The following is a 72,089-nucleotide window of genomic DNA, read 5'->3' as shown; positions in this document are numbered from 1 at the left end:
TACTCAAAACTAGTTATTTACATAAAATTACACTTTATAAAGATATAGTTATAAAGATAAAAAACTTCATCTATTTAGTTATATTGGGTCTTCAGTAGCTTCCCATTAATAATACAATCAGTAGACACTAGAAATACTACAAATATTTACTTTAGTGATATATGTATGTATTCTATATGTAGCCTTCTATGGTGCTTCATAGTGATGTGTGGAAGATCTTATATTTCCAAAGATATTTTCAAGCTCTTGCAGGTGCTACCGAGCTGGTAATACTTCAAGTACAGAGTAAATGGTCCCTTTGGTTTCCTGTCATAAAGCGGACTGATAAAACATGAAAAAGAGGTTCATCAATATAAGATTGTCCATAGCAAATAGAGATGGCTTACAATAGTGGGTAGAACACTGGAATTAGAGTCAGAAAAACTGAGGTTCAAATGCTGTCTCATACTATCTGGGACAAGTCATTTATTTAATCTTTTTCATTCTGGCATCAGTAAAATGGGGGGATTTGACTTCATAGACTTTAATATCCCTTCCAGTTCCAAATAAATTAAATTATCTTATTAACTCATGATGGTGACTCAATATGTCAGAGAGAGATTTTGATCTGCAAAGGTAGAGAGAATCCCTATCAAAATGAAATCACAAATCCTTGAATTGTTGAAATATTTTTATTTTTATGTATTTACATAGACATACTGATCAATTGAACAAATTCTGTCACCAAAAATCAGAAGAGAATGTCATGAATCAAGCACTTATGTATGAATAGGGCTTTATTCTTTGAAGCTTTTTCTAATGTTTTCCGCAATATATTTAAGATGTGATGTCTGTCCTAATATACTAAGGACTAGCTAGGAAGATTTTGGTGCAAAGGAGTACAGGATAAAATAAGTTGTAGGAGAGATGATAAAATTATAAAATGTAATAACATCATGGATGATTTATTTCTAAGATTTCAACTCAAAATTATATTCTATAATCTTGATTCTCTGGTCTATGATTATGATGGTGATTTTAGTGGTAGATAATAAGTGGCAAATTTAAGAGATAAGGAGGTTAAAAGTAATGGGAAATTCTTATTTGGGATTCAGGAACTTAATAACTTTCACCACTGTAAGAAGATTGAGGAGAAAGTTATAATAATTCAACAATATATTCGTTATTTAAAATAAAATTTCAACAATAATTGGATTAGTCATGAAGAATCATGCTAGCATCTTTTTCATACAAGATGGCATTCAAATAAAGGCTGAAATACTAAGGTGTTCAATGATATTAGACAGTGGTGGTAGTAGCCAGTGGCCCCAGGGGTGGTCCTGGAAGTGTGAAGATTAGATTTGGCTATCTCCTGATTGTAACAATGAAGGTACTTAGTTCTTCCTTGATAGTGAAGATAAAATTGTAATCCCAGGTCTGGTCTAATTTAGATTTTAACCCCTTAATGTGTTAACTCAGTACTTAAAGTAGATCTACCCATTTTAACTACAAAAAAGTGTCAACTAACCAAAAAAGGTGTTAACTAACTACAAAAAGGTGTTAACTAACCAAAAAAGTGTTAAGTAACCACAAAAAGGTGTTAACTAACTACAAAAGGTGTGAGCACCCATTTCATACATTGATTGGGCAGTCCTAGAGAGGAGCATCTGTTGTGATTGGTACACATAAAAATTTAGGGGAGGTGACACAAGAGAACAAGGTCTTTAAATAGAGGAAACTGAGGCATGCAGGATGAATCTATAGATCAAAATCATTCAGTCACTAGGAGTTGGAGTGGAAGAAGACACTCAGAGTTGGAGTGAAGACACTTGGCTGTGGAACTGGACCCCTAAAGGAGCTCCTGCAGGAGCCCTCAGACTGCTTTCTTTTAAGATGGTCACCATGGTGAGTAAAAGGCTGACTTAGTTTCCTTGCCTTTCTGGAGGTGTGAACCTCCTAGTGGCTTAGAATTTCTAGGGCTTCGAATTTCTACCTAGCCCTGAGGAAGCCAGAGCTCTCTCTCCCTCTCCTTCTCTCTCCTTTTCTCTCTTCCTTAATATCTTCCCTGTATTGTGAAATAAACTACCATAAATTCCATTTTACTTTAGTAATTCATTTTGGGATTTAGACATTAAATCCCTGGTGACCACCAATTTAATATTCAGAATCCAACCATAATAAAATTTAATGGCAGCTAGGGCTGTGAAAACAGCAGGTCAGACCAAGATGGTGAAGAAATACTTGAAACCCAGAAATCACCATCCAATGACTACAGAAGAACAGAAATACTTAGCTGATCTCAGGCACAGTACATGTAATGGACTCCCTCCACTTCAGGAACAGAGATAAGCTTCAGCATAGAGACAAAACCAAGAGACAAATAACAACAAAATGAGCAAAAACAAACAAACAAACAAAAAAAGAGAAAAAGCTCAATGCTATAAAAATATCTGAACAAGAGAGATGACCAAAATATAAACTCAGAAGAAGACAAAAATGAAAATATATAAAGCCTCAAAGGAAAATGGGAAAGGATATCAGAAATTTACTGAAGAAAACAGTTCCCCAAAGGGGATAAAAAGAATTGGCTTTATGCAAAGGCAGAATTGGCAGCAATCTATTGATGTGATCTCTGGATTGCTTTCCAGAATAACAGTAATTATGGCAATAAACTATTTATTTATGGTGAATATGAATGGAGTGCACTATCCCAGAGATGGGTTGCTACATCTCCCCTTCTGGATTATTGGAATTTTCCAAGGTGTTGGAGAATTTATTCTTTAATGCTATCTGATGAAGCCCCCATGAGTTATGTTTTCCACCCTATTAGTCATTACAGAGTGATTTATCATCCCAGTTCCATTTAACCAGTTTATATCAAGAAGATTTTGCAAAAGGTTACTTACTTTAAAGTGTAATAACAAACATGCAAACATTTCCCACCATATATGAAAAGCACATTATCTCTTATTTTACCTCAGTCTCTGAGAAAATAAGTTCATGAAACACTGGTTGGACCATTACATGCATCACTAGGATGTGATTCTTTGTCTAAGTCATGACTAGAATGTGTCCTGAAGATGACTCCATGTTCTTTGAAGAATCAATACTATAATGACTACAAAACTGACCCAATCCTGGTTTCCTAATACATCTTTCTCCTAGCCTTTCAAATACAAAATGTTGGAACTTTCTGAATAATTTCCTTAAATATATCCTTAGAAGGGAAAGGGCCCAAGTTCTCTATCTTTATTGGGAATATTCAGAAGACAGCAGCTGAAGAGGAAAAACTTGAAAACAAAGGTGCTCAGGATCTGGTCATCTATTCTTTTGTGAATGCCTCTGTAGTCCATCAAATAATCTTTTAATTTTCATATGTAAGAGCAAGTTAAAGAATGTCTACACACATTTCATAGTATCTTTAATGTATTTCTATTATTTGCTTTAAACAAGATGCAATTTTTTTAGGCTTTAAGATGCTAGTACGCTATTTAGAAAAAAATTTTGTATCATAGAATGTTTGAACTAGGTAGGAGGTATCTTGTTAAACTCTATCACTTAATAGATAAAGTCAACATAACTCTGAAAAGTTCCTATTTCAAATATCAAGTTAATGGTAGAACTGAAATGGAGGAACCATTCTCTTGATATGAGTTTCTACTTATTGTAGCAAATATGCAAGTCACATGACATAGTTAACACATTAACCTGGTGTATTTTATCTGATGAAAGTTCCATTATAATTAATTGTCATCTGATAGGGAAAAAGGAAATAATACTCAATTTAGGCAGAGAATAAGAGTTAGGAAAAATGGAATCAAGTCTAACTATGAGGGGGAGGATAATATCAAGTCAGGGGTATTATGATAATACTGGTTCCTTACTATGTCAAAGGAAATAATTCTGAAGAGAACATTGTGGGTATCTAATTTGAGTCAGATGAGGGGAGAGAAAGAAAGAAAGCCCAAAGGACAGATGGACAAAGGAAGAAATTACCCATTTTACAACTGAGTCCATCTTCTGCCTTGAACACAATCATTGTCATGTAGCAGTTAGTAGTAGTAGTTTCTCGGTAACCGAGGATGAAGATTGTCTTTGTGCATTTTCATCTATGATAGATGAGTGTGCACAAAGACACTTGTGCTTGAAGGAGATTTAAGTGGAAAAGTCGATGCACAGAGACAGTCCCACTCTCTCTGCGTTGGAAGCCTGGGTCCATGGCACAAAAAGTTGTTACACCTGGAGACTTCCTCAGCTGCATTGGATGGCCTTGTTGTCTTTTGTGCTCCAACACGCCCTAAGCACTCCATAGTGCTTTGCTGCATCGCCCTCTCAGCTGTTGAACCTTCTTATTGGTTTCTTCCATCTGTTTGGCCGAAGCAGTCTTCACATGCTGGGTGAGCAAAGCCCTGGTTCACCAGGGATCTATGACCCAATGGCTACCCTCACAAGGTTTAGCCGGCCTGTCCAAGACATTGCCCAGGGTGTGACCACTGCTGCATGCTAGCAGCTACTGGGAGCCACAAGTGAGAGCTGGGTGTCAGGTGAGGGTCAGAGGTTGGAGAGCTGCCCTAGGAGGACACGACAAGCCATCCATACCAGAGATACTACTCCTCCCTGAGCACCCCATACACCCCTGTAACAGTTAATTGGAGAGTTATTAAGTAATTTTTTTAAATTAAAAATCTCATCAGGGAAAGTTAACTGAAATGAGGTCTTTGCTCCAACTCATTTGGGTGACCAATCAACAAGTTATCGTTTTTCAGCAACTACTATGTGTCAGGCATTTTGCTAGGAGCTTGAAATACACATTTCTTTCAATTTTCAGTCTATGTAATACTAAAGTATCTCCACATAAGTAAGTCTTTTAAAATTTCTAGCACATAAAAAAAATCTATGAAAAAATAATTTTTGGTATCATCCATGATTTAGTTGATCTAAATCTAAATGATTTAGTTGATCTAAAGTAATTGAAAATACATATATAAGCTCTTGAAATGTTTTATTAATCACTAAAATATTTTCATTATTTAAGTCTAGATTATGGGTACTGAAAATCATTAAATATGTCATCATGTATTTGAGGGGCTTTGTTTATCATGAAAGGTTTACTTATAGTAATATTTTGATCCTATTGGCCTCAATTTCCAACACTTTCAAATTAATTTTTATATTATAAAACACTTCTCTGAAAATGAAACTTCTGTTGATTCATATATGATAAAAACTAACGAATTAAAATATCATTTATAATATTCCATTCACTTTTACATTCAAGTGTTTACATTCAACTGTTTAGGCAGTTCTTAATTTTTCTTTCTTTTCTTAAATCTCTTGAGCATGGCTTAAAATCTTGTGGACAAACCAAGCCAAACCAAAACAAAGCACTCATCAAATTAGCAGAAATATATTAGCTACTTTATCAGAGATAAGCAGAATATATGTTTCTTTTTTCATTAATGACACAAAAATGTTTACTAATATCATCTTATGATGAATGTTAATATTGCAAGAAATCAACTTTTTGACAACTTTCTGGGCATCACCAATGCTCTTAGAGAACTTTTCTTTGAAGAAGCCTAAAATACACACTAGGTAGCATAACGAGAGTTATTTAGAAATTTAGAATTCAATTCCTTTTCAGTCATAGTGTCTAATTCATAGAAAAAATGGTCTTGGGAAAAATTATATTTCATATATGTATTATAGAAAGGTTAAAGAACATACATGAAGAATGCTATAGATGATATCAGAATGGTTACATCACATGATGGGTGTGCTTAATTTTTTTCTTTAAACAGGAGATAAAAGAATGAGAAATTTGGAAGAAATATTTTTTAAGATATTGGACTTGAGAGGGAAGAAAATGAGAGGGAAGAAAATTGATTAGTATCTATTATGAAAAAGGCACTATGCTAAATTCATTTTAAAATATTATCTTACTTAATACTCACAAAGCACTGCAGATGATATGCTATTATTGCAAGTAGATGATATAATCTTTAGAAAATTGAGGCAAATAGAAGAAAAAAATTGTCAAGCTTCACAAACTATTAAGTGTCTAAAGCTGGATTTGAATTCTCCATTGCTCCACCAGCCATGTGCTTTAAGTAAAACCTCAAAGGGGTAGGTAGGTCTTTGAGACAGGAGGGTGGGATACATGAGATAATATTAATGTAGAAACAAAAATATCAATAAAATTATTATTTAAAAGAGAATTCAAATAAAATATGTGTTAGTTGATGGAAATGAAATACTCAGTAATAAAGAAAATTTAAAACTACCACACTAAAGTGGAAAAGAAAACTTATATAATGTTCAAAAACCCATGCCTAGTCTAATGCTAATAAGTCAATTATTTGAATATTCTTAGAAACATTAAATTTTGAGTTCATGATTCTAATCATAACTGTTGTTTAAACAGATGTGACATATATGTTATATATCCACATCTATATCTTTATATAGTATTAACCTTTCTAAGGTTATCCAAGTACTTGGAAACAAGTTGTATTTAGTATTCATTCAATCAATTATTTTAAGCAAAGAAATGAAAAAGTTTATATATTGTATCCCCTCCAGCTCCCAGCAAGCTCCTGTCCCCCACAAACTCCCTTTTGCACTTCTCAGCTATTCCTTTGTAGTTCAGTGGCTTAATCAGCATAGGTTCAGAACTGAAGGAAGGATCACTTCAGTTAACTTCCTAGTAATTGGAATTTTCACATCATTGTTTTTCTTTTCTTGTTAAATGTGCTAGCGCTAAATGCTTTGTTCATTTAAAAAATATGGAAAAGAAAAAAACCTCTCATTACACTCACTGTGATTTTTTATTTATAACATTTAATTGAAGTTAATGAATTTTCAAGGTACTTTTATGAAGTTGTCAAGGAAATTAGAAACTAGAGAATTAAATATAACATAGAATAAGGTCCTTAGATAAAGAGCATCGATAAATTGGGCATGGTTGAATTTTAGAGATAAACTAGTTGAAAATGTGTTCTTCCTTCTTTATATACCCCATTTCCTAATTGTTCAATTCAACTCTGTTTGCTCCTAAATGGTCTTTGATTTCAGCTCCCATGGCCATATGTACCACATTTAGGAATGCATTAAATACTTGCATTTATTGAAAATGTATTCTTTATATATGACTGGGAATAGTTGGGTTATTTTTCAAAATATGATGGAGTTAATTATAACATTTTAAAAACTGAATTGTGCATTAAATCATTAAATATCAGAGGAAGGTTAAACAACCATAATACAGAATCCATGACTTTCTTTCTTTTCTTTATCCTTATGATATGTTCTGTCCAATTCAAAGACTGAGTTTATCTGCATTCCTTCTACTTTAAACCCCTTCTTTACCTCTATGTTTAAAAGTAGTGGTATTTGGCCCCTTATAAAATCTATTGCCTATTTTTTTATAATCTTAACTTGGTTAATCCATTCTTATTGTCTTCATTTTTTTAACTTTTCAGTTTATTTCTATGATTCTTCCTTCAGTCAATGATCCCACTCAATCTGAGGGGAATGTTCTTTGGGTTATGTCAGGTTGAAGGTACAGAGGACTGAGTTATCCAGACCATTCCTGAATAGTAACTAACATTTACATAACACTTCAAAGGTAGTGAAGATTTATGTATAAATTACATTAGGGTTAGGATCAATATTTTAGAGTTAATTTATCACCTTATTACTGTATTTAAAACTCACCATCTGTTTCTTAATCTTTGTCTTAAATCCTGAACTACAGATGATCTCTTTTGTGTCTTAGAACAATTCCATGAACAGACACAACATTAGATGAGAACACTGAGGCACAGAAAGGTTTAAATTAATTTTCTATTGTCATGAAACTACTGTGAAAATACAGAATTTAAACTTGGACCTCCCTGATTGTTAATCCAATTTTTATCCACCATAATATGCTATCTCAATTCTGGTGATTGTTAATTCTTTAACTGATAAGGCTGGTCCCACTTTGACTGATGGACAGATCTTATATAAAATTAAAATTTCATTCTCTCTAATATCTTTCTTTTCTAATAACTTAGTTTTAAATAAATGCCCCTGATTATATGTAATTTGTATGTGTGTATATGTGTATGTGTGTGACTACCTCATCTGCTGATATAGAACTATCTTTTAGTATCTTATCTTCATGAGTTGCTCTGAACAAATTATTTTTAGAAATTCACTTGGCAGTTAAATTTCTGATTTTGTGACTTTGTACTTATTTGGAATTGCATTTAGGTAATAATCAAAGAATCTGCCACTATGCTTATACTCAAAATCTTCACAAATTTAGAGAGCCTTCCAAAGTTTATTCTTTTTTGACTTAACCCTCAGTAACACCTTCAATGTAACAATAGAGTATCAAATTTTGGAACTGAAAGGAAGATTACATTTATTAGCTTCCTTTTTTGGTCTAAATCTAAGACTCCAAAGAGTCTTAGGTATAAGGATTTGCCAGTGAGGAAACTAATTTTACCAGTGCTAATCAGCAACTTATATGCAGCTTAGTCTTAGATCAGCCAACATGATTTTTTCCAAAATCTTCCATCTTGCTGTGCCATTCCTTTATTTATGGTCTTCTCAAGCTAGATTATGGCACTCTGAGGGGAAAGAACTCTTACACTTTTGGTTTTTGTAGACTCATCAAATAGTGTAATGCCAAATACTGTAGCTACTTAAATAATATATAATCACTGACATTTTAAGCTGCTTGTTCAGGATTACACAGCTAATATGTGTCAGGGCTGAAATTTGAACATTGGTTTTCCTAAAAATGAGGCTTGTACTCTAGACGTTATGCTTTACTGCATAATAATTTATTGATGAACTACATTAGCCAGATATTGTATGTTTGTATATATACATACATATATACATATATACATATGTCACATGGGAGTTCCTTTTTAACATTTTTCCCCAGATTACATGCTTATGCAATTTTCAATTCTTATTTTCTGGCATTTTGCAATCTATATTCTCTCCCTCCCTCCTTTCACTTCTCCCCAAAATGGCAGGTTGTATGATATGGGGGGTAGATGTATTAACATGCAATATAGATTTCCTTGTTCATCATAATGTGAAAGAAGACTCATGTTACACTAAATAAAAATTCATATAGGGGCCAAATTGAAGAGTTGTAATCTCCAATCTGTATTCACACTCAGTCACTTCTGTGATAGATGATTAACTTTCTTGTCACGAGCCCCTTGGAGTTGTCTTGAATCCTTGCTTTGCTGATAATAGTTGTCATTCACAATTATCATACATTCTTATTGTTACTGAGTATGATGTTCTCTTGGTTTTGCTCAGTATACTTTGTATCACTTCATATAAGTCCTTTCAGTTTTTTTTTTTTTTATGATCATCTTGTTTATCATTCCTTAAATCACCACAAGGGAATTTCCAGACAAGATATAACAACTGCAAACATTAGGAAAGTTCTCCATCAGAACCAATTTTCCTTTATTATTACTCTTTTAGGTAAAATTTTCCATATAGGAAATGTCATAAAAACAGGTACAGTAAAAAGAGCTTCAACAGGATCATGTATAATTCTCTGGGAGTTCACTAACATGGCACCTTAATCAAGTGATGTGATCTATCTTATATTTGGTTTCCTCACCTAGAAAAATAAATCATATTGGAGCATCTTAATGTCTCTTTCCTATTCTCTGAGACTAGTGTTAAAAAGCTTGAGCCTTTTAAAGATCAGGAATAAATTTGAGACATCTGGATTAAAAGTGAATTTTTGGCTTTTTTCACAAGAAATATTTAATTAAGGGAAATTATAAATAGAATCAGCTAGGTGGCTCAATGTATAAAACACTGGGCCTGAAGTCAGAAAGACCAAGTTTGAATCAGGCCTCAGACACTTACTAATTGTTTCACCTTGGTCAAATCACTTAACCCTGTTTGCCTTAATCAAATGGAGAATGAAATGGCAACCCCACCCTGATACCGTTGCCATGAAAACAGATGGATAGCAATGGTCTGCTATGGTCCACAGGGTAACAAAGATTTAGGCAGGACTAAACAATAAGAATGCCATAAATAAGATCCATGTCTCATTATTCCAAGTGCATCTCACAGATTTTAAATAATATGGTGATTTCCAGGATATATTTCCAAATTCAATTTGATAATAAGCCAGAGACTCTGGCAAAAAGCCCTCCTGTGATTTCAACTTAATGTCCTGAGACCCCTTTAATAATATAATAGCAATGCTCTATTAGAAGGCAAAAAGATAAAAAGTAAAAATAGATTGAATGATTGAAATAGACCAACTCTTATTATACTCAATATAAGCTGTTCTATTCACATTTTACTCTGGGAAAAGAAATAATATGATCATAATAACCTCTCACTATTTTATGAAATGAAAATCTATTTCTCTAGTGGATAAAATATAAGCAGAGACAGAGTAGAACTAATAGAATGGGTCATTGCCACAATGATCTTCTAAATATTCTACTTTTAATCTATATTTTTACCTACTCTAGAATAAATAATATTGAATATTTTCCCCACAAGTAATTGGAGTGGTACTAGATATCTTGCAGGCATAGTTCATTCAAATTAAAGGACAGATAAATAATACCTGGCCTAAACACTTCGTTGAACAAACTAGTAAATAAGTATTTAAAGAGTCATTTCATACTTAAAACAAAACTAGGGGGTCTTTGAAATCTACAAATATCTTCTACAGAGAAAATTTTTAAGTCAAATCTTGTGTAGGACAAGGAAGTTCTGCATTTAACACATGTTAAACAACTTCAATCTTGAGTCTCACACATGATCAAGGCATTGTGCTACCTGTGTGTAATATCATCAATCCCTATAGGATTAGCTTGGTTTCTTTTACCTTTTTGTACTCATTTGGCACTTTGCAAGTCAAGTTCCGTGCTCCATTGAGGTCCATTTCTCCTTGGATTAGACATAGTTATCTAGCAAAAGTCTCAAAATATTAAAAAAAAAAAACAACTAGTGGCAGGTTGCCATAGTCCAAAGCTTTTTTGCGGTATGCTCTTATATATTAGATAAATGGACATCTTACCTTATTCTATTTCAAAAAGTAAAAATTGTCCAAAAACTTTTTTCACTACTAGTGACATGTGTTTCAAAGGCAAAACAATGAGAAAAGAAGAAAAAATCAAATACTTTGTGACACATGTAGGAAGAAAAAAAAATTGAAATTGTGTATATTTCACAATTACAGAGGTAAAATAAAGAGGGTAATTTTCAAAAAGTAAGATTCATTTCCTCCTTGACTTACAATGATCCACAGTGTGAGTACAAATGAGATAGATAAAACAATGTGAGTACAATTGAGGTAGATAAAGCAATAATACATTCAAGAAAATACAAAAAAAATTAGAAAAGACACAAAATATTACTAAAGCCACATAAGGAAATATAGGTCACTAATACAGATTTTCTTCTTTGAGGTAGTCTACGTGTTGTACTACAAGGCAATTTGTTCAAGTACAAGGATCAACAAAATAAAGGGCAACAAAATAGTACAAATTCAGCAATAAAGAAATCTTATCACAATCAATAGCCAAATACAATCAGTACAAGCAATTATTCATTGCATTGGACTTCTAGTTGCCCAGGTAGAGGTATTCAAAGGTTGTGGCTTTGAGTCCCACTAGTTGTCAAATTGTAAAGATTAAAATTAATATTCAATACTCCAAGTATTATATTTAATACTATTTATTAACAAAACTGAAAACTTCGATCAATGTAATGATGCACATCCATGAAAGGGCAAAGGGAATTGTGGGAATTGTAGTCATTAATACAGACCTCATAATCAATCTCCAGTCTACTATATTTGATCCCTTTCAAATACCCTCTACTATAGTGAATATTAATTGCTTATTATTTCAAAAATTCCCTAGTACTTTTTCAACTCTATTGCCTTTGTTAATGCCAATTTCTACACCAGAAGCATTTCCCTTTTTTGTTCCCATCGAAATTTTTCCCATACCATAGGCGCAGCGTGAGATCAGGAAGATGCAAGACCGATGGTGGGAAAAAAGGCAGAAGAAATCCAGCGTTTTGCTGATACAAAAAACTACAAGCAATTTTTCAGTGCCCTCAAGACTGTCTTTGGGCCATTAAAACCCACCACCACTCCCTTGCTATCCTCTGATGGTGACTCTCTCACAAAAGATAAAAAAGGCATCAGCAACAGGTGGAAAGAACACTTCAGTCAGCTTCTCAACCCACCCTCTTCAGTCGACCAAAGTGCCCTTGACCAGATCTCCCAAGATCTCCCAAAACCGCACCATTGAACAACTTGACTTCCCTCCTTCAATAGAGGAAGTCCAAAAAGCCATTAAAGAAATGAGTGCAGGCAAGGCACCCGGTAAAGATGGGATCCCAACCGAGGTGAACAAGTCCTTAAATGGAAAGGCACTCCAGGCATTCCACATAGTGCTGACCAGCATATGGGAAGAGGAAGACATGCCCCCAGAACTCAGAGATGCCTCTATTGTAGCCCTATACAAGAACAAAGGCTCACGAGCAGCCTGTGACAACTACAGGGGCATCTCACTACTCTCCACTGCTGGAAAGATCCTCGCCCATGTTATACTCAACAGACTCCTGTTATCTGTTTCAGAGCAAAACCTGCCTGAATCACAATGTGGCTTCCAACCAGATCGCAGCACCATCGACATGGTCTTCACAGTGAGGCAAATGCAGGAAAAATGCCTTGAGCAGAACCTGAGTCTCTACATGGTCTTCATAGACCTGACAAAGGTGTTCAACACAGTGAACAGGGACGCATTGTGAGTGATCCTCAGCAAGCTCGATTGCCCAGCAAAATTCGTCAAACTGATCCAGCTCTTTCATGTGGACATGACAGGGGAAGTCCTATCTGGTGGAGAGACTTCTGATTGCTTCAACATCTCCAATGGCGTGAAACAAGGCTGTGTCCTCGCTCTGGTACTATTCAACCTATCCTTCACCCAAGTATTACAACATGCTGTGATGGATCTAGACCTGGGCGTCTACATCAAATACTGACTGGATGGCTCACTATTCGACCTTCGGCCGCCTGACTGCAAAAACAAAGACAACAGAGAGACTCATCCTGGAAGCTCTCTTTGCAGATGACTGTGCTCTCATGGCCCACCAAGAAAATCATCTCCAAACCATTGTGGACAGGTTCTCCACTGCAACAAAACTGTTTGTCCTGACTATCAGCCTCAGCAAAACAGAGGTGCTGTTCCAACCTGTACCAGGGAGGCCAACTAACCAGCTGTGCATTACAATCGTCCGCACGCAGCATTCTAAAGTCAACACTTTCAAGTCCCTGGGCAGCACCATCATCAACGACAGGTCCCTAGACCACGAGATCAATGCCAGGATCCAAAAGGCCAGCCAGGCACTCGGGCAGCTGCGCTGCAAAGTCCTCCAACACAGTGGTGTAAGCACTGCGACGAAGCTCAAAGTGTATAACGCAGCGGTCCTCAGCTCGCTCCTGTACGATTGTGAAACATGGACACTGTACCGGAAGCACATGAAACAGCTGGAGCAATTCCACCAATGCTCCCTCCAGTCAATCATGAGGATCCGATGGCAGGACCAAATCCCCAACCAGGAAGTCCTCGACAGAGCCAACTCCACCAGCATCGAAGTCCTGGTCCTCAAAGCCCAGCTATGATGGTCTGGACACGTCATCCGCATGGACCCACAGCGAATACCAAGACAGGTATTCTATGGTGAACTGTCAGCTGGACTCAGGAAACAAGGCCGACCAAAGAAAAGATTCAAGGATCAGCTAAAGTCCAACTTGAAGTGGGCTGGCATCACACCAAAGCAACTAGAACTCGCTGCCTCTGTCAGAAGCAGCTGGCGAACCCACATTCACCATGCCGCCGCAACCTTTGAAGATGAGCTTCGTCGACGTCTTGCCGCTGCGCGTGAACGCCGACACCAGGCCACAACCGCCCCTCCCGTAACAACTGGCGTCCCAGGCCCCCTGTGCCACAGACTGTGCGCCTCAGCCTTTGGACTCCAAAGCCACATGAAGGTACATCAATAGATGATAATGCACAAAGACAATCGTCATTCTCGATCACCAAGAGACTACCACTACTGAAGTGACCTCTCACTTCTCAAATTTCTAATAATTCTTGACTTGTACTAGTGATAACAGTTAATCTTATCCTAAATTTGTAAACAATGGAATTCTAGTAGCAAATATAATAAAGAAAACATATAAATCATTAATTTTAAGTATTTTAATTTTTCAGGTTACATATTGATACAATTTTAATTGTCTTCTGACATTTTTATACATGTTCTCTCCCTCCTTTCCCCTCTACCGTTACCCTAGACAGCAGTTAATACAATATAGATTGTGCATATATTATTATACAACATATATTTCCATGTTTGTCATGTTGTGATCAAAGGCGCATACTGTTTATAGTGGATAAAATTTGAGGACATAAATTAGGTCCAACAAGCATTCAAATGTCATCATTTCTTTTCTAGGAGTGGATTACCTTTTTTGTCATGAATTCTGAGAACTGTCCTGGATCCTTGCAGAATGCTATACATGGAAAGAATATACCCTGAGTTTAAATCTCACTTCAGACATATAATAGCTATATGATCCCAAGTGGGTTATTTCACCCATTTCTTGTCCCTCATTTATAAAACAGAGATGAATATAACAGTTGCTCATCATACTTAATTGCTTTCTCTGTGCACAGCATTCTTCTGGTTCTGTTCACTTTGCTCATTGTATATATGTCTTTACAGATATTTTTGTGACCCTTTCTCATGGCACAATAGTGTTCCATTGCAATCATATACCATTCCCTAATTGATGGACATCTCTTGAGTTTCCAATTCTTTGCAGACACAAAAAAACTGCTAAAAACATTTTTGTACAAGTAGGTCCTTCATTCCTTTCTCTGATCTCTTTGGGAAACAGACATAATAGTGTTATTGTCAGGTCAAAGGATATACACAGTTTGATGGCCCTTTGGGAATAGTTTCAAATTGCTCTTCAGAAAGAACATATCAGTTCATAGCTCCACAAACAGTGCATCAGTGTAATAATTTTTCCACATCCCCTATAACAAGGAAATCACTTTAAAAGACTGATATATATTAATTTAAGGTCACCAAGGAATTCAGCTATGTAATTCCTAAATGAAAACTCAACTCAGCAGTCAACCTTTTATGGAGTTTAATTACAACAGGAGGAAGAAAGGAATTAGAGAGAGAGAGAGAGAGAGAGAGAGAGAGAGAGAGAGAGAGAGAGAGAGAGAGAGAGAGAAGGGAAGAAGGGAATAGGGCTTAAATACTCCCTCTGTTTGGGCTGGGCTAAAAGGCCCAAACCCTTAGATAGCTGAGTCAAAGAAAAGAGATCAGTCCCTATCACTCACATGACCAAAATGGAGAAACAGTCTCAGGGGCCTCCACCTCCAGCTTCCTTCAGAGCAAGCTTCTCAGAGCACAACCTCTCAGAGCAAAACCTCTCCAACCCCCCTAGTCCTCAGACCCCACTATCTTTAAGGAACCCATCCAAGTTCCCTCCCCTCAGTTCTCACATCTACCAATCACTGTCCATGTCTTCCCTGTGCCAATGGTGGCTCTAGCTTAACCCAGGACTGCCCAGAGGTCTGTGGCTTTGCACATGTCTGTTGAAGGTCATATTCTCAAATAATTAAATCTTGATCCTTTGCTGCAGCCCTTCCTAAATCCTGTTACCCTGAGCAGGGTAGAGATTGGAAGTTCCAAGACCTGGTTCTGTCATTCCAAGTATCTCTATTGTATCAATTCTAAAATCAATCATGACTCAAAGAACTTCCTGTTCTATACTTAAGCATAGGTCAAAGCCCTTTCCATTGTTCAGCAAAAGGTTTCTGTCCTAAAGTAATCATAAGTAGGGAGGAGAAGGACCCTCCCATGCCAAATGGGGGTTCACATTCCAATAGACTATCAATAGGAAATTTTTCAAGTATGAAATTTCCCAATGGTGAAATTTCCAACATTTTTAAGTCTAAGAAATTTTAAGGTCTACAATATATACATCACTTTTACATGTGATTTTGAATTCTCCTGCTAAATTTTTATTTATCAATGTTATGCCTTAACCATTGTAGCCAACAATTTTATGTCTAATGATGCTCTAGACCCAGCATAATTTGTTTTTGAATTTCACCGGATATTTGATGTTTCTATTTATAACATGGGAATTTGTGATTTGTTAGTTTATAAAGGATCTTTAACTTCTGGTATGTAATTCTGCATACATGATAATGCCTTTCTAGGCTTTTTGAGACAGGGATTTTTGCACCCTGCAGTGATATGTTATATTTTTCACCATTTCATCACATAATATATGCCAATAAATAAATGCAGTCTCCTTAAGAACAAAATTTCTATATTTCCTAGTGGCAATGAACTAATCCTTGATTGCCACCATATGTACCTGTTTCTATAAACACGTCTGCTTGACTCAGTCATTTATTTAGTGATTTTTGGTCAGTCTATTATTGATTGAGTTCATGTGGATGTTACATATGCAGTATCTTTTAATTCCCCTTTTACACACACCTTCAGTTACATTTAACAAATAGAGTAGTTTATATTTGTTGTCAATACCTTTTCTACCAGAATAGGAAATGAAATTGTTTCAAAATTCTATGAATCTTTAACTTTTTTTATTGTGCACTTAGAGAACATCTATTTATTCTCTACATCCATTTGAATGGGAAAATATTACTCTTTTAAGGCAGTTGTGAGCTTTGTGATTCATTAACATTGTATAGGTCTTTACTTAGAAACTTTCTAGATCTTCTATAATCATTTTAATGGTTCCAGAAATCCATGCTAAGATTGATATAGTGCAGTTCTTAATTTCTCTGAGTATGTTCTTCTCTTGAGTTTTGATCCTAGGATGTAAGTTCTTAACATGCACTGCCTCAGTTTTCACCTTTGTGATCTTATGCCATAAGGACTGCCTAGTGAAAATCAAGAAATTAATAACTTGTCAGAATCCATTGTTGCAATTTAACGTCTATTTTCAAGTTCAGAACCTTAACTCCTTATTCTTCCCTAACATACATGAGGGATTAAACTCTTGTGAAATCCAAATAATAATGACTTATTATAATTAACTTTCACACAGTACTGTGAGTTTTGAAAAATATTTTAGAAATAATGTTTCATTTTATTCTCACAACACATGAAGTGTTCTAGTGTTCCATTAGTATAGGAAATTAGCTGTCATTTTCATCTCTGTTTTATAAATGGGGGACCTGAAATAGGTTAAGTAATCCTTTCAGGGTCATATAGCTATTATACGTCTGAAGTAGGATTTAAACTCAGGGTGTATTCTTTTCGTGTATAACATTCTGCAAGGATCCAAGACAGTTCTAAGCATTAATGACAAAAAAAAAGACTATACACTGTTAGAAAAGGAAATGATGATATCTGAATGCTTGTTGAAGCATACTTTATTTCCTCAATTTTTCTCCATTATAAGCAGTGTGTCTTCTATCACAACATACATATGTGCCTCTACATGACGTCTTGGTATCACTAAAGAAAGTTTCTTTTAGTATGCTTTAGGGAATAAAGTAGTTCAATGTGATTTTCTAAGTATTCAAATATTTCATTGACATCCATGTATGTCCAATGCTTAATCATATACTTTTGGTAGAACCCCATCTCTCAGCTGAAAACCATACTCATACTATTGTGTGATGATAATGGGATTAAGTCTAGGCAGAATAAAAGCAGGCTTAAACTGTCCTCCATTCAGCTGCCCCATTTTGTATCAACTATTATTGATGTTATTGTATTCTTGACATATTTTGAATAAAGAAATCTTCTGTAGTCACACAAAATACCAATGTTTGCAGAACAATTGAATCACTTCATATATTTGAGGTGTTAAAGTTTGATGGCAGAGCCCAGTCAAAAGGCTTTGATAATTAATAAAGGAAATGTAAAAATGAATGTTTCTTCAGGCAACTTATATAATTGCTGAATTAATAATGAAATGAGTTGATTTTTATATCCTTGGTACTTTTTGACACACCTTATTTTTTCCTAATAAATTTTTTGTGTGTGTTTTTCAATTTCTTTAAGAAATATAATCCTTGAGTACCTTCTTTAAAGTGTATAAACATATAATTTGTTTCTATTGGAGGTGCCTCAGTGGTATTTTCATCTTTTGGTAAAAGATACAATCCAATGTTTTAAGAAATATGAGTTTGGTTTAAATAAAGGAATATCCAAACAATTCTGGAACTACTGTGAAATTTTGAAGATAATAATTATGGCTTTTATGTGTATCAGTGGCTTTTCAAGTTTTTCAGAAAAGTCAGTTTCAATTTCTGCTTTAACAACCATTCTGTTCTTTTTACTCATGGTATATACATTTTCTGTTTCATGACTGATAAAATATGTCTTTTCATTTATGATATATGAATAGAAAATTTCCAAATTTTCTTTAAAAAATCTTTCTCATCTTTTCATTCTGGTACTTGCAACTTCTAATATCTTCTTCCTCTGTAGAATCTCTCTGTCTCTGTCTCTGTCTCTGTCTCTGACTCTCTCTCTTTAACTGCAGAGTGGTGAACTCCTCCCAGAACATCAATTTCAGAAGGGTCTTTAGACCAACCATCTCCTCATTTTCCAACCAAATGCACTCCTATGGAATTCTCCATCATGCCCCATCCCTACACTGGATATTTACCCCAGTTCCTTCCACTTTTCAGTTTCAGTTTGAATTTTGTCTTTCACCATAAACAGAGCAAGAGTCTCATACTTTTTTTTTTCTTTTGTCATCAGCCCTTATCATAGGGCCTATTTCAGAATACATGCTTGATAATGTTTATTATCTGGATTTTCCTTTGGTCTTCCAGCCTCAATAATATAATTTTTTCTTAATATTGATTTTTCCCTTTGCGTCATTTTTAATATTCCAGATTTTACTTTTAATTGTTTATTCTGGGTGTCAAGAAATTTAAGGTACTTTTGTTTTCTAGTTTCTTTTCCATATTTTGTTTTTTGCTGACTTTAGTCAGGTTATATGGTGTTTATATTCCACTCCCATACCAGATATTTACCTTTCAAATCTTTCCACATGGAAAGAGTTTCATCCATTTTTTCTTCACACTCACATCTACTATTATCATCTTCAATGTCTAGCCCTTCATTCTAATTTTTCTATTATAGTCTTTCTTGTGACAATGGCCATAGCAAATAATATTGCATATAGTTTCTTTTAACAATTATAGCAAATTCCAAATGTTTTTGAGTAACTTTCTGCTTAATTGGTCCAGGTATAAAGACATTAAAGTAAAAAGGTGGCTTTGAAAAATTCCATTCTTAGAATGCCTATAACCTTTTTTTCAAAATCATGTTAAATATCAACTTTGTTTTTATTCTTCATTTCATTATTTTATAATACCTCTGGATATTGTTTTAAACTTACATTTTCAATATCTTCCATTTCTTCATCTTTCTCCTTTTTAATTTTAAATAATTTCAAATTTTTCACTCATTTTTCCTGAATGTAGAAATAAATTTACTTCTTATGATTGTCACATATTCATTGGAATATGCTGTTCACTGGTAAGATCAATGATATAATAATGGTATATTATTTTGAAAATTCACTTCTTTTTTATTTTATGCACACTCATGATTTACCAACTTAAGTGGTCAGTGCTATATATACTAATGCATTTCACGGGTGAGTATTAGTATTTCTAAATATGCATCTTTCCTTCTTATATTTCAGAACTACAGAGTATCATTTATTTCTCTCACCCATATCAAACTAATCATAATGGTTCTCCATAAGACCAGCCTATAATCTATGCCAATATAAGTAATTCTTTTATTATAAGGAGTACCCCGATCACTTTGATTGAAGTACTAATCCAATGAGTGGTATCACCAGAACCTATAATTTCAATTCAATTTTCACACTTTTGTGGATATGACGGCAGTCACAGTGTATTCCAAGGTCCCATCTTTGCCACTGCCCTTTCCTCCCCTCCCCCATGATATGGACAAGTCAGCTTTGAGTGATTCATAATTGTTGCTATGATGGTGATGGCAAGTAGCTATTGTTACTATCACAATGATCTTAACTTCTTCCTCTACTTCTACTACTACTAAGTTTTAGCACTAAGTAGTAGAAGTAGAAGTACTATCAGTGCTTGTAGTAGTACTACTAATAATCTTACTACTAATACTACTACTATCACCACCACCAACAACAAAAGAGAGGTATCATGGTATAATCAACAGTGTTTTGAAATGGCAAGATTTGGGTATGTATCCTTCCTTTACATTGCACTAACTGTATGACCAGGGAAAAGTCATTTCTGCCTCAAGCAAATAGATGTCTCTGGCTAAAATGCTGAAGAGTTATAGTCTGAACCAGTAAGATGTACTATTATTTCTATTATCATTAGTATTATCTCACATTAATATTATTATGGGTCCTTGACATATTAGTTATTTTGTTTCTTTTATTTTATTTTACCTATTAGTCATTAAGCTTCCTAGGGTCAATGACTATCCTTGTTTTGTTAGTTATTCAATAACAATTTACTGAATCAATCCTTGTAGTTCAAGGCATAGCCAAATCTCCTCAAGATGATGTGCAAATGATACAATTAAAATCTTTGTTCCATTACAACAGCATGAAACCATCCTCTGCTATGACAATTATAAGTTTTCTACAGAGTTAGGATAGCTTTTTTTTTTTTAAATAGGATGTTTGAGAAATAGTGATTTAGAGAAAATTATCTAATTACTTTTATTAAAATCATAAAATTGTGAAAGCTAATCCCATTAAAAACTTCAGAATAAGTACTGATCATATACTATGGGTTTTAGTTGTTAAAATATTAGAATCTATAAAGCAATACTGCATTTTGGTATTTGCTCTTTTCATTTATTTTATTTTTTTTTTACTAATTTTTAGATGAGAAGACCAAAAAAGATTCTTTCCTTTTTTACTCATAAGATAACTTAAAAAATGAACTTTGGAATTTTTTTCTACCTCATTACATGTATTTTTCCTTTTGAATTTTCATTTTCCTAATGCAAAGAATATATTTTATCTATGAAGTATTAATTCTGTAGTTTTTAGGTCTTTCACTTTAACTCATTTTCTTCACTTATTGAGCCACCTTGTGGTAAGTGTCTGTAACATCTCCCTTGAGAGAATTTGTAATGAGTAATCTTTAAAACTTTTGATGGATAATTTTTGTCTTCCCTATAACATATTTGAGAGAAAATAATCTTACTAAATGCATGGCAACATGGAATATAGTTATTAAAAACCATTCATATATTTTAATACATCTTCCTTTTATGTTTTTGTCAATTAAAACAATAATTTAAGAGGTAACTGATTCATCAGATTGACATTAATGAGATAGAGTAAGCAATGTCAGAAGTGCTATAGGAATAAAAGCACCTGAATTCATTCTGTGTGCATCTGTAAACTGTTCTAACAATTCTGGAAAAGAACTGAAAATAAGAAGAAAATAGTCATTAATTTATTTAAAAGCAGTGACCCAATGATCCCAATGATAACCATAAAACCTAAAAAGGCAAATGACAGAAAAGTTAATATATGCCAAAATATTCGTGACAGCACTTTATTTTGTGGCAGCAAAAAATTAAAATAATATGGATGTGATTTAAATGCTTCATAAGTAAACATATTGTGGCATTTGAATGTACTAGGATATCATTTCATCCTAAGAAACAATGAATGTCAGCAATTCATAAAAATAGGGGAAGTCTATGAATTGATATAAAGTGATATTTGCTGAATTGAGAGAAGACAAACTGTGATAAGCATAATGTACTTGAAAAGAATAAAAAACATAAGCTCATCTGGATAAATTTAATGACCAATTTTGGTTCTTAAGAACTGATGATTAAATGCATCTCCTTCTTTTTGATACATATTTGTGGGTCTACTGATGTAATATAGTGAATATATCAGAATACTCAGAACATATACAGCTGATACAGAGAAATTTTTTCAGTGTTTTAAAGATATTGCTTTGTATCTAGCACCTGGGCACAGATTTTACTTATCTGTCTTCATTACCAATGAGAACCCATTGAAAGAAATCTGGAATGGTCATCATATAAAAATAATGAATAATATTGGATTAATTTTAATTGAACATAAAAATTAAAATGAATTTATTCCATTATGATACTTAATCCATTTTTTTATTTTATTAAGTCAATTTAGAACATTATTCCTTGGTTTCAAGAAGCATATTCTTTCCCTCCCTCCCCTCCCCCTACCACTCTAGTCCATGCACAATTCCACTGGGTATTACATGTGTCCTTCATCAGAACCTATTTCCAAGTTGTTGGTGTTTGCCCTAGGATGTTCATTTAGAGTCTACATCCCCAGCCATATCCCCTTGACCCATGTAATCAAGCAGTTGTTTTTCTTCGGTGTTTCTGCTCCCACAATTTTTCCTCTGAATGTGGATAGTGTTTTTTCTCATTGATCCCTATGAGTGGTTCAGGATCACTGCATTGCCACTAATGGAGAAGCCCATTACATTGGATTATACCACAGTGTATCAGTTTCTGTGTATAATGTTCTCCTGGTTCTGCTCCTGTCACTCTGAATCAATTCCTGGAGATCGCTCCAGTTCCCATGGAATCCAGTTTATTATTCCTTTGAGCACAATACTATTCCATGACCAACATATACCACAATTTGTTGAGCTATTCCCCAATTGAAGGGCATCCCCTCATTTTTCCAATTTTTTGCCACCACAAAGAGCACAGCTATAAATATTCTTGTACAGGTCTTTTTCCTTATTATCTCTTTGGGGTACAAACACAGCAGTGCTATGGCTGGATCAAAGGGCAGACAAGGTTTTATCACCCTTTGGGCATAATTCCAAATTGCCCTCCAGAATGGTTGGATTAATTTACAACTCCATCATCAGTGCATTAATGTCCCAACTTTGCCACATCCCCTCTAGCTCTCACTACTTTCTGTTGCTGTCATGTTAGCCAGTCTTCTAGGTGTGGAGTGATACCTCAGAGTTGTTTTGATTTGCATCTCTCTGATTATAAGAGATTTAGAACACTTTTTCATGTGCTTATTACTAGTTTTGATTTCTTTATCTGAAAATTGCCTATTCGTATCCCTTGTCCATATATCAATTAGAGAATGGCTTGATTTTTTGTACAATTATTTTAGCTCTTTATAAATTTGAGTAATTAGACCTTTGTCAGAAGTTTTTGTTATGAAGATTTTTCCCAATTTGTACCATCCCTTCTGATTTTTTCTGCATTGCTTTTATTCATGCAAAAAATTAATTTGATATAATCAAAATTATTTTACATTTTGTGATTTTTTCTAACTCTATTTTTGTTTTTAAAATCTTTACTTTCCCAAAGATCTGACAAGTATACTATTCTGTGTTTGCCTAATTTGCTTATAGTTTCCTTCTTTATATTCAGGTCATTCACCCTTTCTGAGTTTATCTTGGTGTACAGTGTGAGATGTTGATCCAAACCTAATCTCTCCCATACTATCTTCCAATTTTCACAGCAGTTTTTATGAAATAGCGGATTTTGGTCACAAAATCTGGGATACTTGGGCTTATCATAGATAGTCTTGCTGAGGTCACTTAACCCAAATCTATTCCACTGATCCTCCTTTCTGTCTCTTAGCCAGTACCATATTGTTTTGATGACCACTGCTTTATAGTATAGTTTGAGATCTGGTACTGCAAGGCCACCTTCCTTCACATTTTTTTTTTCATAATTTCCCTGGATATCCTTGATCTTTTGTTCTTCCAAATGAACTTTGTTATGTTTTTTTCCAATTCAGTAAAGAAGTTTTTTGGTAATTCAATGGGTATGGCACTAAATATGTAAATTAATTTGGGTATGCTTGTAGTTTTTATTATGTAAGCATGTCCTACCCATGAGCAATCAATGTTATTCCAATTATTTAGATATAGTTTTAATTGTGTGGAGAGTGTTTTGTAGTTGTGTTCATATAGTTCCTGGGTTTGTCTCAACAGATAGATTCCTAAGTATTTTAAATTGTATAGGGTGATTTCAAATGGAGCTGCTCTTTCTAATTCTTGCTGCTGAGATGTGTTGGAAATATATAGAAATGCTGATGACTTATGTGGGTTTATTTTGTATCCTGCAACTTTACTAAAGTTGTTGATTATTTCCACTAGCTTTTTAGTTGATTCTCCAAGATTCTTTAAGTAGACCATCATATCATTCTCAAAGAGACATAGTTTGGTCTCCTCATTGCCAATTTTAATACCTTCAATTTCTTTTTCTTCTCTAATTGCTACTGCTGGTGTTTCTAGTACAATATTAAATAACAGAGGTGATAATAGGCATCTTTGTTTCACTCCTGATCTTATTGGGAAGGCTTCTAGTTTATCCCCATTGCAGATGATGTTTGCTGATGATTTTAGATATATATTGTTTATTATTTTTAGGAAAGGCCCTTCTATTTCTATACTTTCTAGTGTTTTCAATAGGAATGGGTGTTGTATTTTGTCAAAGGCTTTTTCTGCATCTATTGAAATAATCGTGATTTTTGTCAGTTTGCTTGATAATATGGTCAATTATGTGAATGGTTTTGCTAATATTGAACCATGCTTGCATTCCTGGTATAAATCCTATCAGGTCATAATGAATACCCCCGTGATCACTTGCTGGAGTCTTTTTGCTAGTATTCTATTTATGATTTTTGCAACTATGTACATTAGGGAGATTGGTCTGTAATTTTCTTTCTCTATTTTTGACCTGCCTGGCTTTGAAATCAGTACTATATTTGTGTCATAAATTTAATAGAACTCCTTCTTTGCTTATTCTGTCAAATAGATTGTATAATATTGGGATTAGTTGTTCTTTGAATGCTTGGTATCATTCATTTGTGAATCCATCTGCTCCTAGGGTTTTTTTTCCTTAGGGTGTATTTTTGTGACTTGTTCAATTTCATTTTCTGATATGGGGTTATTTAGGTATTCAATTTCTTCTTCTTTTAATCTAGGAAAATTATATTTTTGGAAATATTCATCCACATCACCTACATTGCCATATTTATTGCCATATAATTGGGCATAATAGTTTGTAATTATTGTCTTACTTTCATATTCATTAGAGAGGAGGTCTCCCTTTTCATCTTTGATACTGTTTATTTGGTTTCTTTTTTCTTTATTAAAATTAGATTGACCAGTATTTTATCCATTTTATTTGTTTTTTCAAAGTAGCAGCTTCTAGTCTTATTTATCAAATCAATAGATCTTTGGCTTTCAATTTTATTAATTTCTCCTTTGATTTTTAGGATTTCTAATTTAGTTTCCATCTGAGGATTTTTAATTTGTTCACTTTCTAGTTTTTTTTTTTAATTTGCAAGCCCAATTCATTGACCTGTGCCCTCCCTAATTTTTTATTATATTATTTCAAGGATATAAATTTCCTCGAGTACTGCTTTGGCTGCATCATATAGATTTTGAAAGGATGTCTCATCATTGTCATTTTCTTCAATGAAATTATTGAATATTTCTTTGTTTTGTTCTTTAACTGATATTGGAGATTCATATTATTTGATTTCCAATTAATTTTTTTTATTTTCCTCTTCATGTACCCATAATAATCATTATTTTCATTGCATTGTAATCTGAGATGGTTACATTTATTATTTCTGCTCTTTTGTACTTGTTTGCAATGTTTTTATGCCCTAGTATCTGGTCAATCTTTGTGAACGTATCATGTGCTGCTGAAAAGAAGAAGTATTTCTTTTTGTTCCTATTTATTTTTCTCCACAAATCTACTAACTAGTTTTTCTAAGATTTCATTTCCTTCTCTTACCTCTTTCTTATTTATTTTTTGGTTTGATTTATCTAGTTCAGATATAGGATGGTTGTGGTCTCCCACTAGTATATTTTTCTATTTCATCCTTGAGCTGCACTAGTGTCTACTTTAGAAATCTGCCATTTGGTGCATATATGTTAAGTACTGATATTTCCTCATTGTCTATACTGCCTTTTTTATCAGTATGTAATTACCTTCCCAGGGTGTATGGGGTACTCAGGGAGGGGTAGTATCTCTGGTATGGAGGGCTTCTCCTGCCCTCCTTATGCAGCTCTCCAGCCTCTGACCCCCACCTGACACCCAGCTCTCTCACTTGTGGCTCCCAGTAGCTGCTAGCATGCATCAGCAGCCACACCCCGGGCAATGGCTTCAACAGGCTGGCTAAACATTGTGAGGGTAGTCATCGGGTCATTGATCCCTGGTGAACCAGGGCTTTGCTCACCCAGCATGTGAAGACTGCTTCGGAGGAACAGGCAGAAGAAACCAATAAGAATGTTCAACGGCTGAGATGGCGATACAGCAAAGCACTGTGGAGTGCTTAGGGCATGTTGGAGCACAAAGGATGACACGGCCATCAAATGCAGCTGAGGAAGTCTCCAGACGTAACAATTTTTCGTGCCACTGGACCCAGGCTTCCAAATGGGACTATCTCTGTGCATCGACTTTTCCACTTAAATCTCCTTCACGCACAAGTGTCTTTGTGCACACTCATCTATCCTAACACCTTCCACTCTCTTCAAGACCTGCGGCAATGGGGGAGTGGTGACGCAACAGGTGGAGGTGACCACTAGCAGTTGTAGTCATGATCCTGCACGTAGGAGGCCCTTTATGGCAGAAGGGACGTTTGGCAGCCTCCTGGGTGACTGAGCAGCCCTCTCTAGGACAGCACTGCTCATCCTAATCAAGGGAGGGGACTAGAAAAGTTGTCCCAAACATTGCCTGCCCTACAAAAACCCAGTCAGCATACCGCGGCTGGCGAGTCATCCCTTTAAGTGGTCGAAACCAAAGAAAACAAAACACAAAGAAACTCCTACTAGGAACATGGAACATCAGAACATTACTTGACAGAGAGAATACCCCAAGACATGAGAGAAGAACAGCTCTAATTGATAAAGAACTGGCACGATATAACTTCGACATCTCAGCCTTAAGTGAAACACGCTGACCAGAAGAGGGATCACTCAGCGAACCCACCACTGGATACACCTTCTTCTGGAAAGGTAGAGCCTCAAATGAAGACAGAATCCACGGTGTTGGCCTGGCCATCAAGACCAGTTTGCTCAAACAGCTGCCAGACTTGCCTGTGGGCATCAGCGAGAGGCTCATGAAGATCCATTTACCTCTCAGCAAAGACCTGTATACCACAATCATCAGCGCATATGCCCCATCACTGACCAGCACAGAGGAGACCATTGAGCAGTTCTACTCTGACCTGAGTGAAGTCCTGCACTCAGTGCCCACAAATGACATGCTCATACTACTGGGAGACTTCAATGCCCGTGTTGGCCAGGACCATGAAAGATGGAAAGGAGTGCTCGGCAAACACGACGTGGGCAAAATGAACAACAACAGCTTACTGTTACTCAGCAAATTCTCAGAGTTCGAACTCACCATCACGAACACTGTGTTCAGAATGGCGAACAAATATAAAACAACATGGATGCACCCAAGATCAAAACAGTGGCATCTCATTGACTACATCATTGTACTCTGGTGAGACATCCAGGATGTAAAGATCACTAGAGCCATGAGAGGAGCTGAATGCTGGACAGACCACCGATTGGTTAGAGCAACTCTTCAAATGAGCATTGCGCCTCACCATCCAAAACGTGCCCAGACAGTTCATGCATTTTACAACATGAGTCATCTTAGAGATCCATCTTATTTGCAAACATTCCAGTCCTTCCTGGACGACAAGCTGTCTGCCAAGGGACCACTCACTGGAAGCTCAACCGAGAAATGGAACCAGTTCAGAGACGCAGTGAAAGAAACATCAAATACAGTCCTAGGCCCCAAACAATGCAACCACCAGGACTGGTTCGAAGAGAACAACACTGCTATTGAAGACCTATGGAGCAAACAGAACAACTCCTTTATGGAGTGGCAAAATAACCCAAACTCTGCTCCTAAAAAGGTCAGATTCAAGTCCCTCCAAGTCACGGCGCAGCGTGAGATCAGGAAGATGCAAGACCGATGGTGGGAAAAAAAGGCAGAAGAAATCCAGCATTTTGCTGATACAAAAAACTACAATTTTTCAGTGCCCTCAAGACTGTCTATGGGCCATTAAAACCCACCACCACTCCCTTGCTATCCTCTGACGGTGACTCTCTCATAAAAGATAAAAAAGGCTTCAGCAACAGGTGGAAAGAACACTTCAGTCAGCTTCTCAACCCACCCTCTTCAGTTGACCAAAGTGCCCTTGACCAGATCTCCCAAAACCGCACCATTGAACAACTTGACTTCCCTCCTTCAATAGAGGAAGTCCAAAAAGCCATTAAAGAAATGAGTGCAGGCAAGGCACCCGGTAAAGACGGGATCCCAACCGAGGTGTACAAGGCCTTAAATGGAAAGGTGCTCCAGGCATTCCAAATAGTGCTGACCAGCATATGGGAAGAGGAAGACATGCCCCCAGAACTCAGAGATGCCTCTATTGTAGCCCTATATAAGAACAAAGGCTCACGAGCAGCCTGTGACAACTACAGGGGCATCTCACTACTCTCCACTGCTGGAAAGATCCTCGCCCATGTTATACTCAACAGACTCCTGTCATCTGTTTCAGAGCAGAACCTGCTTGAATCACAATGTGGCTTCCGACCAGATCGCAGCACCATCCACATGGTCTTCACGGTGAGGCAAATGCAGGAAAAATGCCTTGAGCAGAACCTGAGTCTCTACATTGTCTTCATAGACCTGACAAAAGTGCTCGACACAGTGAACAGGGACGCATTGTGGGTGATCCTCAGCAAGCTCAGTTACCGAGCCAAATTCATCAAACTGATCCAGCTCTTTCATGTCGACATGACAGGGGAAGTCCTATCTGGTGGAGAGACTTCTGATTGCTTCAACATCTCCAATGGCGTGAAACAAGGCTGTGTCCTCGCTCCGGTACTATTCAACCTATTTTTCACCCAAGTATTACAACATGCTGTGATGGATCTAGACCTGGGCATCTACATCAAATACCGACTGGATGGCTTACTATTTGACCTTTGCCGCCTGACTGCAAAAACAAAGACAACAGAGAGACTCATCCTGGAGGCTCTCTTCCCAGATGACTGTGCTCTCATGGCCCACCAAGAAAAGCATCTTCAAACCATTGTGGACAGGTTCTCTACCACAACAAAACTGTTTGTCCTGACTATCAGCCTCAGCAAAACAGAGGTGCTGTTCCAACCTGCACCAGAGGCCAACTAACCAGCCGTGTATTACAATCGACAGCACGCAGCTTTCTAATGTCAACACTTTCAAGTACCTGGGCAGCACCATCGCCAACAATGGGTCCCTAGACCATGAGATCAATGCCAGGATCTAAAAGGCCAGCCAGGTACTCAGGCAACTGTGCTCCAAAGTTCTCCAACACAGCTGTGTAAGTACTATGACGAAGCTCAAAGTGTACAACGCAGTGGTTCTCAGCTCGCTCCTGTATGGTTGTGAGACATGGACACTGTACCGGAAGCACATGAAACAGCTGGAGCAATTCCACAAATGCTCCCTCCGGTCAATCATGAGGATCCGATGGCAGGACTGAATCACCAACCAGGAAGTCCTCGACAGAGCCAACTCCACCAGCATCGAAGTCCTGGTCCTCAAAGCCCAGCTACGATGGTCTGGACACGTCATCTGCATGGACCCACAGCGAATACCAAGATGGGTATTCTATGGCGAACTGTTAGCTGGACTCAGGAAACAAGGCCGACCAAAGAAAAGATTCAAGGATCAGCTAAAGTCCAACTTGAAGTGGGCTGGCATGACACCAAAGCAACTAGAACTCGCTGCCTCTGACAGAAGCAGCTGGCGAACCCACATTAACCATGCCACCACCACCTTTGAAGATGAGCGACGTCAATGTTTTGCCGCTGCGGATGAACGCCGACACCAGGCCACAACCGCACCTACCGTAACAATGGGTGTCTCATGCCCCGTGTGCCACAAACTGTGCGCCTCACCCTTTGGACTTCAAAGCCACTTGAGGGCACATCAATAGATGAAACTGCACAAAGACAATTGTCATTCTCAGTCACCGAGAGACTACCACTAATTACCTTCCCTGTCTCTTTTGACTTGATCTATTTTTACTTTGGCTTTGTCAGATATCATGATTGAGACTCCTTCCTTTTTCTCAGTTGATGCCCAATAGATTTGCCTCCATCTACTTACTTTTACCCTATGTGTGTCTACCTTCCTCATGTGTGTATCTTGTAGACAGCATATGGTAGGGTTTTGGTTTCTAATCCGTTCTGCTATTTACTTGTGTTTTATGGGTGAGTTCATTCCATTGATATTCAGAGTTATGATCACCAGCTGTGTATTTCCCAGCATTTTGATTTTTACTCCTAGTCCTTCCCTTTCTTCTTTCACTATTTCCTTCTACACCAATGTTTTGTTTTCAATCAATCTCCCTAATTCCCACCCTTATTTTAATTCCCTTTCTACCCCCTCTCTTATTATTCCCCTCTCATTTTCTTTACAGTCTTTTTAAACTACCCCACACTCTCACCCTCTCTTATATTGCTTCCCTCCACACCAGTCTGTTTGTTGCCCTTCTACTTCCATACATTGTGCAAATCAGTTCTCTGCCCCAATGTATTTAATTGTTCTTCCCTCTTTGCATCAATTTCAATGCATGTAAGAATTGAGTATTTCCTATTTCCAACCTCTTTACCCTTCCAGTTTATTGATTTTCTCACCTCCTGCAATGTGCTTCTTTGTGACATATAAATTAACCCCATTTTGTTTCTTTTCCCATTTCTCTTAGTATTAACCTGTTTTTTAAAACTCTGGTTGTTTATATGTATATATGTGCATATATATATACATATATATATTCATGCATACATATATCTATATGCATATAAATGTCTTGGCATTTCATCCCATACAGTTTGTCACTGTTCCCTCTAAGTATAATTCTTCTAGCTACAGAGGTGATAATAACAATTTTTTTAAAACTCTTACCTTCCATCTTGGAGTCAATACTGTGTATTGGCTCCAAAGCAGAAGAGTAGTAAGGGCTAGGCAATGGGGGTCAAGTGACTTGCCCAGGGTCACACAACTGGGAAGTGTCTGAGGTCAGATTTGAACCTAGGACTTCCCATCTCTAGGACTGACTCTCAATCCACTGAGCTACCCAGCTGCCCCTGATAGTAACAGTTTTTAAGAGTTACCAATATCCTCTTTTCTTACAGGGATACATATCATTTTAACTTATTGGGTCCCTTAAAAACATTGTTTCTTTTGTTTTCTTTTGTTTTTCTTCCCCCCCCCCCTTTGTTAATTACCTTTTGAAGATTCTCTTGAGTTCTGTGTTTGGGCATCAAACTTTCTGTTCAGGTCTAGTCTTTTCTTTACAAATGCTTGGAATTCTTCTATTTTATTAAATTACCATATTTCCCCTGTAAGAATATAATCAGTTTTGCTGGGTAGTTGATTCTTGGTTGTAGACCTATTTCCCTTGCTTTCTGGGATATCATATTCCATGCCTTTTGGTCCTTCGGTATAGAAGAAGTCAGATCGTGTCTGTAATTCCATGGTATCTGAATGACTTCTTAGCAGCTTGTAATATTTTTCCCCTTGGTCTGATAGTTATTAAATTTGGCTATAACATTCCTGGGTGTTGTCAGTTGGGGATTAAGTACAGGAGGTGATCTGTGGATTCTTTCAATCTCTTCTTTTCCCTCTTGTTTTAGAATTTTGTAGCAGTTTATTTTCCCAGTTGTCTTCAGCCTCTCTTAATTATGTTTTGAATTATATTTTGAGTTCTTCTAAAGCCTGTGTCCTAATCACTGGAGTTTCTGTATTTTTACTCCTCTTCCTTTACATTTGCTCTTTGTTCATTGCCAGGATAGAAGCTGTCGATTGTAATTTCTTGTTTTTCTTTTTCTCTTGTTTGCTCATATTTGTCCCCCCTTTTTTCCCCCTGTAGTCTTGCTCCTCTCATTATGTGCTGGTTATGTGGGTTTGGGTTTTTCTGTCAGCCTTCACCCTTGGAGCTTAGCAAGGCTCTCAGAGCAGTCTATGGTGGAGGGGTGTTGGAGCTTGAGCTTCTCTGCCCTCTGAGGGCTTGATAAGATTAAGACCAGTTGAGTTGATATTGGAGCTTGATGTGCCCTGAGGCCGAAACCTCGGGGAAGCTGGAGGGACAATATGGAGTGTCTCATCTGCAATTTGGCTGCCCTCTTTGAGGTCCTCCTCCAGCTGCCTCCCAGCAGCCCATGTTCAAAAGCTTGATCCTGGCACAGCTTTGCCCACAAGGTATCCCCTCTAGACTGGTGCCCTTGTCTGCCCAGAGATTCCAGGCACTGCTGGAGGTTCAGTACTGTAGGTAGGGAATGGGTCCTGGGACCTTCCTTCTTCCTTCCCCTTAAACCCAATTGTTCTCGAATTCATCATTATGGGAGGCATAGCTTTTAAGTTGAGTCCAGCAGGAGCGTTCCTTAGCTCTGTCCTATTGTTAAATTTGGTTTTCAGTCCTCTAGGATCATTTGGTTTTTAATTGGTGAGGAAGGGTTTTCAGAGGTCTGAACTTTCACTGCCTTTATGCTGCCATCTTGGCTCTGCCTCTACTTCCTCCTTTTAAGGAATACACATATGCCATCCAAGTTCACTTCCTTATTCCTCTTCAGGATTCAATCCTGATTCAAATTTCTTCAATATGTCTCTGAATTTTCTTTAGCTTGTTTCAGCAGCCTTTACATCCTTGAAGATCCTTTTACCCTGAAGCTTTATACTCTAAAATCTCAATTCTTTTTACCCCTCCATTTTAAGAAAGGTCCAGGCCAACCAGTTTCACCCCTTAATCCTTCTCTTAGACCTATTTTGACTCTCAAGATTTCTCCCCCAAACCATTCAGTTTTCTTTTAGGGTAATTTCTCAATGTTAGGAACTATATTTCTTTTGGCTTATATTTGTATTTTCTGTGCTTAGTACAATAACTAACATATAGTAAATACTTAATAAATGATTGTAGTCATGACTTGTTGGTGTTATTATTTTATACCAATAATAACAAATCATAGGTGATCAGGTTGTGAATTTTAAATTATTATAGCATTACAGCAAGAATTTATCAATCACAATGAGAGTAGTTGACCAACATTCTTTTGAACAAAAGTTCATTTTCCATTATGGCTTTTGTCTCTGAGAAAACCTCTATTTCACTAAAACTATAACACACAAGGAGAAAGATCCTGGGTTTGATAGAACCAGGGATAGATATACCAGAAAAAGTCTAAAGTTTTAGCTCATGGAAACTAATGTTTCAGTTTATCCCAAATCACTGTAATAGCATTTGGTTTCTGCTATAGTGACAACTACTAAAAGATTGACCAGTGTGTGTATGTGTGTGTGTGTTTGTATGTATGTATGTATAAGACCAAAGAGTCTATGAGACCATATCTTATTCTTGGTGACAGTATGACAGTAGAACCCAAGTTCAAGCAGTCTCCATCATTCTAGAAAAGCATTAAATATGGTCTGTAATTCACTATACTTACTTACAAAAAAATCAACTCACCTAACTATAAAAATGCTAATTACTAACAAAATAGCTTCTTAATTTTGGATTTTTAGTAACTCAAATCCAAGAAACAGAAACAATGCAAACTGGCCCTCATTTTTCTGTAGACTGTTAATGCTTTTGCAATGCTGTGTGGTAAAAACAGCTTTTAGAGAATCTATCAACATTAACTTAGCTATTAGTACCCTACAAGTGAGATTCTTGTCAAATAACAAATAAATGCACATATCACTGGAGAAATTACATCACATCAATCTTGACATTCTTACTAGAAATAAAACCAGTAGACAAAAGGAAGTTCATAAATGGAAGGAGAATAGATCTTGACAGGTTCTTCTTGGGAGGAAAATAAGAGTTGACAAAGTTTGTTTTATTGTGTCTACAGCCAAAAAACTATTTTATGAGACACTTAGTTGTTTCATACTGCAATGCTCAATGCAGAAATATCACTATGAGAACAATTTAGTTTAAGGAGTAACAATTGATACAGAATGTAGAAGAGAATTTCTATGAAGATGCCAATAAAGTTCTTTAAATTAAACAATAAAAATCAATGATACTCAGGAACTTTGTAAAAATAGAATTACAAAAAAATATGTTAGTAGATATGTCTAAGGAGTAATAATTAAAAAGAATCAAAGACAAACAATTGCAGGAGCCTCATGCTTTCATATCATGAATACTTTCAGAAAAATAAGACTTGAAATGATAAGAATTAAATAACATAACTAAAGTAAATTGACTAACATTTAAACAGGTGGAAATATCTAATTACTAACATGGGAGTCATTTCACATTCATCTGTGTACATAGACCACTAACATGAGAAGGAAGATATTAATTTAAAAAGTGGAAGATAAAATAAAAATGATGGAAATTATATACTATGCACTTGAAGAAACCACTTGTATCTATTTAAATGATGTTAGCAAACACACACACATATACATACAAACACACAAGAAAAAATTGAAAAAAGCAATCAATGAGCATTTTTACTAGCTATTATGTGTCAATCACTGTTATTCAATATGCTTCACCATTTATATATAGTCCTTAATAATCCTTTTAGTTACTGCTTTATAATATCCATAATGGTATCATATTCATTTTAATGTATTTAATATTATTTTCTATATTTACATATACATCTTTATAGATATATATTTTGATATGCAAAAGCTGTCTCAGCATAGCACATAAAAATGTAAACTCACTAAGGTCAGACAATAATAATCTAATACTGATGAAATTGAGAAGTGGAGAAATATGTGAAAGTTGTTTCATATATAGATCTGTAAATATTTTGAGACTGACTACATATTACATGTATGTGTGCATAAAGGTGAACATATATACATATAAATATGTGTGTGTGGAAAGAGAAGAGAAAGAAGAGACAGGGACAGAGAGAGAATATAAATAACTGAAAATGATATTGAGATTGCCATCATAGGGTATTTAAAAGGATGTGGACATTTAGAAGAATAGGAATGGATTTTTAATATAATAAACATTGAGATTCCTATCAGATATCTGCTTTGAAATTCTAATAGGCAATTTTTGATGTGAGACTATAGCTCGATAGAGACTAAGACTGTTTATCCAGGTTTTGAAATCATCCAAAGGGAGATGTTGTTATCTCTATTTCTATTATACCAGTGATGACAAACCTTTTAGAAAGACAGTGCTGGGTCCCACTCCCACTCAACCCTCCAAACCAAGTGCCATACCCACCACCTATAGAGACCACATGCTGTGCCCCTCTATCCCACTGAATGCTGGGCTCACTCTGTCCCACACCTTACCTCAGACAGGGAGAGAGAAAATGCTTCCATTTGGGCTGCTGTGGGGGGGGGGGGTGAAATGAGAAATGTCCTCAGAAAGTAAAGAGATGGGGAGGGGAATGACCCAAGTGCTTTGCTCCCCTCAAGCTCTGCTGCCTGTGAGCAGCTCAATCTATCCCTTGTGTTTTCCCATTGGATTGCTGGGCAGAGGGGTGGGAATTGTGAAAAAAAGTTATCAGGCACTGTGGGGAGAGGGAGGGGAGCAGCTCCACCCAAATCCCTTTACCTTGCTAGTAATGAAATCTAGAGGGTGAGAAGGAAGGTAAGAAGCCACGTTCCCACAGAGAGAGCTTTGTATGCCATCTTTGGCACCCATGCCATAGGTTCACCATCACTGCCCTATTAGTGCCCATATCCTTACCACTGACCCATCTTCCTCACCATAATCAATACCAAGACTAAATATCTACTACTATTCAATAGGTAAATCCAAAACATCCTGTCCTGCTACTGGTTCAACCATTGCAATCATCATTTTGGGAAGTATCCTAATCAAAATATGTTCTGGTAACATCTTACGTGGGAACTGTAGTCACAGCTATTCAAAACACATAAAAAATTCTTGCCACTTAAATCCTAAGGACTATCAAATGGTTAGACATCTAAATATGATTTTTTTCAATGGGAATGATATTAAAATGTACTAAGAAGACAAAAGTGCCTTTTAAGAATCTTGAGGTACTTACTCTAACTACTACTAATTCCCATTTAATTTGCAGCCAAGCTTTTCTATATGCATTATATTGTCCATTAGAATGAGACTTTCTGAAGAACAGGAATTCTTACTTTTATGATAGTGTCACCATTGCTTAGCACAGTGCTTTACATAAAGTTCAACTATGTTTTCAAGAAGGTTTTTAAATTCCTTTATTCATATAAATAGTAATTAACATTATGGAAAATTATTAGATTAGATAGTGAGAGAATGTTGAGAGAAAAAAAAAGAAAGCCCAAAACAGTCTTGTTGTACACAAAGTAGGTATTATGGGAATAATGATCCTGAAAAGCAAATGCAAAGGAATAGTCAAATATTTAGGAGGAGAACCAGGAGGGAACAGTGCTGAGAAAATTTAAGAGTATCAAGGTCACCTCTAGTGTCAAATGTTTCAGAAAGTTTATTCAAGGTGAGAATTGAGAAGAGAAATTATATTTGTAAATTAGGATATCATTAGCAACTGTTGAAAAGTTTGTCTCATGTAAGTGATGAGTTCAGAAGCCAGAATGCAAAGGTTTTATTTTTTCTCTTCAAAGTACAGACCTTCACTACAGATGGCTTTTTAAAAATAATTTGGCAGAGAAAGGGAAGAGTAATATGGGACAAAATCATGAATAACAAGTGAAGAGAGGTTAAAAATTAGAGATTTAGTTAGGATCTGCTTAAGACTATATGAGGGTATGGTACCAAGATTATATATAGTAGTGTTGGCATTGGGAAAGAGAATGGCCATCTCTTCATCAGACACATTTAAAGGAGGAAATAGTGAGGAATGATCTCAACATGTCATGAAGAGGAGGAAAGAATGGAGATATTACAGTTATTTGCCTCATTTTTCTCAATGAATTATTTATTACCCAAGGTCTTCAAATGAAAGGTTCTTTGGACTCTTTTGTGAGAGGCATGAAATGAAAATGAAGGTTTGGAACAAACATCCTGGTAAGGGCAATAGAAAACCACTTCAGCAGCAGTCAATTGTTGGATTGCTACAATAAATGCCTAGGTGAAAATAGTTAATATATATTTGTAATGTGTCCAGGCTTCGCTGGGTCACTTACTTTGATCAGAATATCAAGGCAGGAGCAGCTATAGAACAAGAGCGCAAGGAGTTAATGAATAGAGATTCATGCAGGATTGAACTTTATTCTCTGAAGGAATGGCACTGAGGAGAGAGGAGAGTTTCCAGTCAGAGAATGGGTGATGGACTACCAAAGAACTTGGTGGAAAGCACTTTAAGTCACAGCCAGCATGAGGGGAAAAAAAAGTTTTAGGAGGCCTAAGGAAGAGGGAGAAAGTGAATGATAGCAAGTTATGTTTAGAAAAAGGAATTTCAGAGTTCTTGATCATGGAAATAAAAATTATGTGTGCAAGAGTGAGAACAAATGTTTAGCTGAGGGAAAGTGAAGGACAAGGTAAGTGGAATTGATTAGATTAAGGAATTGGGAAGTTAAGTCATTGGAAAGAACGTCAACATATATGTTGAAGAACCCTAATATGAGGACAGAAGCTAAGATAGAGAGGGAGACTGCGAGTCTAACTCTGAACTCATACAAAATGCCAAGTTTAACTGTGTCATCAGGAAATTAAAATATGTGTGTACACATGTATGTAGTATATACTGCATATGCATATGGACATATGCATGTGTACATATCTATATTTGTATATGTGTGTATTCACACGTAATCACATTTTTATCTCTATATGTAAATGTCCATGCAACTGCACCCATATATACATGCATGTGTGCACATGAATGCATGTTAGTATATATATATATATTTACAACACATTATATATATGTGTGAATATATGTACATATACACAAATGCAGATATATTTTACTGCATTATGTATATATGCTTGCACATGTGTATAGGCATGCATGTCTATAACTATGTGTGCATATATGCTTTTATGCACACACCTATATGGGCACAGTTGATAGAGCAGGGCATGGAGTCAGGGAAGATCTGAATTCAAATCCAGCCTAAGAAATTTTCTAGCTGTGTGACCCTGGGAAAGTCACTTAATTCAGTTTGATTCAATTTCCTTTTATGTAAAATAAGTGACAAAAGGAAGTAGTAATTCATTCCAGTATCTTTGCTAAGAAAACCCCAAATATGACTCAGCCACACGTACCTGAAGATGTATATCCACATATGTACAAGTGCCCATAAATGATTTTACAAAAGTCTTAGCTTTAAATTCTAATGACTTAAATATGTAACTTGTCACAATATAGGGGCACAAAGAGCCTGGAAATTGACTTAGTCAGAAAACACTCTACATCCTTGCCAAGTGATAAGACAAAGCAGCCAAAGGCAGCAGCAGTTTAGAATAAAAAATTATTTGTGAAATTTTGCAGAGGAGAATATGTTCAAAGATTATGACAACTATGGCCCCGTAAAATACCAAATAATTTGAAAAAGTAAACTTAAAAATTTTTGTGAGAGATCCAATGAAACAAGTCATTCTCAGAGCAATTAAGAATGAAATTGAAAGTACAACTGTCAAATGAAAAATTGAAACAGATCCTTGAGTTTTAATGACATTTTTTATCATCAGTAATGAAATTCACATATTTGGACTTTTACCTCTTGTCTCCAATATGAAGAAATAGAGATGAGTATGAAGAAAAAAATTGTCAGAAAGAACATCTGCTCCCCAAGTATATACAGGAAATATTGATCTTGGAAATAAGTTTATTTCAGTAATATTTTCAATTCATCAAAAATAGAGGTGGATAACAAGAGCAAATAAACAAATATTCAAGAATAAAAAAGTTTATTGAAAGAAAATCAATAACTACTGACCCATATGCTTACTTTTCCAAATCTAGAATAATTATTATATGAAAAATTTATCAACATATTTAAAGCATCTTTGGTGGACATGTAAGAAAGGACAAACATTCAGAAATATTCTATAGCATACTGAATCTTTATAGGCATAGTTTAGACTCAAAAGACTAGAATACTCATTGCAAAACCTTTTCATCTAATGCTCCAATCAATTGAAAAAACTGACAACTGCCCTATATGTACAATTATTTATAAATTGCACAATTCATATTGTGAACATTGTTATGCAGTTCCTATAAATTAGTTATAAAATTGAAATTAAAGAGGATGGCATAATTATGGCACAAGTAATATTTTATAATTTTTTAAATCTGTTTAATGGTCCTCAAACTTTGGAAACCACTGTTCTTAAATAGTATTTCTTTTCAAGAATGCTAAGTAGTAAGGTCATGATGCACATAAATTTTATCTTTGTTGTCCTCCCACCTTTTTTTTACAGAACAGTTCTCATCCCATATATAACTGTTGCATCCCTAAGTGCCTATCATATACCACATTACTGCAAGATCTTCTTCACAAGTGGACTGCCATCTAGCCCCTAATAAGCTATTTGCTCTTAATGGTTAAGGTTTTATAGCTCTCTACAGTACTTACCTTGAGGAAACTCTTCAGCACTCAAAGGGATACTTTTACTTGCAGAATCTCAGATCCCTTTACAGGACATGAGGGGGTATTTTTGGAGAGCAGACACTCCATCTTACCACTGAAATCAAAGCAGTCAACTCAACTTTCTCATGAGAATTTCACTATAATATACAAGATATTCCTTTGATTGCCAAAATCATAAAATTAGCCACATTATGGAAATATCACTAAGAAATTTATAAGAATGCAATTGTGGGTTGCTTTGCTAAATTATAGTGTATAGGACAAGGGAAGTGATAGCTTTACTCTCTCCTCCTCTGGTCAGACCACATGAGCAATATAATATTTAGCTGAGACAACTACATTTAAAAAAGGCATTGAGAAGCTGGAGTGCACAGTAATAGTAATCAGTAGTCTGATAAAACCAAAAATCATGAAATAAAACAATTGGCTTAAGCAAGTGGGCATCTTTAGTCTAGAGAAGAAATTACTATGAGGGCAGAGTGATAATTATCAATAAATCAATAAGTATTTATTTGGTGAGCATTATGTACCACAGACACTGTGCTAAACATTGGGAATACAACAATAATAAGAGTCATGAGTCCTTGCTATCAAGGAACTCACAATCCAATTGGAGAGGCAACGAGCAAACAAATATGTACAACATACATATTGGAAAAACAGGAAATAATTAACAAAGGGAAAACACTAGAATTAAGAAGGTTTGGGTAAGGCTTCTTGCAGAAGGTAAGGTTTTAGTTGAGACTTAAAAGAAGCCAAAAGATGGAGATGAGGAGGGAGAACCTTCTAGGAATAGGAATAGCCAGAGAAATTGTCCAGAGCTCTTGTCATGGAAGAGCCAAGGGACCAGTGTTATTGGATTGAAAAGTACATGCCAGAGGAAAAAGTGTAAGATGCCTGGAAAGTTTGGGGGGAAGTAGGTTACAAAAGTCTTTGAAAGCCAAAAAAGAGGATTTCATGTTTCATCCTTGAGGAGATGGGGAGCCAATGGAGTTTATTGGCTAGAGGAGTAACATGGTTAGACATACACTTTAGGAAAATCACTTTGGAGGTCAAAAGAAGGATGCATATTTAAAATGTTGACATGGAAAAGAGAGATTAGAATTGTTTTCCCCAAAAGCATATAATGACAACTAATGTGTGAAAGTGACAAACAATAATTTCAGTTAATGGAAATAATAATTATTGATAATAAATATGACCTATTGAGAAATTGCCTCTTTTTTCTTGATTTCTGGTGAGAGTATAGGATAAATTATAGGTGTTGATATTAGTATTCTCAAGGCATGGTATCATGGAAAGAGTTAGGGACTTCAGCTGAAAAATTTGAATTTTAGGCCATGCTCTGCTTCTTCTCGTGGCTTCTGACTTATCTTGGGCAAGTAATTTAACCTCCCTTTATTCAAAATATTTGTCTTTAAAATAAGAAGTTTTTATTAAAATTTTCATTTTCTTCTCAGCACTGGAATTCTATAAAAATGTTTATCTTTGAGAAATATTCCTGGAAAATAATAAACAGAAAAAAGAAGTCATTGCTCTATATGGTTGTTGAGTAGTAAGTTCAGTGAATATTGTGCTAGTCCTAGAATCAAGAAGACCTTAGTTCAGAGAATGTATGTGACTCTGGGTAAGTCACAATCTCTCAATCTCTGCCTGCTATAATTTCTTCATTTGTAAAGGGCATCATAATTAGAATTTCTCTTTCAGTGTCATTGTGAAGATTGAGTGACATAACTGTAAAGTACTTTGAAAACATTAAAATATGATATAAATTCTAGCTACAACAAAAATAAGCTGATTATTATTGTTATTCCTATAACATTGTAGGCTAAGAGCTAAGCATTCCAGTTGGTAGCTCTGGTGATGATGGGTAAATAGGAGAGAGGAAAGTTCTGGCAAGGGAATGCCATTCTAATTACATCTAAAATGCCACTCATGGAATTATCCTCCTGTTGAAAATATCTGAGTACTACTTTACCACATTACTGATTAATTAGCATTTTTCATTTAATATCTAACTTCTAGATGCTCTGAAGGTTGAAAGGAACTGAGCAAGGACAGTATAAAAAAGGTATTTGACTTTTCAATCTAATTTTCAAGGGAAAATGAATACAAGGTAAAAAATTAGAAAATAGTACAAGATGAAAAATGATTAAATGTGTGATGAAAACTGAGATCAATATGTCTGGGCCTATCTATACATAATATTATACTTTAAGTCATATATAAGAGAAGGCCAAGGTGTATCCAAATAGTAAATAAAAGTTCAGAATGTAAGCTGCCATGATAGAACAATATAGAACTGGACATCAGTTGACTGTGGTTTTGGAGTCTACGCTGAACTTTGGTTTGTAAATGTTTGCATTTTCTTATTTGTAGTGCTGTGTACATAGGGAGAGAAAAATTCTAGCAAAGGAATACCATTTTAGTTAGGTCCCAAATGCCATGCATGGAGTGATCCTCCTATTAAAAACATCTGAGTATCATTTTACCTATCTCTGATCCATCACATTCTCAGTTACTTCAAAGAGCTTTTCTTAAGATATTTCCCACCTGATAAACATTGACAATTTAGAAGCTTTTCATAGCTCCCTGGAACTACTTCTTTAATGGTTTTTTTTTTCTGATCAAACAATTTAAGGTTCAGGCAGTACTGTTTTGGTTTTTAAGAGAGAAATATCTCTGCTGACACTCAAAAGGTTTACTCAAGACAACAGCTAACAGAAATGGCAATAGGCAATCTTGCCTATTAATGGAGAAAGGTTATCCTAATTTTTTACTTAGACCATGCATCAGTAGCCTGGTATTGTTTGCATTCATGCTTATTCTGCAAAATGAAAGTATATATTGAACTACAGGATTGGTGGCAAGGAACAAAATGACACCAGAGGGTGTTGCCTAGAATCTCAATGAGATCTTTGCAGCAATCAGTAGCCTTCCAGAAAAAAACCTGATAAGAGAAAGAGGATTGTTCCTAATGCTGTTAATTCAGACGATTAAATAGCAATAAAATGAAAATCTATTGGGGAGATAACCACTTACATCATTAGCCACAGAACAATAACTTATAATGCTATAAAATTTTAAGATTTTTAGAATCTTTTCAGTATCTGTGGGAGGTAGAGTAAATATAATTCATATCTCGTACATGAGGAAACTGAGGTTCACATAATTTCTGCAAGGCTACTTGCATGGTAAGCATCAGAATCAGAATAATAATCCAATATGTCTCTTCAGGGTATGTCATTTCTTGTCCCTTTCTGATACATGATAAAACCATCTCTGTCAACTCATTTATTAGCCTTTCCAAGGTTAACTAGTGAGTTATCCCACTTTTATTTAGCTGCAAATTTGTATTTTCAGGTTTAATTAGCAGTAAAAATATCAATAGAGGCATGATTCATTTCATATAGTGGTAGGTCAAAATATCAGTCAGGTGATAAAATAAATCACAAAGTAAGAATGCCAATAGGCAAGATAGAAGCTAGAATAAAAAGGGGAAATGTGAGGAGAGAGTATGATTTTTGTATTTTTGTTCATTTCATGGGTCATGATATTTTAAACTTAGAACTAGAACTTTTGCCATTATTGTTCAATCTTTTCAGTTGTGTCCTACTATTTGTGAGTCCATTTTGGTTTTTCCTGGCAAAAACACTAGAGCAGTTTGCCATTTCCTCTCCAGGTTAATTATATAGAAAAGGAACCAAGGCAAACAGGATTAAGTAACTTCCCCAAGGTCACACAGCTATCATGTATCTGAGACCAGATTTAAACTCAGGCCTTCCTGACTCTAGTCATGATATTCTATCTACTGTAAATTTTAGCTGCCCTTTGAACTAGGAGGAAGCTAATTATTCTTATATTCAAAACTCATCATTTTAGGTATGGCAAAAATGAGCTTGAGAGAGCTTCAATAAAACAAAAGTCACAGAAATAATAGCATCTGAACTAGGAATCAAATTTAGGTTCTCTGACTCTAAATTTAAAGTTCTTTCCACTGCCTTATGCTCATTTGGCTAGAAAAATGCTTTGTTGAAATGTAAAAATAAACCTTTCCAAATTGAGCTAGGAAGGGTCTTGGAATTTGTTTAATATTGGATTATTTGTGAAAATCTTCAAATACCTACTTTCTTCCACCTGATTGACTTCACAGACCTGTTTTCAACTGTTCAGTTACCTACAAATCATGTCAAGATATTAAAGTAGGACTTTGGTGGATATGTTGGACTTTACCTGTAACATATAAATACATACATGTGTAATATTTAACTGACATATTCTTCCATATTGCTACTTTCTCAGTAAAGCTATGGCCCTAAATGAAATCCATTATTCAGAAAATTGCTATTGCAATATTTATACTTGGCTGATTTTTTTCCTTGATATTATTTTCTTCCTGAATTACAGTTTTCCTATTTCCATTGAAAGTTGTCATGACTAACTGGCATCATTATATTAAGAATAGAATCATATTTTGGAACTTATAGACATCTTTCTGTACTTCTACAGGGAATACCAATAAAATATGTTGAGGGTTAAGGACAGTAATGCTGAAGTAAAAATCTTGAATGAGTTACATAAAATCAAAATTACTTCATAATAATTAGACTTTGTAGCAATCCTTTTGCCTTCAAGCACTAATCAGTTTTATAATAAGGTATTACACGTGTGGCAATATACCTAGAATGCATACTTCTTTATTAGAAGAATTTTCTTTTTCTTTCTTCCTTTCTTCCTTCCTTCCTTCCTTTCTTTCCTTCTTTTTTCTAATTTATTTATTTAGAATATTTTTCCATGGTTACATGACTCATGTTCTTTTCCCCTCTTCTCTCTCCTCTTCCAGAGCTGGCAGGCAATTCAGCTGGTTTTTACATGTATCATTATTCAAAATCTATTTTCATATTATTAATATTTACAATAGAATGATCTTTTAACACCAGAAGCCCAGTCATATATCCATTGAACCATGTGGTCATGTGTTTTCCTTCTGTGTTTCTACTCCCACTTTCTTTCAATGTGGATAGTGTTCTTTCTTTTAAGTCCCTCTGAATTGTCCTGGATCATTGCATTGCTACTAATAGAAAATTTTGTTATATTTGATTATGCCACAATGTTTCAGTTTCTGTTTGTGATGTTCTGGTTCTGCTTATTTTGCTCTGCAGTAAGTAATTCCTGGAGGTCTTTCTAGTACACATGCAAATCCTCCAGTTAAACATTCTTTAAAGCACAATATTATTTTATCACCATCAGATACCACAATTTGTTCATCCATTTCCCAATCAAAAGACACCCCCTCATTTTCCAGGTTTTTGCCACTATAAAAAGTGTGGCTATAAATATTTTTGTACAAGTCTCTTTGGGGTACAAACCCAGCAGTTGTATGACTGGATCAAAGGACAGGCAATCTTTTGAAGCCTTTGGGCATAATTCCAAATTGCCTCCAGAATGGTTGCATTAATTCACAACTTCACCAGTAGTGTATTAGTATCCCAATTTTGCCACTTCCCTTCCAACATTTATCACTTTCCTTTGATGCCATATTGGTCCATCTGCTAGGTGTGAGGTGGTACCTCAGAGTTGCTTTTATTTGCATTTCTCTAATCAGGAGGGATTTAGAACACTTTTTCATGTAATTATTGATAATTTTGATTTCTTCATCTGAATACCACCTATTCATATCCCTTGACCAATTGACAATTGGAGAATGGTGGAGAAGGCAGATACTAGACTCACTTTACTTTTCATCTGCTGTTCTTCCTAGTTTTAAATCAATGGAACAAGATAACTTCTGGATTTCCAACCACCTCCCCTTACTCCCATATCCTTTCTTGTTTCCTTTTATGTGTAGTCTTCCTCCCAAAGATTGTAAACTTCTTGAGGGTATAGGCTATCTTTATTTTTTATTACATAAATCTCCAGGATTTAATATAGTGCCTAGCATAAGTAGTAGTAGTCTCTCGGTAACCGAGGATGACGATTGTCTTTGTGCGCTTTCATCTATGATAGATGAGTGTGCACAAAGACACTTGTGTGTGAAGGAGATTTAAGTGGAAAAGTCGATGCACAGAGACAGTCCCACTCTCTTGGAGTTGGAAGCCTGGGTCCAATGGCATAAAAAGTTGTTACACCTGGAGACTTCCTCAGCTGCATTGGATGGCCTTGTGATCTTTTGTGCTCCAACACACCCTGAGCACTCCACAGTGTTTTGCTGTGTCGCCCTCTCAGCCGTTGAACCTTCTTATTGGTTTCTTCTGTCTCTTCAGCCAAAGCAGTCTTCACATGCTGGGTGAGCAAAGCCTTAGTTCACCAGGGGACCCGATGGCTAACCTCACAAGGTTTAGCCAGCCTGTCGAAGCCGTTGCCCGGGGTATGGCCGCTGCCTCATGCTAGCAGCTACTGGGAGCCACAAGTGAGAGCATAAGTAAGTACTTAATAAATGTTTATTTGATTGGAAATGTTTATTGGAGATGGCTCCTAGAGTTATATATCCATTAAGAGTCTCTTCTGATTTTTAATCCCAAACCAACAACTGACTACTGGACATTTGAAAGTGAATGTCCTTTAGGCATTAAACAAAACATATTTAGTGATGAACAATTGTTCTTTTAAGCTCTTCCTTACTCTAAACTTAATTATTTCTACTGAAATTACCATGGTGCTTCCAGGCATTTTCAATTCAATCTCTGGAACAATCGTCACATCTGTCTCCCTCACTCTACTAATATAGCTACTACCCTACTGCAGACCTTCATAATATTTCTGATAGACTAGAGGCAAATGAGGTTGTACTGTGAATACAAGGATCAACATGGAGTTAGAAAAATTTTAGTTAAAAAATCTAGTCTCAGACACTCACTATGTGGCCTAGGGTATATCACCATCTATCTATCTCAGTTTCCTAATATAAAATTAAGAATTAAAACTATTCTTCTTTGATGGTAGTGGTGGTGGTAATAGCAGCACCAGCAGAAATGTCAAAAGTAGTGGTAGCAGTATCCATAGCAGTGGTCACAGAAGCAGAAGCAGAGCAGGGCAAAATGGTGAAGGAAGAAACACATAAAGTCAGCCAACCACCCTCCAAACAAACAATGAAGAAGGAAAATGCCTCAAAAGAGTATACAATTGGGACAATAATAACACCTATTTCACCTCTTAGAGTTGTGAGAATCAAATGACATATTTTTAAAGCACTTATAACAATGCCGGACATATAATAGACAATTAATAAATCCTATCTTTCTTCCCTATTAAAATAACCTGTTAATTGATTTCTGTGCCTCAAGTTTCTTTTGCTCCAAGCAAAGAAAAAAATACCTGGAATATCTAGCATAACTATCAGAGTTGTTCTGATGAATATGTACAGTCAAGATTATAAATACATTGAGCATGTAAAAATATATAAAAATTAATAATTGCTATTATTATCATAACGACTGTCTGTGAATAATCGTTCATGATTCAAACACTTCATTACTCATACCACATCACTTCTGCCCTTGTGATTGTGAGATAGCACTAATGACTTGTCAGTTTAAAGGGAAGGAACAGAATAGGCAGTTTCTCTGGTATCTCCTCATTTCTACCTGGATGTACTAATTTTGGATTTCTTTTCCCTTTTTAGGAGACCTCATTGCCAGGGCTCTCTCTTCATCTCTACTTCCAGCTTTCTTTTAAATATTATTATCTTCAAATTGTAGGACCCTTTAAATCAACATCTATCTTTTTTCCTCTATATGTGTACCTCCAATATTTAACATGGTGCTGGTACATAGTAAGTGTACAATAAATGCTGAATGAATTTTGTTGACTATTTTTACTCATCTGCTTTTTGGTAAAATAGAAACAGAAACAGTTTGAGTACATGTCTCTTGTTTTGTTATTATCATTTTATATTTAATTATGTTGGACTATTTCTCTGGTAGATAAAATGATTGCATTTTGTAATTTAATAAGAATATCAGGAAGTTATCATCTGTCAACTAAGTGGGAGTCTTTTTATTTATTTATTTGTTTGTTTGTTTGTTTGTTTATTGAGTCCATTTAGAATATTATTCCTTGGTTACAAGAATCAGTGAAAGAGTCTTAAAAACAATTTCCATTACAGACAGAAGGAAGGAAGTGCCATATACTTCATCTTTTGATCACATGGTTTTAATCAATTCTACTAGATTCCTCTGCTTATATTGGGAAAGCTTATTATTCCATGTAATTTGGAGTTTATATGTTCTTGGTATGATAGTGTTTATATTATTTCTCAAATTTGTAGAGAACTGAATCAAATTTATATGAACAAACATCTAAATTGACATGATGATAGGATATGAAGAGATAATTTTCAGATGAAGAAATTAAAACTAGATGGAAAAAATGCTCCAAATCAGTATTGATTAGAAAATTTTTTACCCAGCATTTCTATCCAGCACTTCTAAGTCTGTATTCCAAAGAAATCAAAGATATAGAAAAAGGACCTACTTCTATAAAAATATTTAGCAGTTCTTTTTGTGATGGCAAAGACTGGAAAATGAAATGCTATCCATCAATTGTGTAATGACTGAACAATTTGTGGTATATAACTGTAATGGAGTACTATTGTGTCTTAGGTAATGACAAATAAAATGATCACAAAAACCCCAGAAAGACTTATATGAAGTGATGTAAAGTGAAGTGAGCAGATCCAGGAGAGTATTGTACACAGCAAGAGCAATTATGTCTGAGCATGAGCTGTGGATGAATTAACTATTATCAGCAATGCAAGGATTCAGGATAACTCCAAGGGATTCATAACAAAAAATGCTATCTATTGCCTTAGAAGAAACTAATGAAGTCTAAATGAAGATTGAAACCTTCCATTCTTCATTTTATTTCCTCTATGATTTTTTTCTCTAGTGTAAGCAATATGTATCTTTCAAAACATGATGACTATGGAAATATGTATTGTATGATAATACATATGCAAATTTTATCATATATCGCTTGCTGTCCTAAAGTGTGGTCTCATGCAAGTCTTTTAAACTCTTCTGGCCTTGTCTGTCTTATTTTTAATAAGAAGGATTAGAAGTTAAAATATTTTGTCTCCAAGGATATTTCTACTCTTACATGTATGTTCTCTCAAAGAACAATGTTTTACAAAATGATGTCTGTAAATATACTTAAATCTCTGTGATATTCCAATATTTTTCGTACATAAGTGCCCATTTACTATGTATTTTTCAGTTTCTGAATCTTATTATATCTTGGTGTGACAGATTTTATTTCAGCTCTTTGTTTCAATGCCCTCCTTGGCTATTTCATAAAACAAGCTGATTTGGGCAAAAGAGAGAGATAACAGTTTTTTTTTTAATTCTATCAAACAGAAATTTTATTTCCTGCAGAGTACAAATAAAATATTTTAAAATGACACCTCATAACTAGAGTCAGTCACAGCTTCATTGAGCATCCTCCAGAATAGTCATAAAGAGAATGGAGATTTGCTCTCCAGCTAAATGACAGGAATGATAGGTAAACAAGGACACATTCCCTCCCTCTAAGCTGACATATTCATGTAGCTCCACACACTAACTATATCTAATTGAATTACTATTTGCCATATTTGGTTCATTAAATATTGTTGAATGTTAAAAAAATTTTAATCTGTTTCTGAATATTTTTCTTGTGTTACAGTTTATTGGCTCTTAGTGAAATATTCATAATGGAAATATTTCTTTTCATTATAGCTGCAAGCATTATGATTAAACATTTACTGTCATGTAAGTGGCAAAAGAAATATGACATCATCCAATAAAAGTAAAAAATTCCCTTTAAAATAATTTCACCTCTTCTAGAATAAGAAAGGAAAGTACCTCATTACATACCCATTACAGGACAATAGCAATTACAAAACTGTTTCCCATTCTCCATTTAATTTGTACAGTGACTCTTAAGAATGTATTTTATAATTTGAAATCATCCCAGCAAAAATTGTAGTTGAATTTATCTGTAACAAGCTACTCTTTGAAAAGTGATTAACATGTGAAGGGAAGGTACATGCAATAGAAGAAGAATATGGGCTTCCTAGGATACATTCAATTTAGTGACTGATTGGAAAGACATTGAGAAAGTCACTCTGGAACTATCTGGAAAAGGGAGCAAGAGAAAAGGGCCTACAGCAATCTCCTTTCATTACTCTAGCTCTCTATACATCCTCATTTACATTATCATATAGTTCAAGACCCAGAGAGCTTCTGTCTATTACTGGGTTTCACCCACCACCAGGTCCCCTACATTTCTAGTATACTTATCACAAGGAACAACAGCAAACATATGGAGCATTTACAATCCACTCTCACATTTGAAACATACTTTTCATATTATTTGATCCTACAACAACCATATAAGGTAGGTATTTTTATTCTCATTTTAAAAATAAGGAAAATGAATTCCTGGAAGTTACAACTTGCTTATGATCATAGAGCTAGTAAGTGTTTAAGACAAGATTTTAGCCTAAATTTTCTTGAATTCAAATCCTCCATTCTACACACAGAGCCATCTAGCTGGAATGCTCCAAGAGAAAAGATATAAAGTTTTTTACATTTTTTATCCCACCTTTTTCTCCCTTCAGATTTTTTTCCTCTTCCCAAATAAAAGTGACCAATTCCACGGGCAAATGTATCTGCTACAAGACTTTATGGATGAATGCATAATGGAAAGGAAGTACAAGAACAAATGGAAGTTACAAACATTTTTATAACTTGATCCTAGTTCTCATATTGCCAACATCAACAACAAGTATTGATTAAGTATCTACTATGTACCAGGAATTGTACTAAACACTAGGGGGTACAAAGAAAGGCAAAAATATGGACCCTGTTCTCAAGTTCCTTACACTCTAAATATGCAAAGAATTATATGTATATTTAGTGCTCATATAACTAAATCCATGTGTATCTATCTATCTATCTAACATATATATATGTATATATATATATATAGAGAGAGAGAGAGAGACAGAGACAGAGACAGAGAGAGACAGACAGACATACACACAAACACACATACACAGAATCCCAGAGGAAGATGTTCAATCAGAAAGCCTTTTTAAACATTTACTATATGCCAAGAATTATGCTAAACATTGAGGTTACAAAAACACAAAAGGTAGGCTCTATCTTCATGATCTTATTGCATTAAGGAAACACCATAAAGAGAATTATGCATGCCTATACACATTTATACACACACACATATGTATAGGGCAGTGATGGTGAAACTTTTAGAGTGCCAGGTCCCACCCCCACACCAAACCCCAGACTGAATGCCATGCCTGCCCCCTCCATAGACAGCCTACCATGCACCCCTGAGTTCTGGGTATGCCCCACTCCCCTTACACAGGGGGTGGGAGGAAGAAATCCCATTGGGCTTACGGTCAGAATGACTGGAGATGTGGAATAAATGTCATCAAACACAGTGGAGATGGAGAGCAGCTCTACCCAAATCCCTCTGCCTTTCTAGTAATGAACTCTGGGTAGAGAGAAGGTGGTAATATGCCCACAGAGACTGATCTGAATGTCATCTTTGGCACCCATGCCATAGGTTCACCATCATTGGTATAGGGTAAATGTACCTTAATCCTAGAGTCAATCACAGTCCATGAGTAGGAATGTAAATTCATACTGTATGAGTAAATCATAAGGAAAAAAAGTCATCAAGAATTATTCACTTATATAAGGTTGACAAAATGCAAACAACTATGTACCAACAAGATTACACATACATACACACACAAATATATATATGTATATTTGAATATAGTATATATAAAAAGTATGTATTTTATATATGTGTGTGTGTTTGTTTGTATATCTTAGAAATGTTCCGCAGAGGGAATGTAATATCATTCAATAGATTTAGAAATGACTTCTTAATAAAAGAGAGAATTTTAAAATTAAGGGAATACTCAAGTTTGGAGCAACTAATTTTGATCAACTGATGAGGCTAGAAGACCAATTATAGAAGTTTTGGAAGAAAATGAGATGAATGAATTCTACAAATTCATAAAATAGCTCAACATTAGCTATAGGGCATTTGAAACACTCTTTTTAACTTTGTTTTCACTAATTTCCTGGCAAAATTTAATCTGAGATAACCTCATTATTATTCTCTTCCAATGTATTTTCCCAATACAGTTTACTACATTTTGCCCCTCTGGAAATTAGCACTAAGTGCTTAAATAGTTACCACTTAAGTTACAATTAAGTTATAGAAAAACTCACTATTTGACAAAAAATAAAGCTGGGAAAAGTGGAAAATATTATGGCAGAGACTAGGTATATATCAATATTTCATACCATATACCAAAATAAAGGCAAAATGAATACATAATTTAGAAACAAAGGGTGATGCTATAAACAAATTAGGGGAGCACAATAGTATGACTGTCAAATATATGGATAAGGGAAGAAATTATGGCCAAATAAAATATAGAAGATATAAGATAAGATAAAATAGATAACTTTGATTACATTGATTTTTTTAAATGCACAAACAAAATCAATGTAACTAAGATAAGAAGGGAAACAAAAAACTTGAAAATTTTCTTATAGCAAGGGTGTTAGATAAAGGACTAATTTCTCAAATATGTAGAAAATAAATCAAATTTATGAGAATGCAAGGCATTTTCCAATTGATAGATAATCAAATGGTATGAATAGCTAGTTCTCAGATAAAAAAAAAATTAAATTATAATCATATGGGGGAAATGCCACAAATAACTATTAATTAGTGAAATACAAATTAAAACAACTCTGAAGTACCACTTCATACATGTCAAATTAACTAATATCACAAAAATGGAAAATGACTAAAACAATCTTGGTAGAGATTTGAACCATTATAACCATTCTGTAGAGCAACTTGGAACCATGTACAAAGGGTCATAAAACATAAAGGTCCCTTTAGTTCAGCAAAACCTTTAACTATTTGGTCTATACCCCAAAGAGATCAAAATAAGGGGAAAAGGAACTATTTATAGAAAAATTTTTATAGCAGCTCTTTTTGTAGTGACAATGAACTGGAAACTTAAGGGATGCCCATCAACTGGGGAAAGGCTGAACAAATAGGATTATATTAATTTAATGTAATATTATTGTGCCATAAGTAATGATGAACAGAATAGTCATGAAAAATCCTGGAAAAACTTCTGTGAAATGATACAAAAGGAAGTGAGCACAACCATGAGAATGGTATGTGCAGTAATAGCAATTATGTATAGTGAACAACTGTTAATGAATTAAGTATTGTAAAAAATGTAGGATCCAAGTCAACCTCAAGAGATTCATGATGAAAAAAGTTAGCACTTTATATAGAAGGAACTGACATATTAAATGAACATTGAAGCATTCCATGTTTCACTTTATGATTTTTAGGAATTTTTTTCCTAGTATAAACTGTGTCTTCTTTTACATGTCATATATGTAAATAAGTATTATATATGTATAATTTGAGAAATTAGACCTTTATCAGAGAAATTTTTGTACAATTTTTCTCTCTGTTGTTTCCCTTCTAATCTTGGTTACATTAGTTTTGCTTGTACAAAATTTTTAATTTAACATAATCATAATTATTCATTTTACATCATATACTGCTCTTTGTCACTTGTTTGTTCACAAATTCTTCCTTTCTCCAAAGATCTACCAAGTAAATTATTCTAGGTTCACCTAATTTAGTTATGGTATCACTATCTATATCTAAATAATATATACATTTTGCCCTTCTCTTGGTATAGGGTGTGAGATATTGGTCTATACCTAGCTTCTACATTACTGTTTTCCAATTTTCCCAGCAGTTTTTGATAAAGAGTGAGTTTTTATTCTAAAAGCTGGGCCCTTTGGGTTTATCAAACACTAAATTACTAAGGTCATTTGTCCCTGTACATTGTGTATTTAATCTACTCCTTTGGTCTAACATTCTATTTCTTAGCCAGTGTCAGATTGTTTTGATGATGGCTGCTTTATACATACCTTTCAAATTGTTCTCTGCTTGAAAGCTATTTCACTCAGTCTCCTTGTTGGTTCTTTCACTCCAGCATTCATTTTGTGGCATTATTTTAAGATTATTTGGAGAGTATTCTCATGGTAGTTTTGAGTTTTCCCTGCTCATATTCCTCCATATTCCAGAAAAGAATTGTTAAAAATTGTATCCATTGGAAGCACATATACTAGAATTGGAACAATAAGGAGAAGATTAGCATAGTCCCTGTGAAAGAATAAAATGCAAATTCGCAAAGCATTCATATTTAAAAAAAGAAAATAATATAAAAATTGTGTTGACATGTAAAACATTTAAAATTCATTTATTCTTTAGTGATTTTATTCTCAACTGCTATTTGTCCTGTAAATTTGTTAACTATTCTCTCATAATGAACTTCCATACAAAATGAAAGTACCATATGTGTGCTTCAAAGCTGTATTCTGTTAACATTTTTCTCAGATCTTATTTGGATGTAACCATGTTCTTCAGCTTAATATTAAGCTGGACTTTTTTCTGACCTGGCACTTCTCTCTCTCTCTCTCTTCTGGCTCATCATTATTGCAGGAAGGCTGGTGATGTTGGTCAAGTTGACTCTTCCATAGATCTCAACATTGATTCTCTCTGAGCCTAGGCCTATACTTTACTCACCACATGACTCTATTTATACAAATATTTTCTTCTTTAATCCTCAATTTATTTTTCCAATTTAAGTTACACTTAAATCCTCAGTATGACCTGAGCCAAGTTGATAGAGATCATTTTGGGTATGACTTTACATTCAAACAATTCCTTCCTTTATAATGCTGCATCTTTGGGTGAGGCTGAGGGGGGATACTATTAGAAAGATAAGAATTTGTCTATAATCTCACTCCAGTCAACTCAAAATATGTTAAAATATGTCAAATTAATAATAATAATAACTTTTAATTAGAAAAGGAAAGAAATAAAAGTCTCCACATGGAGAAAAAAAACCCAAACAATAGAATATTTGATGAAATTAGCAAATAAGTATTCTTTAGACTTTTATATACTACCATGAGTGGGAGTATGCTATAACCAACTCATATTAGCTCCCAAGAACCATTTGTTAAATGTTCAGCATGAACATTTATACGTTGGAAATCATCAAATTCACCACACTAGGGAATGATTATATTATTCTGTTTATTCTCTAGTCTTGAGAAAGTTATGGAGAAACTTAACGGTTTTCTCTTCATGCATTGATTTTGGGGACCTTGTTATTAAGCTTTTACTAAGCATTATTTACCAGGGAATGAAAGAATGCCTGGTGGGGGGGGGCAGCTGGGTAGCTGAGTGTATTGAGAGCCAGGCCTAGAGATGGGAGGTCCTAGGTTCAAATCTGACCTCACACACTTCCTTGCTGTATAACTCTTGGCAAGTCACTTAACCCCCATTGACTAGCCCTTAGCGTTCTTCTGCCTTTGCTCTATTCTCTTACTTTTGCCCTATGCATGTCTATCTTCCTCATGTGTGTTTCTTGTAGACAGCATATGGTAGGATTTGGGATTCTAATCCATTCTACTATTTGCTTGCATTTTATAGGTGAGTTTGTTCTATTGACATTCAGAGTTATGATTACCAGCTGTGTATTTCCTAGCATTTTGCTTTCTACTCCTAGTCCTGCCCTTTCTTCTTTCACTATTTCCTTCTACACCAATGTTTTGTTTTTAATCAGTCCCCCTAATTCCCACCCTTATTTTACTTCCCTTTCTATCCCCCTCCATTCTTATTCCCCCCTTATTTTCTTTACAACCTTTTTAAACTACCCCCTACCCTCTCCCTCCCTTGTACTGCTTCCCTCCCCACCAGTCTGTTTGTTAACCTTCTACTTCCCTAAGAGGCACAAATCAATTCTCTTCCCCAATGGGTTGGATTGGAGTTCCCTCTTTGAGTCAATTTAAATGCACATAAGAGTTGAGTATTTACTATCTCCAACCTCTTTACCCTTCCGGTATATTGATGTTCTCCCTGCTCCAGCCATGAGCTTCTTTGTGACATATAAATTTACCCCCTTTTGTTTCTTTTACCATTTCTTTTAGTATTAACCACTTTTTTTAGCTCTAGTTATATATATATATATATATATATATATATATGTATGTATGTATGTATGTTTATATATGTATGTATGTATGTATACAGATATATATGTATGTATTTATGCATAAATATATCTATATACATATTTATGTCTTGGCATTTCATCCTACACAGTTTGTCACTGATGTGTAATTCTTCTAGCTGCCCAGGTGGTAATAACAATTTTTAAGAGTTACCAATGACCTCTGTTCTTATAAGGATACATATCATTTTAACTCATTGAGTCACTTAAAAAAGTTGGTTTTTTTGTGTTTTTTTTTTGGTGTTTAGTTTTTCTTTTTTCCCTCTCTCTTAATTACCTTTTGATGATTTTCTTGAGTTCTGTGTTTGGGCCATTTTATTAAATGACAATCCTTTCCCCTGTAAGAATATAATTAGTTTTGCTGGGTAGTTGATTTTTTTTTTGGTAGACCTAGTCCCCTTGCTTTCTGGGATATCATATTCCATGCCTTTTGGTGCTTCAGTGTAGATGCAGCCAGATCCTGTGTTAACCCCACTGTGTTTCCATGGTATCTGAATGACTTTTTCTTAATAGCTTGTAATATTTTTTTCCTTTGTCTGATAGTTCTTGCATTTGGCTGTAACATTCATGGGTGTTGTCATTTGGGGATTAAGTACAAGAGGTGATCTGTGGATTCTTTCTATCTCCACTTTTCCCTCTTGTTCCAGAATATCGGAACAGTTTTCTTGGATAATTTCCTGTAGTATGATGTCCAGGCTTTTTCTTTTGTATTGGTCTTCTGGTAGACCAATGACTCTTAGGTTGTCTCTCCTGCAATGATTTTCTAAATCTTCTGTTTTGTGAATAAGGTGCTTCATATTTTCCTCAATTATTTCATTCTTTTGATTTAGTTTTATAGTGTCCTGCTGCCTTGTGAAGTCACTTGATTCTAGTTGTTGAATTCTGTTTCTTAAAGACTGGATTTCTTCCCTGGATTTTTGGTCAGTCTTCTCCTTCTGGTCTGATTTTATTTGGAGGTCATCTTTCATTCTCTTTGCCTCATCTTTCATCTTCTTTGCCTCATCTTTCATCTCTTTTGACTCATTTTCAAGCTGGTTGATTTTGGCTTTCAAGACACTATTTTCTTGTTTTAGTGCAAGTGCCTCCTTTTCGAGATAACTTAAATTGGGTTTTAAGTTTTTTTGTTTTTTTTTTTCCCAGTTGTCTTCATCCTCTCTTGTGTTTTGAGTTGTATTTGAAATTCTTCTAGAGTTTGTATCCAATTCGCTGGCTTTTCTGTTGTTTGTTTGTTTGTTTGTTTGTTTGTTTGTTTGTTTGTTTTTTTGCTTGGTGTTCCCTCATCTTTCTTTATTCTATTTGTTCTTTGTTCATTACCTGTATAGAAGCTGTCAATTGCAATTTCTTTTTCTCTTTTTCTGTTGTTTGCTCATAATTTCCCCTTCTTTCCTTCCTGCAGTGCCCTGAACTCTTGCTCCTCTCATTTTTTTTGTTGTTTGTGGCTTTTTTTTCACCTTCACCCTTGGAGTTTTGTCAGTAAATCTCTCAGAGAAGTCTGTGGGGTAGGGGTGTTGGAGCTGGAGCATCCCTGTCCTCTCAAGGCTTTGATTAGATTATGTCCAGCAATGTTTGGGGGTGGGGTTTTGAAGTCTGAGCTTCTCTGACCTCTGAAAGCTTTGATGGGATTAAGTCTGACTGGGTTGCTGGATATGCCAGAACCTTAGGTCAGAACCTAAGGAAGGGGGTGGGCAACATGGAGTGTCTCTGCTACTGCAACTGCTGCCCACTCTGAGCTCTGCTTTTCTTCTCTATCTGCTTCCCCACTACCTGTGTTGGACACTCTAATATCTCAATGGGATTGATGTAATTTTGAGCCAAGACAAGAGGACTTGAACTTTTGGGGGTTTTGAGGTTGTGGATGTTTTGCCATATGTCAGAGACTGGACTTCCTCTGAGACACATTTTATCAAGGACTTCCTTTTCATTACCATCTTGGTTCCCATTTGCTGCTCAAATCTAGTCCCTTTTCTGTCTTTCATAGTATGGCAAACTTTCTAATGTACTGACTACTGATTGGGTAGTACATGATTTATTAAATCATTTTAATTGAGCCCAGATTCAAGGACCTGTTATAGATTTGTTTTTACTTTACTTAGATTTTTTTAGACATAAGATTTTTACATTTTGTATTATATCCACAAGTTATTTTTCTATTTTATTTGGATTTTTCCATGTTTTTTTATTTTCTTTTTCAAATTGATTCATATACCTAATAACTCAGCCATGCATCCCTGAGTGATCCCTTTGTTTGTGATTATTCATCTGGGGTGGGGGGAAGTTATTGTTGTGAACTTTTATTTAAATTTGAGCAATTTTAGGATAAGAAACTTACTACCTCCCAGAATCCAGAATGAACCATGAAGATAGATGTCTACAGAGACCACATGCTGCACCAGAAGATCCAGATTGAACTTTGGGATGTGAATTGAACTTTGGAGGGTTGAAATGCTTTTGTTTTGAATGTATACTCTTATGCCAAAGGAGACTGCCTCCAAATTGGCTTTTTGTCAACCTAGTAATCCTTGGTTTTGTTCTCTTTTCCTGTTATCCACAAATTGTTGCAATCTTTAAGTTCATTATGTTTCCATGATCCTTTTGGAGAAACTGTTTTCACAATAAGATCACAGAGGGTTATTTATAAATGGAGATTTTGAGCCTTTAGACTTCATCCCCCAGAAGTCCCTTAGAATTTCCCCAAAATTCCCTATTCCTGTATCTCCGCATTTTGCATGATTGTATTTAAATGGTTACAAATCCTTCTTCTTCCTCTCTTGGACCTGTGACCAGGCTGAAGTCAGGCAATTCATTTGTTTTAGTTATTATTAATAAAACTTAATAAAATATAATATTTAGTTATTGATTATTAATTTTAAAACCAACACAAACAACAAAAATAACAACAAATATCATTTAGTAGTGTTTAGAAAACCTAACTACAAAATGGAAGAAAAGAATAAAAATTGAAATTAGAATTCTGTGAAAAAATTTGTAAGGAGAATCAGAGGCTTGGGAAAGAAACTGCTAAATTTTAGTATTATAGTATATACACTGAAAAAAATATCTTAATTTCTCAGTAAAAAAATGTGTTTAATCATTACTACATCCTAGGCCTTGGGGGTTAGTATAATGGTAAAATAAGAATTATTATAGCAAAAACAAAAGATAATCAAATTAGAGGAAAAAAGTTTTAGCAATCAATGAACCCAGTTTGGGTCACATTGAACTTCTAGAATGAATTTCATTATAACAAATAGAAATATACATTTCCAACTCTTTTATTTCCCACCTCCCTCGCCCCATATCACAAAGCATTTTCAAGTCTTATCAGTTCTGCTCACATCTTTCACAAATTTATTCTTCTTTTATTTAATGAGGCCATTCACTACTTGAATTTGGACCTCTCCCTTGAATTATTGTGATCTAACTAATCTCTTTCTCTCAATTGCCTATCCTCTCTTATTTTCCACATAGCTAACAAAAGTGATATTTTTTAAAGCACAGACTTGACAAAGTTGAAATATATACATGTTAAAAATATAAAACACTTAGGCATTCAACAATATCAATCCTTTTTTACCTATCCCTATAACTTTAAATTAACCTCTTTAATGAAAAGAAAAACAATCAGTATAAAAAATTTCATCACTGGAGAAATCCTTCCATTAAGCAAAATATCTTTTTAACAATGCTAATACTATAAAAAGACAGACATCTTAAATTAGATACTTATTAACTGTGTGTAGTTGGAATTTTGTACCCCAGGACTACATTCCCCAAAATTTCTTTTCCTCTGCACCCTCATATTTTTGGGTTGGGTTGTTAAAAGTTTCTGTAACCACACCTTTAGGGTCTTTTTTCCATCTAATAAGGCTGCAAAAACGCTCTTTTCTCTCACTTTATTTTCCCTTACTTCAAGTTATATAAATCTTATAAAAATAATAAATGGAGTATTTGGATACTTAATTTTAATCTTATATTATTTGGTGACGAGAAGGGACTTCAGAACCTTTAAGTGAGTAGAAAAACCAGGTTTTTCTCCCATGGTAGGCTTCCCCCACTCCTCCAAGGAGCTCTATTCAGAGTTTTCTGGGCTCTCTGCCTGCCACCACCCACTAGGAGAGCCAGGGAATGTCCCTGCCCTCTATCACTATTGCTGCTTGCTGTTACTACTCTCTGTGCCAGCAATTTTACTGTCTACCCCCCCACCCACTATAAGAGCCAGGTAGCCATGTCTCTTCCACATGCTGCTTTCATGGCTCTCCTCCAACTGCTGCCTCTGTCTCCCTGTGATCTCCTCACTGCTCCCTCCCAAGGCCAAGTCTCTGAGTTTACTGTTCTCTGGGTCTCATCTCCACTGCGAAAGTAACATATATATTTCCTCTAGCTGAGTGGCCAGTACTATAGCCTCCTGCTTCTGGCCATAGACAACCCCTATCCTCACCCATGTGAGTTTTCAAGTCTAACTGCTTTTTCAGCAACAGTGTGAAGCAGCAAATCCACATGGCTCAAACCTTGGTTGCAGTCAATTCTCACTTCCCAACCATGGTCGCAGCTCTGTGGTAATGGCTTTTTACAAGGTCCCACAACCTGTGCTCCTAGTCACTACTGCATCCAGCCATACCCCCCAGGTAGAGACTTCTCCCCTTCTCTCTCCCCCTCCCCTTACTTTCTCTTGATCAACATAGACCTCAAGATAAAGACCTCAACTAAATCAGTTAAATATCTTTTCCCCTTATGGAAGGTACCTACCTTAAATAGGGATGGAGAAGTGGTGACCTTAAGGCACCACACACCTTTTATATTCCAAGATATTAAGAAATTCAAGAAAAATATTACAACTTTTGGGGACGAAACTGTGGTTGTAATAAAGAACCTGAAGAACATTTTTTCCACATATGATCCTTTATGGGTAGATACACAAAATTTACTTTAAGCCTTTTTGACAGAGATGACAATAGCATTTTTTTCTCTTGTTAATAAAACCTGGGGAAGGAATGCAGTTCACTGGCCTGAGGAAGATTCTAAATAGGATAAACAAAGATGGAGAATATTTATTACTATGCTGAGCTAGAGAGGCATTGCTAAAAGCCACAAAAGATAGCAATCAGATAATGAAACTTCCTCCCAGGTTATGGGTATACTTATTAAGTTGGGAGTAGACCTTGACCTTTCCAAAGAGAGAAATGTCAGGCAAATTAGAAGATTTTGTAAATAACTGTTGCAAAGTAGTCCAAGATTATTTTAAGGCAAATGGCCCAAACTGGCTCAACATGGACCTTGATGAATTAAGGAGGGTTATAGCTTATGTGTCAAAAGACCATGAACAGAAAAATGTGAAGACCAATAAATTGGTAGAAATATTAAGGAAGGAACTAAAATCTTTAACTGAAAGATTTGATAAAAAAAGGAAGAAAATAATGAGGGTCAGGCAGTGATCATTGTCCCTTTGCAGGAATTCAAACATTGATCATTTTCATGCCACTTCTGTGCAATAAGGAGTCACATAATGGTGAACTGTAGGAATTGGAATATGGCAATTAGAAATAATAACTTTAGAAATAATAACATTTATGGAAATAATAATCTAAATCAGGCAAATCACTCAACAACAATATATCCAATATGGGGCTCATTCATCCTCTAATGAGCATGAGAATACCCTGTCAGCCTAGAGGAGCCTAAGGTAATATCCAAAGGTATTTATGAAAGTGTCATGGGTTGGGAAGGGCACTGGAATAAGAGGGTACAACCTTTGATTTCCCAGACCCTGATGTTTCAATGCCAGTTACCCCTATTCACTCTCCCCATCCCCACATAGTGATGAACCTCATGTAACCCTGAAAGTTGGAAATATGTATTATGATTGCCTCTGACACTGTGCCTCCAGATCTGTATTGATGAGTATACCTGATTCTGACTGTGATTCCATTGGCTCATTAAATGTTGTGGGGGTGTCAGGACCACCCCTAAATGTACCAAAGCTTTCCCCTTCAATGATATCTGTAGGATCCTTTATCAATGAAACATCTTTTCCTTCTAATGTCTAGCTCCCCTATAAATCTCCAACATATACCACAATTTGTTCAGACATTCCCCAAGTGGAGGGCATCCTCTCATTTTCTAATTTTTTATCACCACAAAGAGCGAGGTTATGAATATTCTGGTACAAGTCTTTTTTTTCCTTATTATCTCTTTGGGGTACAAACCCCGCAGTGCTATTATTGGATCAAAGGGCAGACAGTCTTTTATCGCTCTTTGGGCATAGTTCTGAATTGTCCTTCATAATGGTTGGATTAGTTCACAACTCCACCAGCAATGCATTAATGTCCTGACTTTGCCACATCCCCTCTAGCATTCATTACTTCCCATTGCTGTCATGTTAGCCATTCTGCTGGGTGTGAGGTGATACCTCAGAGTTTTGATTTGCATCAGGAGAGATGGTTTATGCAAGCTTAGGGCCACTATATCTTGCTCTTCAGCTGACTCTATGTTACTACACTTGCCTAAGTAATTCTTAAATTTGGTCCCTGTACTTCTTTCAGACAGTCAGGAGATGAAGGATTCTCCAAATTTTGAAACCCCAGCTGATATACCTGAGTCCTTCTGGTCCACATAATCATCTGATGTTGGCCTACTTAAATCAGCTGTTCTTGTTGAAATTAGAACAAAATCTGGCCCACCTCCTTCCATACCTCAGTACCCTCTATCAAAAGAGGCAATGGAGACAATTATCCCAGTTAGAAATTCATTAATTGAGCAAGGAAGAAATTCCATGCAAATCTGAATATTATACACCTATCTTGCCTGTAAAAAAGCCAAAATTAGGACCCGATGGGAAAACTGTCTATGGATTTGTCCAGGACTTAAGAGCTAAAACTAATCATGTCCTAAAAAGACATTCTGTGGTTTCAAACCCAAACACAATTATCTCTTCTATTACTAGAAGAGATGTATACTATACTGTAGTAGACTTTATCTCAGCATTCTTCTCAATACAAATTCATGAGAATCCCAGGAAAATATTTGCCTTCACCTGGAAAGGTTCCCAATAGACCTGGACTTGTTTGACCCCAAGAGTTTGTGGATAGCCCTACATTGTTCTCACAATTTTTGAGTGAAGATACAGATACTATTAAATTTAAGCATAGCTGTTTATTTCAATATGTGGATGATTTACTCCTAGCCTCACCAAATGCCACAGCATGCCATTTCCTTTTGGAGCTACATAAGAGAAGCCACAAGGTCTCAAAGGCAAAATTTCAGTGGTGTCTCCCCATAGTGAAATATTTACGGTTTATTTTAACTGCTGGTGCCAGCTACATTTTCCCTAAGCTCATTGAGGATATTCAAAAATTGAGCACACCCTCTACTAAGAAAGAGTTGAGAGCAATTCTTGGAGGAAAGTGGTTTTGTAGACAGTGGATGCATTCCAAATTACAACAAGCCATTAAATTTGTATGTACACAAATGGAGTGGGAGTTGCTTCAGGTGTTTTAACTCAAACTTTTGGGCCTGCTCAGTGCCCAATTGCTGATTATTGAGCTCAGCTAGACTCAGTCACTTCAGAAGTACCACCATGTCTTAGAGGCATAGCTGCCATAGCCTTGTTAGTAACTAAATCTGCTGATTTATTATTGGGATACCCTTTAACAATAATGTGCCCACATGAAGTTGAAACATTATTGCTAAGATATAGAACACAGGCATTTTCTGATCAGAGAATTAAAAGGTATGAAGTAACTTTTTTAAATAATGAAAATATTACCTTAAAATGCTGTGCTGTTCTAAATTATGTAACCTTGTTTTCTGATTTACCAGTTTCAGGGGAACCTTTGCACAGTTGTGAATCTTTAGTTTCTATTGCTGAAAAACCTCAAAATGATATACTGGACACTCCGTTAGACAATCCAGATCTGGTATTATTCACTGATGGTTCTTCTTTCATGAGGGATTGCATACGCTACATAGGAACTACTATAGCCACAGAGTTTGCTACTCTGTGTTCTGCTTCACTGTCCTCAAATATAAATGTTCAAGGTGCAGAACTGATAGTTCTAAAATATGTCTATATCATTGTCAAAGATAAGAAGGCAACAATTTACACAGTTTCTAGATATGCATTTGGAATATGTCATGCAGTGGGCATGCTTTGGCTTCAAAGGGGATTTTTAACATCAGCTGAAAAATGTATAGCAAATGCAGAAATTATTAATAAAATTCTTTCTGCCCTTCAGCTCCCTGAAGCCCTAGCTGTAGTTCATTGCTCTGTTCATACATGTGGCTCTGACCCTGTCTCTAGGAGTAATGACCACACAGATACTGCTGCAAAGCTAGTAATTTTAGAAGGGCCTGAGTTAATTTTAACATTGACAACTACTGATGACTTAAATCCATCCCTTTCTTATAATGAAAAGGAAGTGGAAAATGGAAGTAAAAATTTAAAGCAAAATTGATAAATGGAATATCGGTATCATCTGAAGGAAAACCCCTTCTCCATAGACGTCTTATCACCAAATTTGCCAATCTATTCACAAAAATGATCATTACCACCTCCCAGGGCATTGTGGATTCTGTTAAAAGTGTATGGTTAGCCCCTGGCATAACTACCATAGTCACTATAGTGCATATAGCCTGACCTACCTGCCAAGCATTTAATCAGCACACCTTTTGTGGCAAATCTATTGGGCATCCCCTGGTTTGCACACCTTTTGAACACCTGCAAATTGATTTTATTAATATGCCAAAAGCTGGACAATATAAATTTCGTCTGGTGATAGTAGACCAGTTGACTAGATGATCTGAAGCATCTCCTACTGCTTGAGCCACAGTGGCTTTTGTGCCAAGGTGCTTTTAAAAGAGACTATTCCTCTCTTTGGTATTCCAGCATGCATTGATTCTGACAGAGGAATCTATTTTACCAATTCAATCCTGTCTCAGATTTATTCATGTTTGGGGATAACTGCTAGATTTCATATACCATACTATACCCAGAGCTTGAGCCAAGTTGAGAGAATGAATAGAGATCTTAAAAACTATGATTGGAAAATTGTGCCCTGGGACCCATTTAAAATGGCCTGAAATTCTCCCTTTGCCCCTATTTTATCTTAGAAGCAGGCCCAGAGTAGATCCACACAGCTCACCATTTGAGATGCTTGTTATGTTCCCCTATAAAGGCTAAGCCTTTCTCTCCTGCATATACATCATTATTAGGGGGAGATATTTCTACTGCCTGATTTATACAAGATTTGGAAACCAAATTGTGAGATCTCCATGAATCTGGAGCTGCTTTATAAGCAGGTCCTATAGATTTCTCACTCCATGACTTACACCCAGGTGATAAGGTGTACATAAAGAACTTCCAGCACACTGGGGCAACTCAGCCTGCCTATGACAGTCCATTACAAGTCCTGCTAAACACTCCAACATCTATCAACATTGGTGAAAAAGACTCCTGGATCCATTGTTCACGTGTAAAGAGAGCACCTTCTATAGATGATGCATGACTGTATCCTATCATACTTATTGTATTTGTTAATTTCTTATTTTAACAATTAATTTTGTTTTTAAGTTTATGTATTAAGTGGATCTATATTCTGTTACACTATATCACTTTCTGTTATTTTGTTTTTGCTATTAACTACATAATGTGTTGAACTCTCTTTATTTGTACCTTCTTATACTTGAACTTGAGAAAATAAAAAATCCATCAACTAGTTGGGAAAAAAAAACTGTATTAGTAACCTTTAGATAAGTTGATCTGTCTTTTGTGATTTTGAGAATTTCTGTGTTTCTTTAAATTAAATTTGCATTATCTGCTGTACTCCGGTTTTATAAATCTGTTACTTTGTGAAAAATCATTTCTACTCATACTGTGGATCATGGCCAAGTTTAAAATGAAATGGATCTCATTTTTGGTGAGGAATGTTTCTATTCTACATCTCCTTGGCTGACACAGTGTGTCACTGATTGTAAGCTATATATTTTTGATTTTTAAAACCTTTTTTATTATTGTTTTTTCTTTGTATGTGCTATATAGTATTTGAGTTTTCTTTTTCTCTCTTTTTTTTTGTACTTTATAGCACATATTACCAGTATTGAGGGTTTTTTTTTTTATTTTGCACTAGGGTAAGTTTAAAATGTCCATTAGCCCTAATATTAATGTATAGCCCAAAAGTTTTAGATTACAGAAACCTGCCATTGATTGTTTAAAAAATTATGGGACTTTACTTAATAATTCTATCTGATTCCAGGAGAAGGGAATGCTAAAAGAACCACTGCACAGTGACAAAGAAGCACAAAGCCAACCTGAATAGTGCCAATCAAGCACAAGATGAAAGAGACCAAGATACAGAGGACTAGAACTTGTTTGAGGCTTGAGGTTGTGGCTGTTTGACATATGTCAGGAGCAGGACATCCATGAACCACATTCTACCCATCAGTTCACTTGGGCTGCCATCCTGGCTCCTGTATCTCTGAGAAATGCAAAAGCAGATCACAGAATGCTATTTCCCAATTTGCTGCTAAAATCTAGTCCTTTTTCTGACTTTCATAATATGGCAAACTTTCTGGAGTCTTGGCTACTGATTGGGTAAGTGCATAATTCTTTAAATCACTTTAACTCGGCCATAATTAAAGCATCTTTTATAAGTTTATTTTCCTTACTTAGAATTTTTACGCATAAGACTTTTATATTTTATATTTCATCAGCTTTACTTTTTTCTCTTTTATTTGGATTTGTTGATGTTTTTCATTTTATTTTGCCAATTAATTCATATACCTCATAACTCAGTCATGTATCCCTGTGTGATCCCTGTGTTTATCAATATCCTCCTCAGGGGGCATGTAGTATTACCATATTATGCAAAGTTTAAATTCTTTTGAGAGTAATATTAGGATAAGAAACTTGATACCTCCCAGAATCCAGAAAATGAACTGTTTGGAAAAGGCAGCTATGAAGATGCCTTCAGGAACCATACGCTGCACGAAAAGATCCAAAATGAAATTTGATGTGTAAATTGAACCATGTGGGGCTGAATGCATTAATTTTAAATGTACACACTTCTGCCAAAGGGGGCTACCCCCAACTGGCTTATTGTCAATGCACTTAATGTTGGTTTTGTTCCTTTTCCCTTTTGTTTCTCTTTATTCTCAAATTATTGTATATACTTTATTTAAAGTTATAAGTTTGGTTATGTTTCCATGATTCATTGGGGTGATTAGTCTCCAAAGGATCCCAGTGGGAAATGTGTAGTTGGAATTTTTTACCCTAGGACTACATTCCTACAAACTCCTTTTCTTTGTGTCCTCACGTACATTTTTACGTTGGGTTGTTAAAAGTTTCTGTAACCACATCTTCAGCGTCATTTTTCCTGCTAACACTGTTGGAAAAATACTCTTTTTTCTCTCACTTTATTTCCCTTTACTTTGAATTATTATTATTATTATTATTAATACATCTTATAAAATAATACTTGGAGTATTTGTATATTTAATTTTAATCTTACAACTGTGAGCCTTGGGGCAATTCACTGACAACTGCTTTTGCTTCAGTTTCATCAACTGTAAAATGGAAGTAATAATGGAACCTACCTTATCTCACAATGTTATTTTGAAGATTGAAAGAAATAATATTTAGAAAGCCCTTAGAATGTTGTTTGTCAAATAGTAAGCATTATATAAATGTTATTGTTGCTGATGACATTATTGTTATTGTGCTTAGCTAAGCATGTCAGATTTTCAGCTTACTAATTGCTTTCTTCTAGGATAGAAGAGTAATTCTCTTAGCATAATGGCCCTGGATTCTAGAAAAAGGTACAAGGGACATGGGGGAGGGAATTTTAGTCATTTCATCAACATTTTTTAAAGTATTACTATAGCCTTAAGTACAAAACATAGGAGTTTGTATTTTACTGAGAAATGATAAAGAAGCACTGCAACTTCTGTGGGCAGAAAAATTAATTAATTTTTAATTAATAATTTTAAAACATCAATTTGATTGCTATGTGGTAAATGGTCTAGAGAGGATAGATTACTAATGCAAGGAGCCTAGTTGGGAAGACATCACAATAATCAAGGGGAGATAGTGAATCATCTCATGGAAGAAGAGAATGGAACAATTGTGGGAGATGTTGTGGAGGCTAAATGATAATACTTATTATTTGCTTTGATATGTGCTGGGGAGAGAGAGAAGAATGAAGAGTTGAAAATGATTATGAGCTTTTAAACTGAGGTAAAAGTGCAGATTGTCGTACATGCTGTGCAAAAGTAGGGAAATTAGCAAGAATAAGTTCATATCCAGAAAATGAGGTGTTTTCTTTTAATAAGCTGAATTGTAGATATCTATGAAAAATCCAGAAAGAAATGTCAACTGTTGATGTTGTTCTGCAGTTCAGAAGAGAAATTAGGATTGTATATAAAAGTATAGGAGCCAAATACATAAAGAAGTTAATTGAATTGTGAATTGATGAGATCACCAAAACCTCATATAGAGATAACAAGGCCTATGACTAAGCTTAGGTATACTCCTATAAAAGTTAGGGGATGACAAATAAAAAAAAAATAATACTGAGAAAGAGTAACCAGAAAAGTAAAATAACTGAGAGTATAGACATAAAAATTCTAGAAATGAGATAATATTCAGAAGAGAGGATTTCAATAGTATAAATCACATCAAGACACATCAGGAAAAGAGAAAAATGAGAAAATACCATTAAACTTTGCAATTAAGGCATCCTGGCAACATTGTAGAGAACAGTTTCATTTGAGAACCATTGTCATATGTATATTTTCAGAAGTCTTTATAAGAGTTGACTATTATAGTACTAACATTGTGCTTTAATTTTAATTTATGTCCAAATTTAATATTACTATTTATTATTTTTGAAATATCCAAACCTTCCCCTTCTACCACCATTATGTGTGTTTTTCCTTATTTTCTAGTACTTTTGGCCATCTCTTTCAATATAGTATTTCTCTAGAAGAGATGAAGTCTAGAAGTGGGTTGTTTTCTGATTCTAGTAAATAATTTGTATATATAAAAATAAAATGAAAATTGCTTTATATGATTAGATTTCATATGCTAAATTTCAGAGATTTGACTATTGTAAATATTGAAACAAAGGAAGGAAAGATGTATCTTTATTTAGTCTTCACAATAAAAGCAACCTAAGCAGGGATTATAAACAATGGATCCATAGAGATTGTGACAGGAATATGTAAAACTAACTAAATAAATAATGAAGTCCTCTAGTTACTTGTGAGAGGCAATATATGACTTTGGATATCAAATATCCTACCAGGAATGCCAATGCTTATGTTCACCAGCATCTTAACTTGAAATTAACTGACTAAATTTACTCCAGTTACCACTCATAAGCAGTTAGTAATGGTTTTCTTTCTATGTGCTTGTTGGTTGACAGAATATTAATCATTATGGCTATGTTCTAATCTGGATGTCTAGGCACATTCTAGGGCATTGAGGAAAACCTGTATCCTTATCTCTGTGATAAATCTGAAGGCATAATTGTCCCAGACCAAGATATCATTGGGGCATTGTAGTAAATTGAGGACAGTTAAAAAAAGAAATATAATGGTGTTTTAATTCAGAAAAAAAATCCCCTGGTTTCATTTATGCTGTATTTTCCTTCAAAAAGAAACCACTGACTCTGGGTCAGTTGAAACATGTGTCTGTGTGCTAAGTTCACTTGCAATTTGATTGAGGACAAATTGCATGCTGTTTTAGAAGTACTCTATTGAGAAACTTGTTTGCATCTTCCGAAGGACTTCCTGAGGAAATTGCCTCAGATAATGGCCTCTCATTTTATGTCAGCAGAATTTCACCCATTTTGAGTTTGACTCCAACAAAGAACTGACTACATCACTCTGTGCTTAATGGGGTCACCTAAAGATTTGTGGACTCTTTAGGAGGCTTAGCTATTTTCTTCAAAAAAATAAGTCTCAGGATGGGTAAATCACTGCAACAATGAATTGCAAATTTGTTACTGTTGTATTGACTTGGTCCCCTTTTTGAAATGTTAAAACACAAACACACACAACTCTGGAGAAGCTACTTGAATAACAATAACTCTGGGTAAGTATTGTTTTAACTGGTATTATTTTCCTCTAAGAAATAGATGGTAAAGAATTTGCAATAGTAACCACCTGGTCCAATATTTTCCTTCTTTCTTAAAGAATAGCTTGAAAAAATGAATGCACTGAAGAGTTCATTATCGGTTGTTTCCTAATTATCTACTTGAAAGAAATATATTGAAGATATTAGACTAAATTTAAGCAGTCAGAAACAAAAGATAGGCAGTGTAATTTTCTGGGAAAGTTTCCTGGAAAGTTGTGGTATATGATTACAACAACTTTATTTTGCCATAAGAAATAAAGAAAAAGAGAATCACAAATAAATTTGGAAAGATTTATAATAAATGATGCAAAGTGAAGTGAGCAGAACCAAAGGAACAGTGAATGCAACAACAGCAATAATATATGATCATCAGCTGAGAATAACAACTATTTTCAGCAATGCAAGGATCCAGGAAAACCCCAAGGAACTCATACAACAACAACAACAACAACAACAACAACAACAATTATCCACAGCTATTAAAGAACTGATAGAGTGAACACAGATTGAAATCTACCATTCTTTACTTTATTTCCTCCATGATGTTTTCTTCTTTCACAATATGATGGATATGGAAAAATATATTCTATGATAGCACATGCATAGGATAGATCATATTATTTGCTCTCTTAGGGAAGGATAGGAGAGAGTGAGAGAAAGTGAATCAAAAATGTTAGAAAATTAATATTAAAATTTTTAACAACACCTCAAAATTAAAATTCAGAAAAGTAAAGAAGAAATGAACAAGAAAGCAAGTCTACTAGGAATTTAAGATCTAAATGGGGGATATACCAGTTTTTTATGTGTATGTGTATGTGTATGTGTGTATAGAGAAAAATAAAGAATGTGATATTGGGAATAAGGCTTGAATTGAGACTTCTAAACAACTAGTAATTAAGTCTGTGGAAAAAGTACATTCCAGACATAGAACAATCTGTCTGATGCCTTGGAGATAAGAGATGATGTGTTGAATATGAGAAAATTAAAAAAAAATAGCCTGCTTGGCTAGTTGTCAAAATATAGAGAGGAAAGAATGTGTAATACATGTAGGAAATTGGATTGGGTCAAGAATGTAAAAAACTTTAAATTTAAAATAGAAGTTTTTAAAAATTTATTTTGTAGGTAATAAATACCTGGTTCAAGATTTTTCTTCCTTCTTAAAGAAAATATTGATAAAAATGAATATATTGAAGAATTCATTATAGTTTTGTCAGATGTTTATCAAAAATGAAAATGAGATAGACAAAGTTGCACCAGAGGAACATTTGTTCTGTTTTGGAGGAATGAATTAGAATAGGAAATGACTTGAGACAGGGAGAATAAGTAGCAGTGTATTGTTAAATAGTTTAGGAATGAGATGATGAGAGCTGGAACTAGAGTAGTGGCTGTGTGATGGGACAGAAAAGGGGAGAAATGTGGGTTTATGGAAGTAGAAATGACAAGATTTGCCATCTGAGTATAAAAGTTAGTGAAATGAATGAGAGTGGTTGTAACCTCAGTGGACCAGTAGTATGGTAGTGTCTTTGACAGAAAGCTGAGGGAAATCAGAGGAGGTATTTTTTTGCAAAGGATGAGAGATAATTAGTTCAATTTTGTACATTATCTTTTTGAAATGCCTATGTAGAATATAGGTTAAAATGTTCAATAGTTTGTGATGCAAGAGTTGACTTCAGGAAACAAATTGAAGGAGGAAATATAGTTCTAGGAAGGATCAGCATAGAGATAATAATTAAACCCATGTTATCTGAGAAGTCACTTAATAAGAGAGTAGGGTCAATATAAAATTAAGGAAATCAGCAGGTCCTAGATTATGATGCAGCAAAGAGAATAAAGTGCTTGTAGAAAACCCAAAGTGCTATGTTTGAAAAATATGCTAGCTGCACAGTGATCTCCTTCCATTACAGTTCTACTCTGATACTACATTGCTATGTGAAGGTGATGTGGGATCTCAACAGCTATGAGAGTGAAAATATAAGCTCTAGGAGTTTCTATCAAGATTCTTGAAAGGATTGAAACATAATCCAGGTGCAATTCTATGGATAGGTTATTCTGTGAAAGGGAGATACATGAGCACTCTGGAAGGACATCAAAAACCTTATGACCCTCTGATGCTCAGGATACACTTAAGTGTCTCTTGTCCCATGT

General features: G+C 35.3%; 1 long non-coding RNA gene and 1 other non-coding gene across 2 annotated transcripts; both read left to right on the top strand.

Annotated features, from left to right (window-relative positions):
* Nucleotides 1-20,180: 20,180 nt before the first annotated feature.
* Nucleotides 20,181-47,477, top strand: LOC103103656 (uncharacterized). The gene is made up of 3 exons (XR_008916698.1): nucleotides 20,181-20,321; nucleotides 45,933-46,090; nucleotides 47,291-47,477. It is a non-coding gene; the product is annotated as an uncharacterized LOC103103656 (long non-coding RNA).
* A 6,361-nt stretch (nucleotides 47,478-53,838) lies between these two features.
* LOC130457722 (U6 spliceosomal RNA) lies at nucleotides 53,839-53,943 on the top strand. The gene has a single exon (XR_008917006.1). It is a non-coding gene; the product is annotated as a U6 spliceosomal RNA (small nuclear RNA).
* Nucleotides 53,944-72,089: the final 18,146 nt, after the last annotated feature.

The sequence above is a fragment of the Monodelphis domestica genome, chromosome 2, assembly GCF_027887165.1.
Source record: "Monodelphis domestica isolate mMonDom1 chromosome 2, mMonDom1.pri, whole genome shotgun sequence".
NCBI classification, from domain to species: Eukaryota; Metazoa; Chordata; class Mammalia; order Didelphimorphia; family Didelphidae; genus Monodelphis; species Monodelphis domestica.
The sequence above is the reverse complement of the archived record's forward strand: the minus strand, read 5'-3'. Positions and strand labels throughout refer to the sequence as shown.